Consider the following 72,089-nt stretch of genomic DNA (forward strand, 5'->3'; position numbering starts at 1 on the left):
CTCGTCGGAGAAACAGCAGCTGGAGGAAAATACGCATGTTCCTCTTCTTCTAGCTCCTTTCCTTTCCGATGCTCGGTAGTTGATATTGCCGGATTATGAGCTGTTGGCAGAGTGACTCCAGTGTTGGCTTGAAGTTGTTGTTACAAGGCTTTCTGTACATGAGAGTTGATGAGAGAATCCAAATCCTCACGACTGATAGTAAGTAGGTTTGATTTTCCGACCTCTTCCATCATGTAGTCTCAGATTCAGGTGAAGTTCCCACAGACGGCGCCAAATTTGATCCTGTCTGAGAAGCTGGACAAGACGGAGATCCGGAAGAAAGAAACTCACCGTACTGATGAAGAATAATGTCGTGCCAATGGAGAATAACGTCTGCAAAATATCGATCCGAGAAATCTAAAGCAGATCGGGGAAGAATAAAGTCACCGGAGATTTTCCTCGTATGAAGACCCGATGACGAAGAAGAACGCCTACTCTGAAGAGAAAAAACTCCGATCCGAAGCTTCCAAGACTTCATGTGCACAAGAGACCAACCAACACTATCGTCAGTGACCTAAGACCGAGGTGGGAATCCCTGGCTAGGCCCTCCGACGCTCAAGTCAGTGATCTCTCTCGGTGTGGAAGAAGGAGGAAGAAGATGAAGAACAGTAGCTGGAAAAATTAGGGTTCTCAATGTGCGCAATAATGTGAACTTATGAACTTACCTTGCCAATGAAGAGGATTCCCCTTTTTATACTACTTCATATAACCTCCGTAGTCATGAAGTGGACCCCGGTTTGTTAGAGTTTGTTATGAGATGACGTCAACTATGTACTTGTGGTGAATCACTTTTAAGAAATCTTTTTTGTACCCCAGATGTACCTTCTTTGTCGTTTAGCACCTGCAAAATAATATAAAAGCACATTTCCCGCCAGAAAATATATATTTTCTGTCATATAGTTACATATTATAGATATCTCCATTAATCATCATTTCACTCCTTCTGTTGTAATTAATTCCATCTACCAATATTCCTTATATCTATCAAAGTCAATATATTCTATCAAGTGTCTTTCCCAGTCACGGGTCAATCGACTGGTCTCGGCTTTCCTTCCGAGAGGTATATTTCGGTCGATATAGACTTATCTCTTATGTACCGGCCGATATTTGCCTACCTAGCTCAAAGTCTTTCTCCTGGGAAGTATGTTTCGATCGATGTAAATCTAACCCCGATTGGAAGTATGTCTCGGCCGATATTAGCCTAACTCCATCTGGGCGGTATGTCCCGGCCGATATTAACCTAGCTTTGTCTAGGAGGTATGTCTCGGCCGATATTAGCCTAACTCCGCCTGGGCGATATGTCCCGGCCGATATTAACCTAGCTTTGTTTAGGAGGTATGTCTCGGCCGATATTAGCCTAACTCCGCCTAGGATGCATGTCCCGATCGATATTAACCTAGCTCTGTCTAGGAGGTATGTCTCGGCCGATATTAGCCTAACTCCGCCTGGGATGCATGTCCCGATCGATATTAGCCTACCTTCCCCTAGGAGATATGTCCCGGCCGATATTTGCCTATCTCAAAGTCTTTCTCTTAGGAAGTATGTTTCGATCGATGTAAATCTAACCCCGATTGGAAGTATGTTTCGGCTGATATTAGCCTAACTCCGTCTCTGGGAGGTGTGTCCCGGCCTAACTCCCCCTGGGAGGTGTATCTCGACCGATATTGGCCTATCTTCTTAGTTTCTTTACCCCTTTTCTTTCCTTATCAGGGACCTATGAAACTTTACCCATATCATTATGCAATAGCAATTTGCATTTTTTTTTTTTGTATAAAATTGTAACTTCAACTTAATAACAATGTAAAAATCATTAAGTTAAAAGACCAATGGCATTCAAAATTTTCTATTAGCTATGAAATTAAAGTAAAAAAATGAAAAATGACAATTTATTATGAAAAAAATAACATTTTGCAAGCATCATAGTTATTATTGAGAGAAATGTAACTGCATCATCTTTTGACCATAACCATGAGATCTGAAGAAAATAAATAAAGTAGCCTATTACACTATCTAAGAATCCATATGATGTAAAAAGGAACATCATTATATGCCTTCTTTTATTTTTTACATTTAGATATCATCAATTCTTAATTTCTTAATCTTAGTTAGTATCTCATGGTTACTTGCTTAACATAATTATAAATTTTTAACAGAGAAAAAAAAAATTCCACCAAAAAGGTGAAAAACAAATCGAAGCCTCTTCTCAGTCCTAAAGAAACCTTAAACTAACATTCAATTAGTCTAATAGTAAATAAAAAAACATAAATCGCAACAAATAAAATAGCAATCTATAACAACGAAATCAAAGTAGATTGCTAGTTTTAGTTCAGCAAAGCCAATTATAGCCTTAATCTAAATCTAAAACCAGAACCATAAAATCAAGAACACATATGAAATACAGTGAAATTAAAGCACAAGCACAATGAAATTAAAACTGAATCAACTGAACCGAATAAAACAAAAATTGAACAAATCAAAAAAATTTCAAACTACTGAATTTTCCTATAAAAATTAAATAAATCGAACCAATTAAATATTGATTAATTTAGTTTTCGACTGAATTAATCAAAAATTTAAAACTAAATTAATTAATTTAAATTTTATTTATTTAATTATATTTTTAAATAAAAAATAATCAAATTAATATCCTTATTCGATTTAATTGAATCATGAATTTTAAAATCAAAATTGAACTGAATTAACTGAACTAATTTTTTTTAAAAAAATTGAATTTGACTTGGTTAATTCAATTTTATTAAAAAAATTTCTTACCTCTAGTTTATACTACTTAATATAGTAAGAATATAATGGATTCGCATAAGAATACCATTTATTCTATTGTATATATACATCTCAAGCTTTTTATCAACCTCAATTTTTTAAAACATGCTGTATATAGTTTTAGATTATAAAATTTATATATTTGAGTATAAAACTTTTAAATTAAATTTTTATTTAAATTAATAAATAAATTTATTCATAAATAATCCATATTTGAGGAAATTGACCCAAAAACTAATTGGAATAAATACTCATACAATACCATCCATATGGCATTCATAAATAATCCATGAACTATTATTATAAACTTAAACAAACTAAATTATTACTTGTTGCAATAAGTACTACTCGAAAAGTTTGTCAGGAGAGTGGTGGCTGTTGCATCAAGTAATCAAAGGGTTTGTCAACAGAGTGGGTAGGAGAGTCATTAGATGGTTCGTTAGGAGAGAGTGGAGAGGAGAGGGACGTCAGAGTTATGAGAGTCCGACAAGTAATAAGAGGATTCGTTATGAGAATGCAAAGGAGAGTGCCGCCGACTACAATAAGTAATCGGATAATATAGGCACAGTGAAGATGCAACAATTTTTCAATCTCCCTTGGGATAAGTAACAATCGAGCGAGTTTAAAGGACGATCGATCTATTCACTAAATCAAGAATAATTTCAAATTTAGATTTTCAATTAATGTAGTAAAAAATTTATCCACAATTTAAAAAGATGTTTACTATTTAATTCAAATTAAAAATAAAACTAAATTAAATTTAGTTTTATTTGACTTCTTAATAGAACAGTTTAATTCAAACTAGATTTTTTTTCAATTTTATTGTTGAAAATAATATTTTGTTGATGGTAATCGGATTTATCTAAAAGAGTGTAGGAGATTTTCTGAAGTAATACAGTTGAATTTTCTTCTTAGAGGATTGATGAAGGACTGTTGGGCAATATCATAGAGAGTTTGTTGAGCATTAATTATTAGAAAGATTGTTGGGCAATATCATTTGAAGTTCGCCAAACATTATTAGGAAGGATTGTCGGATAATATTATTGGGAGTCCGCAATATTATGAAGAATTGTAGAGCAACTTTATAAGAGATGCACCAAGTAATAACTTGGCATTTGCATTTTATAGAGCAACTTCATAAGAGATGCGCCGATGAATAACTCTGTGTTTGTTTCATAGAGCAATTTTATAAGAGATGCACTAAATAATAACTTCGTGTTTCATAGAGCAATTTTATAAAAATGCGTGAGCAATAATTTTGTATTTTATAGAGCAATTTTACAAGAGATGTACCGAGCGATAACTCGGCGTTATCATAGTACATGGCAACTAGTGAATGATGGGCAGACATTGGTTATTAGAGATGGTTTCCTCAAAATCTCGTGGTGGTCATGAATTAGGTCTGTCATAACAAATCATCAGAAAATCTTCTTCTAACTTGTAGAGTAAACTTCTTCTTCTCTAAGTCTTTTATCTTCTTTTATGTTTTTTCTTCTTTTCCAATCGATCACTGACTTTAACGTCGGAAGGGTTGCGCTGGAAGAATCAGCTCGACTCTAACCCGTATTACCGTTTCAGATCCGATCATCCCCACGACAGAGGAAGACTCATGAAGAAAGAGGAACCCAAGTGGGTAGAAAAAAGAACCATCAAGAGCTATAAGCTAAATTTATAATGATCATTTAAAATAAAAATATAAATGTTATAATTAATGTTATATTTATTATATGAGTGTTATTTTTATAAAAACAAGTTATTTAAATTTTATATATATAATAATTAATTATTATATAAATGATAATTATATATATTATATAAATTATTAATTAATTAAATAAATTATTTATTAACTAATATACAATATAAAAATTAAAAAAAATTGAATTCCTATTTGTAATTTATTCAAAATCTTAAATTATTTTTTATAAATTAATAATAGATTAAAATTTTATAAATAATTTTAAATTTTAGTAAATAATTTTAATTTTTTAAAAAAAAATAATAATAATAATTTAAATGAAGCAAAAGATCATTTCACTTATCCGAACGCTTATCACCTTAAATTAATTTATTTTTTAAATTCATCTTAGATTTAAAATTATCGGATCCCTTATGTTTTTTTTTTTAATTAATATGACATTATCTGTTAGAGGCTGAGCATATTGTATTTTTTTTTTTTTTTGCTAATAAACAATCCTAAATATAGCACAATAAGCTAAATTCCAACTCATTTATTATTATTATTATTATTATTTATTTTAAGTGAACCGCTCTTACCGGCCTCCGAATTCGGATCGAGTACACAGCCAAAAACAAGGAACTTGATCCTGATGGTGCGGGAGACAGACATGAATCCTTTCTTTCTTTCTTCAGACCCATCGATTTAGAAAATAGAAATGGTTGGTTCGCTCTCTTTCCACCCTCTCTCTCCCAGGCATCACCCTCATTCTTAGCAGGTTCGCTGCAGCATTTTGATTCTGAGGCTCATATAGAAGCATCCTTTCTCTTCTTGCCAAGTGGTCGCTTTTCAGCATTGTAACCTGGATAAAGAAGGATCGACTGTTTAAATGAACCGACTCTAAGAAAAATCATATTCAAATTGAAGACGCAAGTCTAGAGTAGAAGCCACAATGATCAATACACGATGAATACCCATTGCCAATTATACAATGACAACATGGTGAACTATCATTAAATTGTGTCTGATCCTATCTAAAAATCATGAATATGACAAACTATCATTAAATTGTGTCTGATCCTATCTAAAAATCCTATCATTAAATTGTGTCTTGAGAAGTGTAAGGTCCTAATAACTTATCTTGAACTCTGACTCCGACTCTGCCCCATCTATTGTAAACCATGAACGATCTGCCATCATCAAATTCTGCAACAGTACCACATCAGTTTACTCATAAAAAACGATATTAAAGTCCCAAAACAATGTTGAAATATATAATATCGCGTTGAACACAGATAAATTTATTAAGGAATGCACTGAGAATATCAAACTTCAAAATTCAAATGCAGATCTAGTGCCTAATATGCCGAATGGATAATCTGAGAAACAGTGACGCAGACATGATTCAGTTTTGGGAATTACACTAAGCACAAGATTGTAATTAGGATCCGATGAAGATTGCCTACTGCTTAGAATGAGATAATCCATGGGAACAGTGTGGACTCTGACTTGTTTTTTGACCGGGCTTACTGTTATGCTCGCCTCCTCTCATGGATTCGCGCGGCTTTTGGGAACATGAATGCGCCGCCAAAATCTAGAGCGACGCCAAAAAGTCAAAATGCGAATGGCAGAATTTAACTGAATAGGAGGAAGACATACGTCAAGTAGAGAATTTGGTGTAAACGTCGTAAACATCTACAAATTAAAGTGTACAAGTGAACAACATCAACCAATCCAAGCAGCTCCAAACAAAAACTACTTCCTGCCCTAAAGCAGGCTATCGGTCCTCGCTGGCAATCGCCTAAAGAAGTTCAGAGGCGCCGACGGCAGCTTGTGCCTGAACCGCGGATGCCTCATGTAGTAGAATCCGCAGACGGCCGCTATAATCTGGAAAGGCGTCACATAGAGCACTATGGCCGCGCACAAGCAGAACACCAAGAACATGGCTGTGGCTCGCGGATCCCTCCACGTCAGCAGCAGAAGCAGCCTCTCTCCCTGCGTGGCTATGTCGCCGACCACCGTCTGTATCCTTCCGGCCACACTCCTTAGCCGGTCGTACCTCATCCTCACTATCTCTGGGCTCCGACTCGTCGGGTATGTGTCGAATTCCTCGTCCAGTTCGTCGGGGTGCACTGCCTCCACGTGCGAGATCTTCGTGTTCATGTGAGGCGGATAGCGCGGCCGGAACCGGTAGTTCCACACACCGATGAGAAACATGTAGAGGAAGACCGTCGGCAGGATCAGCTCAGGGAAGCAAACCAGCATTACGAACAAGATGTGGACCAAGATGGTGGTCACAGGGTTCTTCCACGCGCACACGTCGTTGAACCACTTCCAGACAGCGAACAGGCCGGAGAAGACCGCCATCAGCCTGAAGAAGTTGGCCTTGCTCCGGCGCATGCTCCACAGGTGGGAATGAGCGTCCGACATGTATTCCACCACTTCCCTCCGCAGCGGCGGCTCCATCCGACTCAGCCGGGCGGCCACGATCTGGACAGCTTGGTGCCGGAGCAGCTCCTGCTGGATTATGGGCAGCGGCAGCACGTAGTGCATCTTCGGCAACAGTGGCTTCGAGTAGATGTACATGGTGTTCAGCATCGACGTGACGGAGAAGCGGATCGCGAGGTGGATTTCTCCCATCTTCTTGACGCCGGAGTTGTGGAGGACGAGCAGGGGATAGGAGTTGGTGTAAATGCGCCCTGTTTGGAGAGTGGAGAGCCGGATTCTCACTTTCCCAATCTTCACGTCCTTGTTTCCGCCGTTGGAGCCGGAACCCTTCTCCACGAGCTGGCAGTTATCGAAGACGCCGATGGTAAGCACGGTGGCGTGGTCGTACACATCCCACGTGTATTGCTCGTTGAACCGCGGGTTCAACTCGTCGACGACGGTGCGCGTGCGCACCCATTTGTGGCCGTACTTGGCGACGCAGTAAGGGTCGCAGGTGCCCCGCGTCTCGCGGGTCTTCATCGGGTGAAGCTGGGAGGCATTGAGGATGCCGAGCTCGAGCAGGCCGATGGGGGGCTTCCACAGCTGCTTCGCGGTGGGGCGCAGGTCGCTGCTGTACTGCGTCGACTCGTCGAGAACGTGGTAGCCGCCGTCGAGGCAGATGCGGGCGTGGATCTTGCTGGAGAACTTGTCTTCCTTCAGCTGATCCAAATCCAGCGCCACGTGCTTCTTCAGGTTCCACCACCGCGTGTGGATGATCCGATTGTCAGCGCGCTTCTCGATGGTGGTCAGGGGGATATGCACGCGGCCAATCTCCTCATCCTTGTTGTGGGCGACGCGGTCCTCCACGGAGAGGACGAGGTCCTCCTCGAAGGGCTCGGCGGCCACGAACATGAACTCCTCGTTCCACAGAAAATTGGCGGTGCGGGACTGGATCGCCTTCGTGCGCAGCATCTGGTTGCCGAGGCGGACCTTGCAGAACACGTCGGGGACTCTGCTTTTGTCGAACGCGAACACATCGTGGGCTTCGATGATGTTGACTCGGACGTACCAGAGCCGCGGCGCGTGGTACACCTTGGCACGGGTGAAATTGCTTAGGGTGTGCGGGTCGACGGAGGGGATGGAGTCGGAGTGCGTGGCGTAGGCGAAGGACTCGTCGGCCTGCGTGCCGAGCCACACGGCGAGCATAAGCTCGCCCTTGTGCATCTTCTCCCCCTTCTTGCTCTCGAGGCGGTACCACTCGGGAGCGAGCGGGCTGTCGGGGGGCACGCGTGTGGGGATCTCGTGGAGGTCGAGGCGCACGATGCCGACGAAGTCGTCCTTCACGAGGTCCTTGTCTTTGAGTACCACCTCGACGACGGAGGCCTGCACCCGCTCCTTGGGGAAGGCGAACACCTGGTTCCACTCCGGGTTCTGGTTCTTCTCGAAGTGCCTGGTGGTGCCTTTGTAGTTGCCGAGACGCACCTCGACGTAGGGGTCGAGACTGCCGGTGATGTCCTTCGCCGGCAGGTCGCGGGCCTTCACCACTCGGACGAACAGGTACTCCATCTTCTCCACCAGATCGAACGCGCCGGCCTTTTCGCTGGGGATCATCCGACCGCCAACGATACGACCGCCGCCGAGATAAGGGCTGGTTTCCTTGAGTTGGAAATCCACCGGCTGCTGTGCCGACGACGACAACATCCTCATCACCCGCGGCGGCTCGGCCTTCATCTCACTGCCCACGTTCCTGGTTCAACGACATAAATTCGTCAGAGCTACCAATATTACACGCCGCTCAATATCCAATTGAAATCCGACGGACTGTGTTTGTACCTGACGGACTCCTCGACCACCGGGGCTCCAGCGGAGTAGAACTGCTGCTGCGGATCTCTGGGAAGATGTTGGAAAGTGCGGACAGGCACCGAGTCCGGCCGGGTATCCTGGAAAAAGTTCATGGTCGCCGCCGCCACCGCGGCCTCCGCTTGGCTACCGCCCGCCGGAATATTCAAGAACGGCTCAGCCGCCGGCTGCGGATTCGAAGCGCGAATCGAAGGGTCGTTGGTCAGGAACACCTTGAGGCCGAGCTCGCCCTTGACACGCGACCACAGAAGCCGCTTCTCCAAGGGGTAGAACAGTTCGACGGCGTCAGTGTAGGGGACGAAGGAGGTGCCGGCAATCCTGACCTTGCCGATGCAAGACTGGAATTTGGACCCGCGGTTGGCGTGGTAGACGAAGGCCTCGAGGTGGCGATCGGAGAGCGCGGAGGGGTCGGAGATGTTGAAGTAGAAGACCTCGTTCCACACGGGGTTCACGTCCTTCTCCTTGACGGTGGTGCGGAACTTTTGGTCGTCGAATTCGAGCTCCACGTAGGCGCTGACAGTACCCTGGTCGTCCTTGCCTACAAGGTCATGGGCGCCGATGACTTCGACGCCCAGCTTCAGATTGCCGCTCATCATGCTGCTTCCTTCCGCTCTGGTTGGTGGGGAGTGGGTGAGAATTCGATCCGCACCAAATGCTCACCTAATTGTCAATTATTGCTCAAGCGAGGGGGAGACAAACGAAGAATCCAATTCTGAAGAAGGATTGGAAAATCAGGAACGAACTCACATCACAAGTTCTTAGAACGCAAACAACCCTTAAAGTCAATTTCTAGTAAACCATCTTAGAAATCAGAGAACATTTAACTTTCAGTTGACTTCGAGCCCAAACTTGCAGTTTGTCGCTCGAATCTTACGAGCACAGGAATCGTCTACCCGCACAAATTGCTCAAGCAAACAGAGCCTAAATTAAATTACAGAAAATAACCGGAAAAGGACGAAACTTTTACCTCCAAACCCACAACTTCTGTTCTTGCTCTTCCTCGTCGATCTTTTTCAAACAGATATTTCTCTGAAGCAAGACTGCAAGAAGAAGGGAAACGTAAGAGGAGATGAAGGAGAGAGTGAGGAGGTGTGGATGAAGGCAAAAAATGAGTTTGTAGGATGAAGAAGAATCGAGGCCATCGTCGTCAACCATGACAAAGATATCGCTATCTCTCTTTCCTCCTTGCTTCCCATCTTTAATTTAATTTAATTTAATTGTTTTTTTTTTTGTGCAGAATAGTTGGTTGTATGCTTTGGTCAGCCTATGCGTCAGAAGAAACGACAGAGAACAAAAACATGTTTATTTGTTTGATCTTCGTGAAATTAGTGCTTAATTTAATGGCGTGGTGATTAAGTTTTCTTATCTATTTTTTTAATGGTAATTTCTTAATCGTCGGTATGAACCGGACCGGGGATATAATTGTGGTGGGGGCCTATACGTGTGATCATCTGAATGGTCTCTGCTGCTTTCGGTTATTCATATTTGCATAATTTATACTTATTTCTGTATTTCGGTTTTTTTCTAAATAAATTATTATTTTTATTAATTCAGTTAAATTTTAATTTTTAAATTTTCTATTAGGTTAAATCGAATAAATTAAAATATATGGCTGTTAACGTCGTTAAAGTTAATGTGGAAAATTTGGACTCATTGTGTTACACATGCACCGAGTGGTTATCAAGTTGAAGAGAAGGCGCATATTCTACTCCATTCGATTAGATGCTGTGGTCGCTCATTTGGTTCCCTTTAATTTCAATACCTGACAACTCCATGGGCCCCGTTCAGTGGCACGCCGTGTCAGATTGATTGGGTTTGATTCGACCGGTCCACGACCCATGAAAGTGAAGCTGTACCTAACGACCCTGAATTCGTGTAATGTTTGTTATTAATATTGTATTTTAGGTCATCTTCTTAATTGTTTGATGATTGATTTGCCGACAAAGTTTACTAGATAAAATTTTAAATACATTTTTTGACGGCGAAATACTAATAAATTAGGGCTTTAGTTTGGGTTCCATTTCTTTATATCTCAAATTATTCGGGATTAAAATTTGAAGATCCAAATAATCATTAATTAGCGACAAAAAATAAATAAATTTGAGTATTTCGATCGCATAAGCAACAGATATTTTATATCGTCGTTAATTAGTTTGGGTTCCAATTCTTATACCTCAAATTATGCGGCATCAAATTACAATTTTTTATAAAATCTAACTTTGAAGACTCTTTTGGCATTAGAGAAAATTTTCAAATAGTGAGGAATTTAATTTTCATCGTGAGATTTGCAATCAAAATAATCTTTTTAATTAATGACGGAAATTAAATTTGATTATTTTGATCTCTATTAGTGTACTTTGTATAAGATTTTTTTTATTAGTATTTTACACACATCTTATGATATTCTATAAGCATATTTTACCTGATTTCTTTTTTTTTTAAGAATTGTCATGCTATTTTTCTTCTTAAGAGACCTATTCTTATACTTTTTATTGATAGGACAAAGAATCAGAGTAAAAATAGAACGAAGACTTAAAGTAAATAATATACTCTGCTGTATCCCAAGATATGAGTGTATTCCTTGGGAGCAACTGTGGTGGTCTCAGAGTTCCACACCACTCGGCCATGTGCTTTCATACGACCATACATTGTTTTCCCTAGGAGAATTAAGAGTTTCCACTTGGCTCAGTCGTGTATTTCTATACGATCGTGCGACGTTTTCCATCGAGGACTCAGAGTTTCACACAACTTGGCTGTGTTTTTCACATGGCCCGATCGTGTATTTTCACACGATCATGCCTCACTTCTACTGAGAGCATAGAGAAAGAAACAACCTGACTGTGCGCTTTCACATGATCGTGATGCGTTGCCGTAGATTTTGATGACTCTGTATTTTTGGAAGCTCTTTCTAAATCTAAAGGCTAGTGACGCTTTAAAAGGACCTCCAAGACTCATGGATAACATTGGAAGTGGGGGTGGAGAATTTCCTGGTGACAACTACAAGGATCCTTAGGAGAGTCATTTCGAGGAGTAGGAGTTCTTATACATGTTGGGAGTTAGAGAAGTAGTCCGGAGACGTCCATCGCTTCATATAATAAACTTTTCTCTCTTTCTCTTTAATTTGAATTGTAAAAATTTGATCAATTCATACCTCCTTATTATAACTCCATATTCATGAAATAGTATTCTTGATTCTAGGATTACAGAGTAGCCCTCTGACATGTAGATGCTTATTTTTTATGGTTTGATATATTTATGTTTTTAAAATTATGTGATTTGATTGTTTATAGTTCAACTCTACTGTTCATGTTGGCGTTTATATGCACAAGAATATGTTTTCAAAAAACACACAGCAAAAGTATTATAATTTTCTAAATTATTACAACACGCATAATACATAATGACAAGATCACACATGCACAAGACATAACCGTAGATTAAAAATTTATTTATAAATTATACTTGTCAGATGATGTGTAAAGGAAACAATATCAACTAACAAACCTCACAAGATTTGTCTTTATTAGTATCCATGCTGAGTTTTCTTGTAGACGACCTCACAAAATCATAAATTTTGTCTCTGTTTTGATATTAGCCAAAGGAAGGAGACGATATGATCCAAGAGAGAACCCCACAGTTTGATTTGTGTCCGACGACTATTACAACCTGGCGGCATAAATTGGGACAGAAAATCAAGTCGTTGTCTGGTAGTTGGGGTGGGTTGTTCGGCGATAGGGAGGTCGGCAATAGGGATGCCGGAGGGAAGGGTGATACTGGGTGGCTTACAGCCAGTGGAAACAAGTTTGGTGATGGCTCCTTGCGATAGCACAAGAGGCGACAACCTCTTGTGTGGGTGACGACAACAAGAGAGAAGGAGAGGGAAAGGAAGAGAAATAAAACCTATAACAATTACTCTATTATCTCCCATGAAGAGGTATTTATACATCTTTATCCGGTTTTTGAAAAGTAAGTTCAAATCCAACCCACTAAGTCAACCCAATCCATTGGTAATAAGTTTGGTTAAAAACCAAATCAACTTGGTTTAAACCAAACCAATTTTAATTTATAATTAACTCATAATGGATCTAACTCGTCTACAAGAGGCGTGACCCATCATCGCTTTTGGCCTGATAAACATTTCCCATATTTTTCCTTTGTCTGGTCCTACTAGACTTAATCCCTTTCAGTCAGAGAGTCTAATTCTCAACTTGTTTTATATCTTTCAAATATACTCGTAATGTGTGTGACCCAATATGTTTCGGATTATGTTGATCATTCGTAATTAACCATTATAACGTGATCCGGCGGTAAGAACATGGGACCCCCGTTCTGTGGAGTCAACGCAACGTGGGAGTCAAAAGGGCAGATGGCCGGCCGGAGAGGGAGGGGTCGACCGGCCGGCCGGCCGGCCGTCCAGTGTCTAGTTGATTAAAGGCACCCTGGGGAAAGTCAGGGTTCCGGCGCTCAGTGGACAAAATCGCAGGGCCGAGCGGTGGTACGCTCGATCGAGGACACGAGGTAGCCTACTGCTAGCAGTACTCACATAGCACATGACTGAGAATTTCTTAAGTAAACCACCATAAATGTCCGGCCGGACGAAAGGAGAAGGTTGCCCAGTCGGACGAAAGGCGAAGGCTGCCCGGCCGGATGTTCGGCAGGGGGTAAGGGGAAAAGGACAAGGGACCTCTTTTTCTGACAGCAGGCATATTCTACGTTCAGGCCATACCCAAAATCCTGCAGCAGAAGGATCCGTTGTCCCATCAAAGACGTGCTCAGACTGTAGCAGTATGGTGTCAGGTAAGCTCCTTTGACAAGCCCACACTACGGTATGGGAAAGGACACGTGTGCACCTCGGTATGTGTGCACTCGCTTCTCCACAACCCTATATAAAGGCCCTCACCCTTCACCGGAGTTACGCATTCTACGAGCTTTGGAGCCACTGTTTTGTTGTCGAGCTTTACCTGACTTGAGCGTCGAAGGGTCGCCGTCGGGAACCCCTTCCCGGCTCGACTTCTGTGCAGGTTCACCGGAGGCCCGTGCGAACAGTCAGGAGATCTATGTCAGTCGTTGGAGAGCGCCACGTGCCCATTGTTCGTTGATTCAGCTTTCGGACAGGATCAATTTGGCGCCGTCTGTGGGAACGCTCCTGCATCCGATCGGAAGCAATGGACGAGGCTGGACGACCGCACACGGTGATGCTCTCCACGAAGGAGCTCGACGCTCTAATCAAGGCGAGAGCAGCTAAGCTCGTGCAGCAACAGAGAGAGAATCGCAAGTCGAGCGGCTGAAGCAACAAACAACGTCCGCACCAGGTGGCCGAGCGGAGGCAATGATCCCCAAGCGGACGCCTCCCCCCGAGGCAATGATCCAACCGACATTCAAGGGGGAGCACCGCCGAGCGGATGAAGATGGATTGGGACTTGGATCAACCATGAAGCGCAAATTATTTCCAGCCTTTTCGGGGCAGGGTGAAAGGTGCACCAATATAATGTGTGCTGTATATTTTCCGTTTGGCTGTATATTTGAAATGCAGGAAGCAAAATGTTAAACGCAATTGACATTATCTGCCGAGCGGCCTATCTCCATGATGTATAAGATCCGAGGCACCGACTCAATGTCGAAGACCCCGGGCCGATCGGCCGGGCGTAAAAATTATCCGAGCCAAGTCATTGAAGACGAAGACCCCTCGCCGCTCGGTCGGCCGTATGTCATCAGTGTTAAAATTAGCCGTAAAGGCCGTCGAGCTCCGACGTTAAAAATCGAGAGACGAGCCGCCGTCTATAAACCCTCCGAGCGGAAGGCCGTCGAGCTCCGACGTTAAAAATTGAGAGACGAGCCGGCGTCTATAAACCCTCCGAGCGGAAGGTCGTCGACCTCCGACGTTAAAAATCGAGTGACGAGCCGGCGTCTATAAACCCTCCGAGCGAAAGACCGTCGAGCTCCGACGTTAAAAATCGAGAGACGAGCCGGCGTCTATAAACCCTCCGAGCGGAAGGCCGTCGAGCTCCGGCGTTAAAAATCGAGAGACGAGCCGGCGTCTATAAACCCTCCGAGCGGAAGGTCGTCGAGCTCCGACGTTAAAAATCGAGAGACGAGCGCCTATAAACCCTCCGAAGGAAGGCCGCCGAGCTCCGGCGTTAAAATCCAGAGACGAGCCGGCGTCTATAAACCTCCGAGCGAAGGCCGCCGAGCTCCGACGTTAAAAATCGAGACGAGCCGACGCCTATAAACCCTCCGAGCGGAAACCGCCGAGCTCCGACGTTAAAAATCGAGAGACGAGCCGGCTATAAACCCTCCGAAGGAAGACCGCCGAGCTCCGACATTAAAATCGAAAGACGAGCGGCGTCTATAAACCCTCCGGAAGACCGCCGAGCTCGGACGTTAAAAATCGAGAGACGAGCCGCCTATAAACTGAAGCGGAAGACCGCCGAGCTCGACGTTAAAATCGAGAGACGAGCATAAACTCTCCGAGCGGAAGACCGCCGAGCTCCGACGTTAAAAATCGAGAGACGAGCCGGCGTCTATAAACCCTCCGAGCGGAAGACCGTCGAGCTCCGACGTTAAAAATCGAGAGACGAGCCGGCGTCTATAAACCCTCCGAGCGGAAGGCCGTCGAGCTCCGACGTTAAAAATCGAGAGACGAGCCGGCGTCTATAAACCCTCCGAGCGGAAGACCGTCGAGCTCCGACGTTAAAAATCGAGAGACGAGCCGGCGTCTATAAACCCTCCGAGCGGAAGGCCGTCGAGCTCCGACGAGCCGGCGTCTATAAACCCTCCGAGCGGAAGACCGTCGAGCTCCGATGTTAAAAATTGAGAGACGAGTCGGCGTCTATAAACCCTCCGAGCGGAAGACCGTCGAGCTCCGACGTTAAAAATCGAGAGACGAGCCGGCGTCTGTAAATCTTCCGAGCTGATGATGCCAACAAAAGAGGCTATAAATGTTCAAGAAACTCGCCGTCAATATCGTTTAAACATCTCTACGTTCCGCTCGGCTCAATACCCAAAGGTACTTCACCGACATCTAGCGAGCGATCTCTGCTATCAAAGCGGAATGTTACGTATTCGGAATATTACATATTTAGCCGAGCGGAAGGATCACGCCGAATACTTCGTAAAAATCCCTTTCAAATACTAGAAATGTGATAATAGGCGAGTGGACAACATACCCATTGGCTGGCAAAAGGACAAAGTAAAAGGAAGGAAGACATTGCATTAAAAATAAAATATTAGGCCCAGTGGCCTAAGTACAAAAAGGATCATTTTTTGGCTGAGCGACCTAGTTACATGTAGACTCCTACTCTAAATATTATAAAGCGTCGTGGGAATGTTGTTGAGAAGAGCCGCTTGATCTGCGGCCGGGATTACAGCGGACTCGGGAAGATGCCCCTTTGACTTCAGATACGTGGTGGTGGCGGTCATAGCCAGGTCGAAGGCCGTGTACATCCTCTCCCAGACTTTCTCCGAGAATTCGGGCGAGCGGATGTAGCTCTGTCTTAAGGCAGCAACCCGGCTCGGCTCGGCCTCTTGGTATTCTTTGAAAGCCACCTGAGAAGCGGTAAGAGCCTCCTTCAGATTTTGAAGCTCTTCCTTCTGCTTGTCCGCGTCAGCCGAGTGGCCCGCTTTCTCTCTATCGAGATGCTCCATCAGCTCCTTTACCCTCAGCTCCAGGCCCCGAGCCTCCACGTTCTTCTTCTCCAAGTCGGAGATGGTCGTGTTCTTTCGAGTGGTGGCCAGGGTAAATTTTTGGTCGAGCGACTTGACTTGCCGCTCGAACTCAGCCAGATGGTGAGCCTGGTCGGCTGTCTTCTTCTGTTCGACCGCCAGTAAATCCTGAGCTTTCTTAAGCTCCTTCTGCAGCTCGGAGTACGACGGGCCTTGAGAGCCGGACAGACCAACTGCCGCCTTTAGTTGTCTTAGTTCTTCATCCACCATCGCCAGGCGGTTGGAGACTGCTATCTCCTCCACCCATCTCTGATGCAAAAGAAAGGAGAAATGGTTAAGGGTCGATCGGAAAAAATGCATACAAAACTTCGAAAAAAACGAATTTACCCCCGTGGCCTCCTGCATGTGGCTATTGGCCAAATTGCGGAGAGGGATCATCGCGATGCGCGCCCGAGTGTCGGCCCACATCTCGGCTAGAGGCCCTTTTAAGGTAATGGTGTGCTCGGGCGCGGTGGGTCGGTCGGCCTCTGGTAGCAGCTCTTCAGTCGGGAGATGAAGAGTAACCCGTACGGTACGGCCACGACCGGGGGTCGTCCGACCGGCGGTCGGAAGGGGATCAGAAGCAATCGCAGAAAACTGAGAATGAATGGTTGAGCGCTGGACTGAATGACGAGCGAGCGGAAGGGTGCTGACCGGAGTAGCCTCAATTGGAGCTGCCGGCTCGTCCCATTCAGAAGGCGTCCGGTCGGACGAAATGGCTTCGACCTCTGGCGCCTTGCCCCGGGCGGTCTCAGTGACCCGCTCGGATGGTTGGACCGCAGAGGTAGCCGATCGCAGGGGAGTCTCCACTCGGCGTCTCTTTTGTAGAGGTTGATCCTCCTCCGGAGCGGAACCTTCCTCGGGGACAGTTGGTCCTCCGCTGGGGGTGACTCCGCTGACCACATTCTGTTGAGAAGCCTGAGCGGGCGACTCAACCTGAGTCCCGCTTTCTCCTTCATGGGATCCGACCGGCTGGATACCAAGCGCTTCCATTTCTTTGGCCGCCGCAGCTTCGCGTGCCGCCGCCTTTCTCTTCAAAACGCCGGCCATTACCGAGTCCATGACGATGTCCACTACAAAGGAAAGAAGAGAAATCAGTTAGCAATTAAAGCATATGCCCAAGTAAAATCCTTACCGAAGCTGCTCGGAAGAGGAGTCCGCATTGGACTCAGGCCGAAGATGTACATCACTCCTTCGTGAAGAAGCTTATTGATGTCAAGCCGCAGAATGGCTAGCATATTTGCAGCCTGGAGGTAATCCGGTCGGGTCTTGAATTTCTTCAGCTCGGGAGTGGGGGGTAGGTTGACCTGCCACTTGGTCGGGAAGTTGGCCTGATCGGGCATGCGAATGTAGAAGAAATGCTCCTTCCAATGTTTATTGGAAGAAGGTAGTTTATTGAAGAAGACTAGGCCGGGCCGAGCTTGGAACATGAAGGTGCCCGGCTCAGACTGCTTGGGGTAATAGAAATAATAAAAGGCCTCCGGTCGGAGGGGGATGTTGTGGATCTTGAACAAAACAACAACACCACAAAGCAGACGAAATGTGTTGGGTACTAGACTGCCGAGCAGCACACCGAAAAAATTACAAACATCTATAATGAAGGGATGTACAGGGAAACGCAGACCGGCAGTAAACTGGTCGCGGAAGACACAGAAAGCTCCGCGCGACGGCCTGTGCGGCCAAGCGGAGGGACCGGCTAAAAGAAGTTCAAAATCATCGGGGATTTCGAAATTATCGGTCAGAATATCAAAGTCACGCTGGTCGAATCGTGACTGCATGGTAGTGTACCATGGGCCGAAAGACTGGTCTTCGGGATGAGAAGAACTAGCCATGGTCCGAGCGGATGAAACCAAAAAAGATGACAGGGCAAAAACGAGAAGAAGGCACCGGAACAGTACCCCGGGAGCGAAAACTGGGGAGAGAAATGTAAAGAAAGCACCGGAAACAAGAAAGAAAGGAGGAGATCCTTACAAGAAAAAGGAGGATCGAAGGAAGAACACCGGGGATCGCCGGAAACAGGAGACACGATCGCCGGAGCTATAAAATGCGAGGGATAACCAGGAGTACGCGAAAGGAGAAGTGAGGCGACGGAGGAGAAAACGAAGGCTTTATAGGGTGAAGGCCGGACGACCTCCACCGTTGGATCCAGGTCACGGGAATCAAAGCGCGCATCGCGCTGTCCATTTCGAACCGCCTCGATCCCGTCAAAGCACCACGCTGCCGCCGCCGTACAATGACGACAGTGTGCCACGTGACATTCCGCCATTCGAAGCATTTAATCAGCGCGTGCTCAGCCTTAATGTCGCAGACTAACGTAGATTACGAGGAGGTTAAAGAGGTGTTGCTGTGGAATAACCTTAAGGCCATCCATGCGGTGGGCCGAGCAAAGGATAAGGGCACGAAGGTGCCGCCCGGCTAGACTCGCAGTCCAGTCAGTCGGACTAATTGCCTCCTTCGACTAGACTTGAAGGAGAGGCAAGTGATCGGGCGGTAAGAACATGGGACCCCCGTTCTGTGGGGTCAACGCCACGTGGGAGTCAAAATGGCAGATGGCCGGCCGGAGAGGAAGGGGTCGACCGGCCGGCCGGCCATCCGGTGTCTAGTTGATTAAAGGCACCCTGGCGAAAGTCAGGGTTCCGGCGCTCAGTGGACAAAATCGCAGGGCCGAGCGGTGGTACGCTCGGCCGAGGACATGAGGTAGCCTACTGCTAGCAGTACTCACATAGCACATGACTGAGAATTTCTTAAGTATACCACCATAAATGTCCGGCCGGATGAAAGGAGAAGGCTGCCCAGTCGGACGAAAGGCGAAGGCTGCCCGGCCGGATGTTCGGCAGGGGGTAAGGGGAAAAGGACAAGGGACCTCTTTTTCTGACAGCATGCATGTTCTACGTTCAGGCCATACCCAAAATCCTGCAGCAGAAGGATCCGTTGTCCCATCAAAGACGTGCTCAGACTGTAGTAGTATGGTGTCAGGTAAGCTCCTCTGACAAGCCCACACTACGGTATGGGAAAGGACACGTGTGCACCTCGGTATGTGTGCACTCGCTTCTTCACAGCCCTATATAAAGGCCCTCACCCTTCACCGGAGGTACGCATTCTACGAGCTTTGGAGGCACTGTTTTGTTGTCGAGCTTTACCTGACTTGAGCGTCGGAGGGTCGTCGCTGGGAACCGCTTCCCGGCTCGACTTCTGTGCAGGTTCACCGGAGGCCCGTGCGAGCAGTCAGGAGATCTACGTCAGCCGTTGGAGACCGCCACATGCCCAGTGTTCATTGATTCAGCTTTCGGACAGGATCATAACGAATAGATCATGAGTGACACACAGTAGTATATCATGACTCCCAATTAACTTCAAAATAAATTCTGAATCCTTCAATAACTACAATCATTACTGTATATGTTCTTTTTACGCATCTTATACCCACTTGGTTTAGGTTATGGTCAGTCCCTACTAAGCTGACTACGTCACACCTAGCCCAAGTAGTTGTTCCTTGTCCTATGGATTCTAGTTACTCAAAAACATATGTCCAAGAAGACAATCTTCTTGACATTTTTATTTTGACCAAAGACTTATAAGTAACAATCATGACAAGAGACCATAGGGTATACGTTTCCTTATAGGAGTAGTGAATTCTCTACGAGTTATTCAAACATCTTTGGCATATTAACTTATACTCAATCACTCTAGACTTACACCTCCTAAGAGATGTTTTGTTAAGATGTCAAAGCACAAACCTTAATGATCAAGATGACTTGAATACCTCAAGTCTAAGGAAATTTACACTTGAGTTGCAATAAAATCTTCATCAACATTTAAAGAACCAAATGAAGTCTTATAACAGGTTACATCCGATAAACTAGTTATCCATAACTAGTATCCACATGCTAACTCTCAACATCCCAATATTTTCAATTAACAAGGATCGATTGCTTGGATAATCAAGGAGTATAACATGTGTTAGTTTCACAGAATTGACAATGCCCACTCTCATTAATTCATCGACCAAAAAAGATTTCAATATGTACATAATTACACATGATGAGATATCCACTAATTATGATCCAATCACAATTTCTCTCGTTCTATGCATTATTAATTGAGTTTAAAATCATACCACAAACATATAGAATGCACATTCAAACAATGAATATTATTTATTAAATAAATAGTATAATCTTTAAGGAGATTACCTTTATGACACCTCATAAATATAACAATGCATATATGAACTCGACGTCAAAAGTGTGTTTTCATATCCCAAGGGGTGCAGGGAAGGACTGAAAGATGAATCCAATCCTCTAACCTATAGAATACTGAGACATGGGGAGTTGATCATGAAAGTAGGCAGGGTTACCACGAAGATACCCTAGGCTTTCAGCCTTTCACGGAGATTAATGGCTCTGTCTCAATTCAGCGTCATGAAGGGAAAGTAGCTCCAGAACCGTGGGGCATCGCAACAAGAGCCTCCACAAGAAAGCGGTTCTTCAACAATATCGTCTTGAAAGTAGACGTTGCGTTTGGATGGATACATCGGTGTAGTTTCAAAAAATCACGCCGGATAAATCTAGATTGTATACCTACACAAACAACTGATGAGAATTAGGAAACCAAATATAAGTTAGGGTGTCTCAGTCATTTCGGGAAATCAAATATAGGTTTTGGGAGGCTCCAAGCACCCAAGAGATTGTATATGGAGTTTCAAGGCAGAGTTTGAAAATCATCCCTTACTCAGTCATCTAGCTATCCTCTTGTGCTTTGAGTGCTCATTTGCTTTTGGTGCTGCGACTTACGCTTCATTTCATTTTGACAACACTTAGAATAATATTTTCGTTTGTTTTAATGTTACCTTAATTTTTTAATTGTGCTTCAATTTTTATTTTTTCTATAAAATTTCTTCACCTCGGAAAAATTAAAAATAAGAATTAATTTTTTAAACTACTGCATATTTATACTTTTGGTCTATATTTCTGGTTTGATTAATCAACTTGCATACTTAACTGATAAGTTTCATTATTATCTTTGTCTTAATTGATTAAATTGGTCTAAATTAATATCTACTTATTTTATTTTTAAAAAAAGTTTATTAACATTATTCACCCCTCTAGCGTAGATTTCGATTCTACAGTTCTTAGTGCTGACACTAACAATAACTACATAACATCCGCACTTGTTAGAGTCCAGTACATTGACACAAATCAGAGCACTACTGAAAGCATCTACTAAATCATGAGAACAAAATACAGGATAAGATAAATGATTTTAGTTGAAACAACATTAGATAGAACATTTGTTTTTAGCTGCAAGCCTGCATTGCTACTCCTCTAAGCTTGACACCACTCAAAACTGATGAATAACACAGAATTAAGCATGCTGAATTCAGTCACCGATGACAATGATAACAATATTACAAACCAAAAGATCCTTCTATCTAAAATACCTCAATGCACTAGCAAATGCAAGGGTTGTATTTTCACCTAAGCTCAATCTACAAGTGATGGATATAAATTGAAAATAAAAAGACCCATGAAAAAACTAAATGATCATTGTGAGTAAGCCACAGTCGACATAAGATTTTTTTTTAACTGGTGCTATTGTAACTATCTGAGACCATCATAGTGTGGGCTGTACTGGGCTATAGCCCAGCCCTGTTTCCCAGTATTTTTTTATATAAAGGTTTTAGTGTTTTTTGTTAAAGGTTTTAGTTTTAGGTTTAGGTTTTTTGCAACAAACATCTCCACGGCGACAGAGGCAAGTCGAGCGACGAGATCTCCACGGGCCACGGCTGACGAGTCTCGAATCTCAGCTACTTCTTCAGTTCTTCTCTCTATCTAGCCTCTTGAGATCGCCTCTCTTGCCGCGTCCGTCAACGCAAGCACGATCGAATTGCGCGGCCCTTACTGTTCGCGCGAGTCGGCGTGACCAACTCGTATGCCCCGCCCCCTGCGGCTAGCGGCTTGCTCCTACCCTGCCATCGTGCCGCGCAAAGCTTTGGTTGTGACTCCTACTGCGTGCGCCGCCATTAGAGGCTCCTGCTTTTCCACGATCATGACGCATCCACTGCCGTGGCCAAAGCATTGCAAGTCAGGTCTGAAAAATTACAGATAAACGAATATGTGAAACATTGAGTGGTTGTGGTTTATTTCATTGTTTGGTAATCTTAATCTATTAAACAATGATTGGTTTTTTCTTTCTTGTTTCTTTTTCATTTTTAGTCTTTTAGCAATATGTGAAACGGTGAGGGGTTTGTTTTGAAACAGTGAGGGGTTTGTTTTGAAATATTGAGATATGTGAAACAGTGAGATAGTGAGATATGTGAAACAATGAGTGATTTGTTTTACCAATAGGAGATATGCTGTCAATTTTTTTTAACTGTACTTGGTGGAGAACCATGAAATGGAAAAAGGAAGCTATATTGAAATTATTATTATGTCTTATTATTCATTTGAATTTTTGTTTCTTACCCTCATTTTTGTCTCTTGCATTCTAGGTTTAAAATTGTGAACGGTGTGATCTTAGTTGGGCATCGAGGCTTGCTTACGTTGGATTTTAATCTCAAAAAAGTAAGCTTTTTTTTTTTTTTGTAATTTTGTTATTTTCTAGTATGAGTTATGATCAATTATTATTTTAAAGTTGCTTTCTTTGTAAATTATGTTATTTTTTGAGTTCTGTAACTCTTAGGGTTTTATTTTTGAATAAGATCGTAATTTATATTTTATCTCAATATATTCTCATACAATTCATTATCCTTTTGAGCCATTGATTAATTATTACTTGTTTATTTATATGACTGTTATTTTATTACTTATTTAGGGATAACTATTTCAAAATGGAACATTAGTCTGCTGTAAAAAAAAGGAAAGATATCCTCTTTCTTTAAGAAGAGAAGATCATCAAATTAGTGAAAACACTTCAATTTCCACCGTCCCTACAATGCAACATTAATCTAGTAAAAGTCTTCCAATTCCTAGTGTCCAAATTCCTACTATTTTTTGTCCTAGTAACTACCATCAGTCATCTTTTACTTGTATTGAACGAGATCAAGGAAAAAGAAAACAGATATGTGAATATCATGTTAATGTACTAGATGAAATAAGACGTTCATATTTAAAGATGAGGCCTTATCAACCAAATATGTTAGAGTATTTAGCTACAAAATTTGGAAGTCAAAATCATCGATTTCATAAAAAATAGTTCTAGAAATTTCATTGGTTAAAGTATTCGCCTTCAACAAATAAGGCATATTGACTTTATTATTTTCTTTTTCTGAATGAAGTTAATTTGTCTAATATCTCGCCATGGGTCAAGGATTTGACAATTGGAAAAGGATAAATCAAGGGAAAACATGTGCATTTCTTGCCCATATTGGTTCTGCAGCCTCTTCGCCTTACACTATGTGCGAGAGAAGATTGAAAATTTGATAAAACCCTCACAACATATTGATAATGCGATGCATGTTCAATCTCAAGAGGAAAAGGAGAAAAATTGTTTGCGTTTGAGGACCTCAATTGTAACTGTTCACTGACCATTACTTCAAGGTTGTGCCTTTAGAGGTAACGATGAATCTCTATCTTCATCTAATCGAGGAAATTTTCTTGAATTGGTAAAAGTTTTTGCAAAAATGAGTACAAAAATTATTGAAGTTATATTTGAGAATGCTCTCAAAAATGCCTAATATATCGCTCCAGAAATTCAGAAAGAGATTTTATATATTATGATCAATAGAGTAAGAAAGATGGTTCATGAAGAAATTGGAGATAAATGCTTTTGTATTCTTATTGATGAAGCATGAGATATATCTAAATGGGAGCAAATGGCCATTATCTTGAGGTTTGCGAATAATCATGAGATTTTGATAGAAAGATTTTTTTACCATCAAAAGTGTTAGTGATACTACTTCATTGATTTTGAAAAAAGAGATATCAAATGTTCTTGTTCATTATGATCTTCAAGTTAAGAAAATTAGAGGCCAAGGATATGATGGTGCTAGCAATATGCGTGGTGCATGGAATGAACTTCAGGTATTATTTATCAAAATCGTACCTATGCATACTCTGTCCATTGTTTTGCCCATCGATTACAACTGACATTGGTTTATGCAATTAAGGATGCCAGTGTTATTTGGGAATCCTTTTCTCATTTGGATAATATTTCAATATTGTCACTTCTCCTACTAAGCGCATTGTTGAGTTACATGCTGCACAGAGAAATGAAATTGAGTATTGTTGGCAATTGGAGTGTGATTTTGGAAGTGGCCCAATCAGATTGGTAATTTGCAAAGAGTAGGAAATACTTGTTGGAGTTCTCACTATGACTTTGTAAAAAGTTTGATAGGAAAGTACGCTGCAACTTGTAAAGTTTTTGAAGTTCTTAGTGACTATTCACTATATGGAAGAGCTAAGGCTCAAGTTCGGGAGATTTATAGAAACATCGCAAGCTTTGAATTTGTGTTCATTTTACACTTAACACATCAAATTATGAGAACAACATATATTCTTTGTCAAATTCCTCTTCTACCAAAACTCTTTCAAAAATATATGGAACTGCCAAATCAGCGGTCCCCTTAGAGCCGGTCCTATGGATGTCGAGGGACGTAAATGCAGGTACATAGCTGAAAGCCAATGGTCGGGACGCTAACCCCAGGTAATGACACTCCGAAGATCGAACCTTGGACCTCTCAGCCACGAAACCATACGCCCCCAGTTGTGTTACGCCCTGGGGACAAACCAAAACTATCTTTCAAGAACTTAGAAAGTGTGGGTGGGAAGAATTTCTTTATGAAGTGAGTTTTTTGTTCGAGAAATGAAATTGATGTACCTGACCTTGATTGTCCATATAAGATTGGTCATTTCCGTCAGCAAACTACAGATGAGTATCATTACCATTTTGATGTATTTAATGCAGTAATAGATTTCATATTGATGGAGTTAAATACTTGGTTCAATGAGTCATCAGTGGAATTTCTTTCTCTTAGTACAGTTTTAGATCTTAAAAATTCATTTGACTTAATTAACATCGATGATATTTACAAGCTTGCAACGAAATTTTATCATGAAGATTTCACAAATCAAGATATCGTTGCTTTGGAGTATGAATTGGTATATTATAAATTTGATGTGACGAAGAATTTGAAGGTTTCTACACTTTTTTATTTGTGTCAGCAATTGACTGAGAGTGCGATCAAAAGTTTATGTTATGTTACTTAGATTGATTCATCTTGTTTTGATGTTACCTGTTTCTACCGCTATTATTGAGCGAACCTTTTTAGCAATGAAACATGTGAAGATGTCACTTCACAATAAAATGGGCGATGATTTTATATATATATATATCATAAGTTAAGCCCCTCCTAATTCTAATTTCTATATTCGTCCCTAGTAACTATCGTGTCGCGCTTGAGCTCTAACTGGTTGGACTTGACTTGGATGTGATTCGGACTGACTCGGGATGAGCTCGGCCATGAGTCGTCTGACTAGACCGAGCTTGACTATGAGTTAGCTAACTCAATCTGAGTGTGTTGACCAAGTCCTAGGCCTGACTGGAGTTGAACTCTAAAGAGCTAGTTCAACTGGACTTGAGTTCATCTTAAGTCGGACTAATCAGGATCTGCATTGACAGAGTCGGAGACAAGCCTACCACGTGGGCCCCCAATATCTCTGCCACATAAGCTTTGAAAATTCTAAACCACGTGAACCAAACCAAATCTAAATTATCTAATTTGGTTCGGCCTTAATTTATTTATAAAGCCAAATCAATTAATTTAGTTCAATTCTAACTTTTCCAATTTAATTTGAATTTGAATTCAATATATTATAAATAAAATTTAATCACATCATAATGTTTCTCCATCAACTTCCTATCAGCACTGTCCAACCCTGACCAGTTCAACCGAATTATTGCAAGAACCTTAATCATAATTTTTTAGTAGGAGATACGATTTTAAATACATTTCTTATTAGCAGCTAGTATGTCTTTTGCAGTAAGTCAACTTATACAAAAACTTAAATATCATAGACAGTCTTAATAACCTTGTAATCTATTAAAGGATCTCAAGGACAACATCGTCTTCATCAGAAATATAGGCATCTAAATATTAATAAATGCTAATTTTTTTATTATACTGATTTCTCTATGTCTACCATTGATTGAAGTCTAAATGCTAGTTTGGAAATGCATTAAATGAAATGCTGTACTACAGTCCACGCTGAAATAAAATATAGGGCAATGGGAGCAATGACAAACAATTTATGAGATGGATCAGGTATTGCTAGTAATCAACCAATAAATATTCATTATGACAATCAGATGACTTTTCAGATTGCCAATGATCCTGTGCTTCATGAACACGTTGAACAAATTGAGCTTGACTGTCATTTTGTCTAAGATGTCCTTACATATAAGAAGATTATCACACCATATGCTTTTACTAGAGAGAAATATTTTAATCATGTGTTTTGCTGATTGATTTATGTGTATACATAACAAGTTACATAATACACACACTTAAGTTTGAGCAGAAGTGTTAGATTAAGGAGCTTACAAACGCATAACCTAGTCTAATGCCTTAATTCAGGATAAAATTAGTTATCCCATAATTTAGCTGTATTTATCCCAACTATAAAGTTAGTTCTACAAATACATGAATTGTAACCTTGTTTCTTTACCACAATAATTTAGTATCTGAAGTAGTCGTGGGATGTTTGCAACTTTGATAGTCCCATCAGCAGCACACCTTGAAGGGTTTCTGTTTCTGAAATGAGTCTCCAACTTGCTGATTTCACTGTTTTCCCTCTTCAATCTAACAAATTGTGGTCCAACAACTATCAACAGATTTAACGTTAAAGCTTGATAGACCTTCTTAGCGATCAAGTTTCATTCTTCCAACTGATGAGCAGTTTAGTCATAGAATAATATTTATTATAGCAAAGGACCCTTGATCTATCTGTATAATCCCTGTTATTGTTTCTTTCTTGAACATAACATTAAATGTAGCCAAATCCTTATGAAGGTACTAAAATGGAACCAACCTAATAGGAAGCAGGGGACAGTACCGATTCTTTTTTCTCGCCCAATGACTTTTTGATCAATATATAGTTTTGTTGAGGTGACATTGCTGAAGGCATTTTCTTCTTTTGTTCGGCAATAATTGATAGTTGTTACACTTTGAAAATTCTAGTTTGTAATGAAAGAGATGCGCACTTAAATTGAATAGTCTAGAACCATAATGACAGAAAACAAACATGACCTCTGATGAGCTCTTGACATATTGTGATGTTTATGCTCCTTCTGAGGAATTTGATTAGTCTCTCTTGGCTCTTGCTATAGAGAAAGGTAATCTTGGAAAAGAGGCTGAAAACCTACATTTTGTTAGATTTGTTGTGTTGTTTTCTTTTTAGTTAAACGATTTGCATTTTTTTTGTTCATTTTCACCCAACGTTTATGCTTGCATTGTCTTCCTGTGGATCCTCCTCGAAGCCCCCAAAGTTATATACTTATGTGCTTGTAGACAAGATATACTTAAATATTCTACTGATGTGTTACCGAGTATCTTAAGATTGTAGAGTATCTAGGAACAAGATTGATTAAAATTTCTAGGTCAAAAATGCACTTGTAGAACTGTTTAAGAAAAGTGTATACACAAAACTAACTCTTGAGGAATCCTGTTTCGTTCATCTGCCAATTACATAAATTTGATCGTTAGTCCCCATCATCCTTATAGTTTGCTGACCTAGTAAGAATTCTTATGAAATTTTTGTTTGAAGCCCCCCTTTAATCTCCCATACAACATTGTATTATTAATTATTTTGTTCACTCAAGAATTTGTTTGATAGCGAGAAATGATGACTTTCCAAGCATGAGTAGTCCCACACCAAGGTCCTGAAAATGACTATCTACAATCCATGTCTGTTTGCATTAGGAATCTGAATCATTGAAATTAATTTGCACATAGCATATATAAGGTTGACCTATCTCTAATCTTTCACCAAGGCTTTATATGTTGAAGATCAATACCAAACCGATAATGGATAAGAATAAAAACATATATGTTGAAGATCAATACCAAACCGTTAATGGATAAGAATAAAAACATATGGATAGAATTTAACATATAGAAATTCAAATGTATAGTTCGGAGTATTTCTCTTATTTAATAGATAGGACTTAACAGATAGAAATTAAAATATATGGTTGAGAGTATTTTTTTCATCCAATGGATAGGAATAAAAATTCTTTATGGATAGAATTTAGTTACTCCCTCTCTACATTCATGTTTCATCATCGAACGAAAAATAAAAGTGTAGAGTCTTCGTCAACCTTGGAGTAGGAAACCCAAAGAAAGAAAACAACCTTGGAGTAGGAAAACCATGCCCCTGATCTCTATCTCTTCGTGTGATTGTAAATTAATATGCGAGTTTATGGTTCACTTAGTCTGAGACAGTCAGACATGGAGCTGTGGCGACTGCGTTTGGGGTGCGTATTGCCAACATATTGTTTGTGTGATGCCAACATAAACAATATACTTTTGCAAGTGATGATCAACAAATCTTTGATGAAGTGTCTTCCCAAGTGAAAGTTAACACTGGAAAGAAACATCAACTTTCATATCAAAGAATCCAAGTTATCTTCAACGACCACTACACAACGTGCACTTTCATCAATTGGAGGAGCTCACTATATGGTGGTGTTTAATGAGTATACTTCATGAAAAGAGAATTAGAAACTTTAGACATGTTCAAAGGGTGAGGGGTTGCAGTGTCATTGTCACTGTTGTCATTTTTTTTTTTGTCAAGCTGATAAAATAAAGAAAGTTAACTCTACTCTTGGTTCCTTTTTTATCCTTGTTCTTTTTCCCTCTTCTTCCGCTTAAGTAAACACTAGTCCATCAAACAAATTCTTTAGATTATTACCACTTGGTCAATAATTGATGATGCTCCTCGATTCATTCATATTGCTTCCCCCCCCCCCCCCCAAATTAAGTTGACTAGGTGCATATTTTACTCAATGGGTCACATTAATAATTCACTTGTCCAGCTTTTTAAGCAAATGAGTAAACCCTCTTTCATTGTGTCAAATTTTACTGCAAAACTTGTTCTCGAATTAAGAAGTAGCTAGCTAATTGAGTAACTTCATTGTCCAAAGACTATATTATATAAGGAAATTCTCCTTGGTTGACTTGTTCTAATGTTAAAATATGCCTTTCACCTAGTTCTTAAAAATATAGATCATTTAAGAAATGCTCATTGGATTCTAAATATGGTTTATATATGGGAAACAGGATTTACGAGGAGCCAGTTCTTAAGATTTGGAAGTCAATCCCAAACTAAGTGACCTAAAAGTTTCATATCTAATTACTTAGTTAAAAATTCCTTGTTATTCCACCTAAAGAAGAAATATATACACTCACACCACTACAAGAATACCTTGAAATATCTATCGAATTAGTGATAGTGTATAAATTTTGTCGCTAAATACCAATAGAAAAATTGACTCGTGATCAAAAACTTAAAAATTTTATCCTCAAATTTAGCGTTGGAATTTATATTCCGTCACTAGATTAGTAATGAAATATTAATGCCGTCACTAAATTAAAGATGGAATATAAATTCCATCACTAAGTTGAAGACAGAATTAATATACCATAGAAAAACTAGACAATAGACATCGAAAAATTCATCGTTGTGGTAGAAAAATCGACTTAAAAATAACTAAATAGATGTTTAAATAGTCTTTAGAATCCTAACTCCAACTCTGAAAAAAAATTAAAATAGATTAAATTATATAAAAAAAAAGTAAAAATCTTTTGATGTTTTTTTGGATCTAAATATAGTGGTTACGATTTTATTTAATAATTAACGGTAGATCTTTGAAATTTGTTGATTTAATATATTATAAATCTCATTGTTCATCTTGAATTAAAGTTAGAGTCGCTTAAAGTTTCTATTTATCCTATACTGTTCCGATCTCACCGATTATGCTTTGATTACATTACAAAAATGACCCGGTACACAGAATCGATTTGTTGTTATGAAGTTCAAGATGGTATGTTTCGGATGGTACGATCCTACATTCAGGATAGAGATTTTACAAATATAGATCCAGCGAACACGGACTATGTATTATTAATTATAATGAAATATGTAATTATGCTTAACGACGGAGGCGTATTAATGAAAGATTTGAATGCAGCTAATAAAGTGATATGACTCATGCGTGATACCGTCCTCGAAAAGTGATACGACGCATTGCCATGTCTTTCAGTGCCTCAATCGTTTGTCCATTTCAATTTGCATTTTTTTCCTTGACGAAGCCAAATAGAGCATACCCAATGCAAACTTTTTAAAAGGTTTGTAAAATTAAAAAAATTTAACAAAAAGTTCTAATAAATAGGGAGATAAGTTTTGATTTTTTAAACCTGTTTTTTTCTCTGAGTTATTAATCATTGAAAAATTAATATTACATGTTTGATTTTTTAAATCATTAATTATTTTATTTAATAATTAAATTATATATTTTTCTTTTGAAAATAAATATATTTGATAAATTAAAAAATATAAATGATTATAATTAAATTAAAATTCATAAGTTAATTAAATATTAAATAAAAATTATAAATTAAATTAAATTAAAAATCATAAGTTAATTAATTTATTAATTAAAAATTACAAATAAATTAAATGAGAATTAAATAAAACATTAAGAAAAAATTATATAGAGATATTAAATGAAAAATAATAAATAAAGATGTATGATTTGTAATGTAGGATCCACAAAAAAATTGTATGAAAGTTTTTTGATTGTAAATATAATAGTAAATTTTTTTACTTTTGATGTTGCATTAATGTGGCATATTAAAAATTATAAAAGATGTTGTATTAATGTGGCATATTAAAAATTATAAAAAAACTTAAGGTGAAGTTTAACTATTGGAGAAGCCCTTATTCTTCTGTAAAGTCACAGCCATTAAGACAACCGGACAATCTCGCTTCTGCGGGTCATGCTGCTGTCCGTGATCGATCTGTAGCATGTGACTCGCAGAAAAGATTTCGTATTCATTCGCTATCCTGTAGGCGCAATAATGTCGCTCGATAATGTCACTTTGTTCATAATTATTTATTTATTATGAGTGAGCGTGTTTTCTGCTTCCCGTCTTCCTTAGAAATAACCATCGTCGACCATTTCCTTCTGCCAAAGTCCACCCTTCTTCTCAACATGCTGCATACGTATCTTCTGTTGCATTCTGGTTCGTTTCATTCGAATCCTTTTAATTCTTTAACATGCCATATACGTAATCTTCTGATGATTCTTATTGAAAATGGCTACTTCAAGTTCAAGTTTTGGAATCTGTTTGATCCTGTTAGGTTTAGTTTCTCTTGCTCTGGAGGACCCTGTTGTTAGAATTGTATTTGATGTTGTGGGACTTGTATTAGATTCAAAGTTGTTGGATGACACAGTTGGTTAGTGTGACAGATTTTCTACGAAGTATTTCTCAAACATTAAGGGATTCAATTAATGGGGGACAACCATCGAATACCTCCTGCACAATTACAGGTCGCGTGTTAGCTGACTCGATTAATAATTATTTACATTTGTACTTTTATTTTGCGGACACCTAATTTTTTTTTTTTTTGTATAGGAGTTAATGGAGGAGGAATTTCTTGAATTTTTCAATGGTGCTACCAAGTAAGTTTGTTTTTTTTCATATTAATTTAATAAATTTATATTTGATAAGGTCAGTAATTGTTATAATTATTTGGGTATTAAGTTTTTTAAATGTTTCTTTTGTGATTGTTATTAAATATTCGTATTATAGACATCATGGAAATAATGTTATCTAATATTTGAATTATGAATTATTCTTTTGGTGTTTAAATATTTGATGTGTTTTTTTTTTTTCCTTTTATATTGTAGGACGGAACTGAAGAAAATAAAGGTATATTTAAAATTTTAAATTTTTTTTATCATTTTAAAGTCGAATAATTTATTAAAATTTTAATTTATTGGGTAGGCCATCGGAAAAAATGCAACGTACATTCTGGAGCTTCGGGAAGACACGCCAAACCCTTTTCAAACCGTAAGTTTCATGAAATAATTGTGTTAATTAAAATAATTTTTTTTATCTTATTTGTAAAAAGAGATATGAGGATAAAGATAATGATAGAATTTATTCTTTTTAGTTTGTTAGTCTTTGATTGTTATAAAATATATATTATCAATTATACTTTTTATTTCGTAATATTAAAAAAATGCGTTACACTTTTCAGATGAATGACGTCAAAGAATTGGGTTTCTCTACACAACAGGTAAATTTTATTTATTATTTTATATAAAAGTGATAGATTTGAAAATAAAATTATGGATTTATTATTTTTTATAGATCATGAATATTAGTTGTTTTTTATGATTATTATCTGTGAGTAATTGTAATTATTCTTAAATGAGTTTATGATCTTGAAATTGTCTTATGTTTTATTTTTGATTCAGATGAATTCGATGATGACTCAAATTCTCCGTTTCCGTAATTTCTGGTGTGTTTTTTTTTTCTCTTCCTGACTTTTGTAATATAATTTGTGTGATAATCTTCGGTATTTTCCGTAAATTATTTTTTTATAAAAATTAATCACTATCCTTGTTGCAGGGATTTTTAGTGTTGAAGTGGCTGCTATCTCCTCAAAATCTCTGATCAAACCATGGATGGAAATGATAGCGATGATTTACATTATAAATAAGTTAGGATATAATGTTTGTAATAGATTCTGGTTTAAATCAATTGCTTCTAGCAGGGAACAGTTGAAGCCATCTACGGAGTAGCCTCTAGGTGCCTTTCCTTATCAGCCGGATCCTTAACTAGCGATCGAGATGAGGAAGAACCCGATTCCCCCCGGTTCTCCTGCTCCAACTTTTGGATCCACCTCTCGTACAGTTCAGGTTGAATAGCACTTGCGCTCTTCTTTTTGCTTGGCATACTTCTGAAATAGAAGGATAATTTTTTTACTCTTTATCAAAATTTAACTGTACTCAATCCTATAAATTTATCATATGACAACTACCTGCCTATGCCATGGGGTAGCTCAATTCCTTTTGTAACTCAGATCAAATGCGTATTGCCGGTCCATCTCAAATTAATAGAGAAGAGGTAAATTAAGATGATTAAAAGGGTAAGTAGATGAAAGGATGAGTTATACAATATATAGAGATTTAAACCATGCTAATCCTAAAGTTTGACTCCTCAATTCAAATGACAAACCTTTATTCACTCACCATCTATTATTTATGTAACTCACCCCTATCCAACAGAGTTGGAGATGCAACGAAGAAGCTCCCTCCCGATTCATAGAGCTGCTTCTTTATTTTTTTATTCTTTTTTAAAATAATAATTATTATTATTAAAAAAATTTATGTGTTTTTTATTTATATATTTTTGTAAATTATTAATATTATTTAATATTAGTAAATTGTGAATTTTAATTTTATAAAAATTTAATTATATATAATGTAAAATATAAAAAAAATAAAAATATATATAATTAAAAAGTATAGAGCAAAGAAGTTTGTAAGATTTTTTTTTTAGGTAATTGAAAGATATGTAAGATTTTTTAATTGTACCTGTGGGGTGAATGTTAGACCATCTCCAATTTATAACACTATATTTGGTGTAGGTTTGATATTAAAATGGTGCAATTTTAATATCAAATATTATTTGAACTCCAATCCATCCACATCATACATATCACACCAAAAAAGAATATTATGTTTTTCTTAGTAATATCTTTATATGATAATTATTATATTTAAAATTAATACTTCATTAATATTTTATAGGTTAATTTTTTTAAAATTCAATATCCAACTAATATATATATATATATATATATATATATATATAATGTTATTTTTAATTTTATTACATAATTATTCAGGCATAAATATATTTTAAAAATATTATAAAATCACACACAATTAGGATAAAATATTTTATTATTTTTTATTTAAAACAAACAATGATACTTAGAGGGTGTTTGGCTGAGCTTATAAGCTCTCTAAAAGAGTTTATAAGCTGTTTTGGAGCTTATAAACTGTTTTTTAAAAAGTATGGAAGACCCTACTTTTTTAAAAAAATCTTATTTTAATAATTTTTTTTTTCTAAAATATCCTTATATAATTTTATAAATCCTCATCTTATCCTCCATAACTTTTTATAAACCTAATATCTTTTTATCTCTGCCGACTTCTCTTCCAGCGCTGTGTCATCTTCTCCGCAAACGCCTCTTTCCAATTTTCTCTCCCCTGGTACAAAAATTCGCTCAAAATCCTCTATTAATAAAAAAGCCCAAAACCCTCTATTAATAGTATTATATCCTTTTGGTAATTATATTAATAAAAAGATCTTATAATACCAAACACATCAATATCTTTAAGTTGATTGTAATAAGTTTACCCAAACACTTTAACAACTTATTTTTAAAATAAGACCTAACAACTTATAAGCTGTACGAGCTTATAAGCTGTTTTTAATAAGTTTAACCAAACACCCTCTTAATTGAAAATATAATATTACAAGACTTTAACTTTTAAAATTATTATATTGTTACCATAAATACTTAATTGAAAATATAATATTATATTATTCCCATAATGCTCAATTAATGCTACTTCTAATAAACGACCTCCTGGGGTGAAAAATTTTTAAAAAAATGATTTATAAATTACAAAGGTAATTAATATTAATGTTCAACTTGTTGAGGCAATGAATGTAAGTATTGTTGCTAGTACAAAAATGACAGATACTATGATTTAAACGGAAGAAACTAAAATTTTGTTCAATGATTTGAACTCGATCTCTAACCCGATGATGTGTGAATATATCCGCAATGAGCAAATTAGAATTATGCAAAAGATAATGCAAGTACAAGGATCTCAATCAGTTGCACATCAAGAATAAGGATTTCAAACATCTCTAATATAGGGAGAAAGATCACAACTCAATTAATATCAAGGTGAAGATTGAGAATTTTAGAACCTATGAATATTTTCAAGCAATGTCATAATTATTTTAGCGGAATGAGGATTGATCTTTCTGAATATTAGTATTATAATATTATTAAAGTAATTTTAAGTTTATGTGTGCTTTATTAGTATTATTTTTACCATGTACTTGTTTGTTAAGTTTAGTTATTTATGTTTTAAGCTTTTATTAGTAATATTTTAATTTAGTGTCGTTATTATTTTTATTTTGTATGTGAGTGTAATGGATAATGTATTTTACATTTATGCATAAATTTTTTTAAAAAATATTTTATTGTATTATTTTTATGAAATTAGTGACATGATTTATAAATGTAATTATTAATGGATAATGTATTTTACATTTATGCATAATTTTTTAAAAAAATATTTTATTGTATTATTTTTTATGAAATTAGTGACATAATTTATAAATGTAATTATAATTAAAATATCTTAAATAAATTTAAAATAATAATTTTAATAAATTAAATATTTACAAATATACATAATAAAATTTAAACATGATATTAAATATATTTAATTTAAATTTATAATAAATAATAATTATATTTAAATATACTATAAGTAAAGATAAAGAAAATAATAATTATAAATTAATTACATTTGATTTTATTAATTATATAATAAAAAAATAAAAATAAAAATTCTCTCACACCAAATATGCTGATGTGCATTACAATGAAGTGTTGCAGTATTCATCACACTATATTTGATATATAGATTGGAATATTTTGGTACTAATTTGACATCAAATTTGATGTTTTGATATGAATCGGGGATGGTCTAATAAACGAAATAATTTAAATCTGGTTTTGACCCCAAATTCCACCTCCCACCTATCTAAAGGCTTCTCTTTCGTCGATCGCTCCGGCGCCGCCCGATCCACCGTCGGCACCAACCTCTCTCTCGTCGCCTCCCTCTCTCCGTCCCCTGCCGCAAAAACAGCGAAGGAGAAGGTGGCGAGCGGCTCTGGAAACCCTAATGGTGGATAGCGTTTAGAACAGCCTTCGCCTCTTTATGCACAGCAATGCCATCTTCCTCTGCAAACGCCTCTGCGCCGAGTTCCCTACCCAGGTTCGATTTGGACTTTCCCATTTGTGCTTATATTGTGACTGGATTTCTAGCTACTGGTCGATCGTCTCTGAGAGACGTTTCTTAAATTCATTCTTTCCTCGGAAGTTTATTAGCTCATGTCAGGGCTTGCTGTTAATTTTCTAGGTCAACTACTAGTGAGCGCCCTGCCCGCTGCGACCTTCTTCCTCTCTCCTCCATGAACGACTTCGGCAGCAGCCACGGTGGCCGGCGCGCGCCGTCTGATAAGGAAGACGCGCTGTCGGATAAGGAAGACTACCTCAGCGGTCTGATAAGGAAGACTACGCTAAATCGCACGGCGTCCAACACGTGACTATCCTACACTTCTACATACTGGCATTCCAGCGTTTGCCCATCCTGGACACTTTGCTCCATTGCCCATCACTCGTGTCGCTGAACCTGGAATCGGTGGGCTATAAGGAATACGAATACACATTAACCCTCAATTCCATCGCCCTCAACAACCTCAAGACTCTTTCCCTCAAGCTTGGCGGAGCTTCAATTCACAACGAGAGTTTGAAGAAGCTGATCTCAGGCTGCCCAATTATGGAAGAATTAAAACTAAATGCAGAATATCCTCGGCACGAAGTCATTCACATAGAAGCCCCAAATCTTCTCCGATTGACTCTCAATCCTGCTCCAAGAAAGCTTCAAATCCTTTGTCAGAAACTCAAGTATCTAAAGCTAAAGCCTGATCTCAAATTGATGCACTTGCACGTCGAAGCCCCCTCCTTGATCTTTGTTCGATTATACAGAATTTGGAGCTTGGAAGAATTTGCTCGGACTCTATTCAATGTGACTGCGGTAACTATAGTTGTGTCAGATACATGTCTTTCAGGCTTGCTTCCTAAATTCCTGGTATGTTTTTGGCTTTCTCCTGGTTGTTTTAGAACAAAGGCAGATGTTACTGATCATTTTTGTTTCAGAAACAATATGAGGCTGTTGTAGAAGGGTTTCCCATCTTTCACAAACTGCACAAGTTGGAGATCAAGATGTTTTTCGCAGAAAAGTGCAGCTTGAACATCGTATTTGGTCTTCTTCGATGCACGCCGAATCTGCATTCGCTTGTTTTAACTGAGTACAAAAAGGTTTGAGCTTGGGATACTGATTTTGATGCATTAATGGCGATGCTTTCTTTGGCTCGACTGATCTGATCTCTTTGTGCCATTTCTCAATTTCAGCAAGCGGGTGGTGGGGATTTCGACGAGTGGGAGAGTTCATCAAGGATTAATGAGCCCTTGGAGCTTCTGGAAAGGGTTTCAGTAAATATCAAGAGTGAAAGAATTCGGTCGGCATTTTTGAAGACCTTATCACAGAGAGTTCTAGTGTGGGATCGAGTAGTAGTAACCTACTAAATTTTGATATGTTAATACTGATTTTGATAACTTTGTTATCTTAGTAGGTGAATGATCACAACTTTAGTAACTCTGTAACTATTCTCTTTTTGGAGCACTCCATTGTAGTCAAAGACATTCTAATGCTAGCGGCATAGTATAATGACTAAGGAGGTTACCTTGACTTACATATCTTGCATTTTCAAATATAATGTCTAATGCATGTTGTTGTATTGATTTTTTTTTATAAGGTAGCTTATACCTTTTAAATTGCCAATGTTATAGGACACTTTTACTCCATGGGACATTAGGATATTTGGATGCATTCGTTTGGTCAAATGTTTTGCTTTAGAGTATAAATTTTTTTTAGGTGTCATTTGTTGCATAGCAAATGTTTTTCAAAAAATTCTCTTGCAAAGAAGTGTTAAATTTCCCAAACTTGTTTGGTAGCTTTGATTCTCTTATGAAAAGTGACCTTCCTGTTGTGTACCAATCAGTTTCTGGAAGATTAACCACTCAATCTTTGCTTTTTATTGGTAATTGTGTTCATTTGAAGGCAAGTCAAATTATTTATCAATGATTTAGGTTGCTAGGATTATTGAGTTATTAATATTATTTGATTATTTATCCCCCTTTAATTTGTGAAATGCATTTCATCATTGCTCCTAACTAGTCCTCCTCAAGCAATCTTGTCTAGCGCTTTTCACTTCTTTCATGTTAGTTTTTCCCTCAGTTTTCCAAATGTGCTTTGTATGCATTACTTTATCTTGCTTGTTGCTTTGTGTCCTTTTTCAGAATTGTTGTATTGGCAGAACATTGATTTATAATGCTTCTCGCTTTCTTTTCAGATTCTAAATCATGATATTTCTCATGTTATTGCTTCCAACCATGTGGTTTTACACTACACAATTGAATTTATTCTCTTTATCTTTGCTTGTTCATTGTTTTATTTTGCTAAGTTTTTCTCAAATTTTCTTTATTTGATGCTTTGCTTACTTTGTTGAAACAAAATTATCTGGCTTTAACCTTTTGTTCGTTACTATGTGTTGCCGTTGCCCTTCACGATGGCAACTCTCAACCTCCTTTTGCTTTTTTGTGCTTCCAAGATTAGGACTTACAACGTCTTGCAAATCCAGTTTTGTCGTTCCCATTGTTCTACATCCAACACCCTACAACAGTAGATTAACACTACTTCAGTTTCAATGACATCTTTGCCCAATTAGTTGCTACAATAGGGATGGATTTCTTGCTGTCAAAACTTAAACGTTACAAATAGGTGGGATTTTGTTCATGTTAATTCCCAATTATATGCTTATAGTTCAATCAATTAAACATTTCTTGTTTCCCATTTTTATCTAAATAATCCACCTTCACAGCTAATTCAGCACACAGGATCAATTTTTCTTCCCAATTACATAATATAAATGAAACTCATTTGATGCCAGAGGAAATAATAAATCTCTCATAAACTGCCCTTCTACTATGTCTCTGTTTCAATTCAAGCTTTTTGTTCTTGCAAATTTTATATTTTATACATAATTTGTTGTTTTCTTTGATGACCTGATGTGTTGCCAGGAAACTTTTGTTCAGGGCATTGGGACAGCAAAAGGATTTTTTATTTTTACTGTCAGTTGGGTACCAGTTAATTTGATTTATGTTTAATGCCATCCTATTTCAGATTTATTTTGATCATATTCATGTATTATCCTTACCATTTAAACATATGTCAGTTCCAATTTCTTACCTGCAGATACTTTTCTCTTTGGGAAAAAAATATATACAACGCCAACTTTTTCATGTTCTGACTTCTACACCATCATGCTTAACTAGTTACTGCTCTAATTACATAGCATGAGACAAACCAAGATTCTCAGCTAATACTTCTTTGTCACCATTCCTCGTTGGGATATGTTGTGTCCAAAATTTCATTAGCTGGGAAACAAATACTTCATGCTACAACTTCATCCTGCTTAGGTAGCATGAAATTTCATTCATCTGAGGGAGATGTATGCTAAGAGTCTTTCCTTCTTTAGTAACAATATGCTTCCCAACCTCTCCTCAGTGCTAACACAGTTGCCTTCATATCTTCATTAATTCGAAGATGTGTCATGAGCTTGTTTTTCTTGTCAACGACCAGATGCTGTTCAAACATGATAGGCACAATATTTTGGTCATCTATGAATGCAAAATAAGATCAGTATGATATTGGAAAATAACAAGTGTCAAGCAATCCATGTAATATGTTTTTATCCATTTGATTTACTTTCTGAGATATGCAATATGACATTGTCTTGATTGTTGAGAATTGTTTCGGATATATGAAGCGCCATATATACATCTGCTTTATCATTTTCATCCAAGGAAAGGATTTCTCTGATTGTAGGGTTAACATTCTGTAGCAGGAACATGCTGGAGTAACATACAGTTTTATATATAGCTCCTTACCTCAATCAATGGAATGGGGAGATTTTTTTTCATTACTATGTTTCTTTAGAGATTTTATAAACTTAGAAGCCAAAATATTGCTCCTCCTCAGTGGGCAATGAGAACAAACTACTCTGCGTCAAAGATGGATACAAGGAAATGCTTTATAAAGAATGCACTTCTTTATTGATTTCTTCTTGTAGGAACCACATACCTCTAGGCATTTTAAACATGTGCAAGGAGATACAGGGACATCTTCCAAAAGTTTTAGGGATAGACATAGTGGAGATGGCTCTCTGGGCAAGCAGTTCATTAACTACTTGGTAGGCTTAAACCACACAGCTCTTCCTTTTCCAACCATCTTTCATCAAGCATGATAGCGCAAGAACTGCAGTTCAATACACAAAAGGTTGCAACAAACATTCTGCTTATTTTATTCAGTGAACATGATTAGTGATCACAGTGTTTGGATATAGCCATTGGATGTTCTATACTGTACATTGTCTACTGTATATGTATTCCATAACCAAACAAAATTGAAAAATAAGTTGTATATTTGGTTACAGGAAAATAATACTGCAGTAAGTAGTCAAGAGATTACTCATGGCGGGCAAGATGCATCTGGCTTGATTCAAGGTCATTCACAAGTTATTGTTGAAAGAGATCTTGTTTCACAAGCTGAAGAAGAGGACACAAAGCCTCTCCTTGGCATGCATGATACTTGATTATGTTTGAATTATCATGTAAAAATCATGCCTAGCATGCCAGGTTTGCATTTTTCACATTTCTGTGATGCTTTTTGTTGCTCAGTTAAACAGAGCATTGAATTACACTGATGAGTTTTATTTTTCTTTTCAAATTAGCTTTTAGGTGTTTGCTTTCTAATATATAATTCTGTACCTCATTTATTTTTTGATAATTTTTTATTTGCATTATGTGTCTATTGTTCCCTCTAATATTCATACACACGCCATGATTTCTGATGCAGGTGTGTTATGGGAATTGGTGAAGCTGAAGCATTTTCAGGAAGGTTAAAGAGGGAACTTCTGGCTTTAGAAGCAGCAAATTATCATGCAGTTGAATGCGAATTCATAATAGATTGCTAGTCTTCATATTCTGTAATTCAATTTTATAGGTTATTAGCAGCTATAAAGTGGGCGAAGGAAATACAAATTCTTTGTTGCAAAATTTGATTCTTTTTTAGGTTATTAGCAGCTTCTTCGATAGTATTGATCTTGAATGAGTTTTGGTCCCTTGCCCTTTAGTTTCTGGACATGTTGATGCAACAAAGAATTATAATATTGTTCGAGAAATTATTTGCACGGTGATTGTCTTGTTGGACTTAGTGAAATTATTTGCACACCTTAGCTTCAAAATTCTATTGCTCGATCATTCTAGGTGAACTTTCTAGGGATCGAGATATTTATTCATGCACATTAATCTTGACATCAGTTTTTTCTTAACAGTGAACAAAGGTTTAGGTCCGGGGGATTTTGATGAAAGTTTTCGTATAGGAATTTTATTAGTATTTTTCACTCATCTTGTGATACTCTAGGAGCATATATTGCATTTTAGTGTTGTTTAGCTATTTTTCTTATTTGGAGATATACTCTTGTGCTTTTCATTGATATGATGAAGAACCGGAGCTAAAATAGAGTTAAAGAGCCTTGGAACAAAGATATCAAGAAAGGAATAAGCTCTGGTCATGTCCCAAGACACGGGTATATTTCTCAGGACAAAGAGGAGCAAAAACGGAGCACCTACGGAGGTCCCAGAACATCACACGCCCGACCGTATGTTTTTAACATGGTTGTGCACTGTTTCCCTCGGAGATCCTAGAATTTCACATGGCTTGGCCATGTGTTTTTCACATGATCGTGTGTCATTTCTTACCAAGATCTCAAAAGTTCACACGACCCGATTATGTGCTGAACCCAGCTAGTATCAGAAATTCACATGGCCCAATCATGTGTTTTTCACACGATCGTGGCGCCCTACCATAGATTTTGCTAGTTCGATATTTTTGGAAGTTCCTTCCAAATATAAAGGATAGAGAATCTTTAAAAGGGCCCCAACTAGTTACCAACTAGGTCTTCACTGCCTAGTTCCCAACTAGGTTTTTCCTGTCCAATCTCACTCAGATACCACTTGTAGGATCGTAGAAATCATGTCATTTTAAAAACTCTTTCTTTTTCAGCTTTTAAAATTGAGTGCATAGCAGAATAAACTAAGTATAAAAGAGAAAAATAGAGCACGATTGATTTTTTACTTGGTTTGGAGCTTTCGGTGACTCGTACTCCAAGATCTAGGCCCTTTGGATCTATCAATAGGTAATCCACTAACAAATTGTAAAATCAGATACAAAGTACGAGGAAAATGTAATACCTTACACTTTCTTTTTGCAAGTATGTAAAGTAAGCACAATAAAAAGTAGTTACCAACATGAAGATGTCGAAATGGATGTGCTTGTGTGTTGGTGTCGATTTGCCGACAGTGGTTGGACATGGTTGAGTAGTACTAAAGCAGTATCACGAAGATGGAGCAGCTAGACAGTCAAGAATAAGTATTTAAAAGTTGTCTTTTGAAAGCTGTTGGTGCCTCTAATGCCTCAGGGCACCTCCAATAGTGCTTTATCTAATCCAAAGATTGTGGTCTTTATCCGCACGAGGGTGCCTCTATCAACTCTGAGGAGCCTCCAATGCGCTCCGAGGCGCATCCAATGCGCTCGGAGGTGCCTCCCCGCAACGTAACTCTATCATCAAATTTTCTCTGTGCAAGTGCACCTCTATTCATCTCCGAGGTGCCTCCCTAACTCCGTGCATGATTTTTTGCACTTAACTCCGGTAATTATATGTTAGTCTAATAACACAAATAACCTGCAAAATAGAGTTAGCACAATAAGATAAAATTATTAATTAGATCTTGTTTTACTAAGACCAAGATCTAGCCTTGGTCTCAACTTAGACTTTTAAAATGGATCTAAGTTGGACAAACATCTACGGTCTCACTGGGACTCATCCTCACTGAATCTCTCTTCTCTAGTGCTTACTATTGTAGACTTACTCAACTCTTGACCTCTAATGCTTACCTTACTTACTATTGTAAACTTACTCAACTCTTGACCCACCAGGTCTTCATGCCAAATGCTCCATCTGGACTTCATTTAGTTGTTAGGTCTGGTGAATCCAGCTAGATTTTTTGCCAGATATCATCCTATCTAATCTTCCTGTGCCAGTTATTAAGTCCTCTAGACTTAACTGGATTTCAGCCTGGTGTCAGGTCCCATCAAGTCTTTTGATCATGCAAACTTGGTAAACAGGTTAAAAAAACACAAATAGCTTTAAACTATTTGTTATTCATCAAAATCTGAGTTTGACTTATTGGTGCTAATTGCACCAATATTCTTGGCTACCGAAATTGGAGTGGTTCCTTCCCTCCATGGCGCTAATATAATTTTTTTCCCCTAACCTGAAGGGTATATGTATTCTTCCACCCACATGCATCTATAGCCACCATATCACACCAAGCACTAGCAAAATATTTGCCAATTGAAAAAGACACAAGGCATCATCGATCTATAGTTATTTCACGGTCTTTATTCATCCAAGATAACTTGTATGGTTTAGGATAACAGTCCATTTTTAGCTATAATTTTTGAACGACATCAGCGGAGATTACATTCTCACAACTGCCGTCGATGATTATTTTACAGACTTTATTGGCGATGGTACGAGTAGTATGAAAAATACTGATTCTCAATTAATTTTCCTTCAAATCACACTTAGGAGTCAGCAGACTCTTACAAGCAACCAATATCTCTTGGCCATCACCATAAATCACCTCATCAGACGCATTAGATTATGGGTTGCCAATTGCTTCAGTCTCTTTTTCCATGTCTTCCTCGATCAACAGATTTTTGCTTTTCTAATAAGCAGGAGCAGATTTTCTGCATCGGTTAGCCATATGTCCCTATTCGCAACAACGATGACATGTGATAGGAGCATTAGGATTAACCTGTGAAGGTTACTGTGGTATAGAGTGTGAGTCTTGAGGATGAAATGATCGATTGTTTTGGTTGCCCTTCATCACTGAGTTCTGGTTCTATTATTTTTCAACAACTAGTGCGCGCTGGTAGATTTCAGACACTGTCAAAAATGAATGAAAGCTGAGTGCATTTTATAGGGGCTGACACAATCCCCCTAAGTATCGTGCGATCCTTTGCTCCTCTGTCTCAGATAGGTCATTTCAAGCGATCAGTTGGTGGAACTCTTCCATATAATCGTCGACCAATCTTGCGCCCTATCGCAATGAGTGCAGCCACAAAAACATAATTTGGATGTAGCCACAAGGTAGAAAGTGACCCTTCAACTTCTTCATCTTCTCCCAATCATTTATTTTGAACTTGCCCTGTCTGTCCATGAACGCCGCATCTATTTCCACCATGCTTATACTCGCCCCTTGAGTCTGATGACAATCAGCTTCACCTTCATCCAATTTGGAACCTACTTATATTCAAAGATTCATTCCATTTCATTAGGTCCTGGGTCGAAACTTGATGGCGTGGCTGGTATAGTCACCCGTGACTTATCTCTTCCGTGTTGGCTTAGGGACGGATTAGTGGAGACTATGGAGGGTGAGAGAATCACCTTTTTTGCCACATCAAATACATCCAATTCAATTTGACAATGTGTATATATATACAAACACGTTGTCACACATTAATATTTTTGCCCCCGAGACAAGGTGTCATGATGAGGCCATCCAATAATAGACTAGGCATCTAGAGTTCGAAACTCAGCTACGACGTATTATAGAGAATTTTCTCCCTAATGGGTAGTGTACTCGAGAACGTTGACTGTCAGGATAGACTTCCATGTGCATTTTTTGATTTACTCAGATGGTCCGTAAAAAACTTCTATAGAATCAGACCGACCAGTTTAAAATTAATCGTCGGATACATGGTGTCAACATACGCTATCAACTTTGGAATGCCAGACAATTATTTTAAGAAAATAAATAATAATAATAATTGATAGACCTCTTATTCTATTATTCTATAGTTAATTTGTTTTAGTAATAATTGATAGACCTATCAGACAAGTTTAAACCTTTCATTTCTAGTCCACAAATGTAATCAACATTTTATCAATCATATTGCAATGCATTTGGTTAAATAACAGAAAATTCATTTTTTTTGCGCGGTGAGCGTATTACTTTTATAAAAACAAGTCTTCTTGGGATGGGAGCTTCATTCTAAGATATTTTTCCATTTCTTTTCTCATGTCATTGTTTTTATTTTAGTGGGTTAGGCAATTAAATTTGAACTGCACGTACGTATGTTCTTCTCTTCTATATGCTCACCTACTGTCGTGTTTGTTTTCATCTGGTGATATCAGAGGTAGTGGCTTCGGTTTACACAAGATAGTAGATGCGTTGACTACTTCAAGAGATAGATGGTAGCCTCCATTGTCTGCCTTTTCAAGTTGATCCTACTAAAAAATATTAATCACGAGTAAAAATGACGCTCTTGCATACTGTATCAAAATTAAAATGCTGATCATCCCCAGCACACAGTTTGTGATTATGTCATGATATAAGATCTCTCAAATAGGCCTACCATTTAGTAATAATAACAAATTGGTTGTGTTTGATCATAGAAAATTAAGGACAATTTATAAGTTTTTTTGTTGTAGGAATACTAAAACAACACTAAATTGAAACAATAAACTATCCAATATTGTACCTTCACTAATCAATTGTTCTTTTATATGCTATGCATTGACATAGATATAGCCGATGGAATAAGACTTTATTGTTGTTATTGTATTGACACAAATATGACTCCATATACAATTAACAGACGCACATTAATTGTAAACATTATTCTGATCTTATGAATCAAAATTTCATTAATTATATTGTAGCAGCAACCTCTTAATCTTAAGAACATTGGTGCAGGATTACAACACAGAAATGATTTGAATATGGAATATAATGCCAGCATTTAACAAGGCTAATGTCTTTATATAGCTATTGCTACTCAAACTCTGGAATATAATTCTGCTACCAGTGAAAATGTATGAAAAGCTTCAACAATTTATCATATACATGATGCAGCTGGGTACTATATATAATCTTCAACCGCCTCTACAATCAAGTAGACAGTACTCCAAGTAGAAACCTACAAGGTTATGATATATAACATGCTTTTGGCTAACTTGGTACGTTTCTGATGCAGCTTGCAATAGTCAAGTAGATGAAGAAACCTGAAATATAGTAGTATATATAAAGATTGTTTCAGAGCGAAAACCAATTACGAGTGATCATAGTTTTAATTAATGCAATAATTAATGAAGAAGAGATATCCGACCAAGAAGTAGCTTTCACCCATTTTCAAGCTCTGCATTAGGAATCCATACTCATTGAGTGGAACAACTTCTCCAGAGGAATGGACAAGCATCGCATTATAACCAAACATTGATCTCATGTCGAACGTCCCCCTTGGCACCTCCGAGAGGATTCCATTGATGAAGACTGTGATTGTTCCTACAGCAATTGGTGGAGTTAATTGATAGCATTCGTACTAATACACTGGAAGAAAAGTTGCATGAAATATTAGTCCTGCCAACACATACTCAATACTTGAGATTGAAGTGGAGTCGTTCACTTTTGACATATCTAACTCATGTTTGAGTAATTAATTATAAAATTAAAGGTAGAATGAATTAAAGCATTGGAGCTAGCTGTAGAAAATCTTGCACCCAATATTAGCTTGAATTTAATATCAAATCTAATGAATAAACAGGGGGAAATGGAAGCATATGTTATATTACATCAAAAGAGAGAATCTAGCAAGCAAATCGACTAAATTCTTCACATAAAACATGCTCTGTTCAATGACTGACCGGAAGGTTGATGTTGCAACTGGGGTGCCGCGCCAGAAGAGCGCTCAAAGGGATTCATATCCTGAGTTCTTCTCTGAGAGAATCCCATGTGGCTAGAGATCGATAAAAGATCACCTCCCGACGATGACGATGAAGAAGAAGAAGAAGAAGGTGCATAAGGAAAGAAGCCCACAGAAGAGGAAGCGAAAGTATCATTCACAGCCGTGGCAGTCGAGGCCGAGAAGGAGGAGGAGGAGATTACATGCTGATCCTGTGAAGTTGCAACTGCGGCCGCGAGGCCAGCCTGCAGCTGCCGCTGTCGGCGGCGTGACCGCGACCGGCGGTTCTGGAACCAGTAGAAGACGTTAGCGTCGCCCACCGCGCCAAACTTCTCCAGGAGGCTGCGGATCCTCGCCGTCTCCTCCTTGGGCGGGTTGACCATGCCGCTGTTGAAGATGGACTCAAGAATCAGTATCTGCTCCGGCTTTGGCGTCCACCGGGAGCGGACGGCCGGCTCGAGGACCACTTGCTCCTCCTTCTTGTCATTTGGGGGTTGGTCTCCCATGATTGCCTATCAATTAGAGGAAAGATATCCTTGAATCAAACAACATGGGGATAAATAAGGCAGTATAAATATGAAAAAATAAAAATAAAAAACTTATATATCCCCTGCTCCTTGTGGGGCAATATATATAATGACTGAAGTAAATGCAGGTGATGTTTGATATCTGAGATGAATGAATTAGCATGCAATAACAAAAATTAAGGAGATGAAATGGGGGAAGAAGCATCCAAGTCGATGGTCAAGAAAAGAACGACACAGCTAGCTATATAATAGGATATTAGGGCTGACGTACAAGTCGGGGGACATGAAAAGAAAAGAAAAGAGAGGAAAGGAAGGTAAAATACAAAGCATGAACACATGGAGCTGGGGGGAGAGGGTTGGCGGCCAGTTCTCCTCACACTCACATGCATGCATGCACAAGCCGACGTCGCGGAGAGGGTTGGTGATTAATCCTCTCCCTTCTTTCAATTTTTTTGATTTTGATCCCATTTTAGATACAATCATATTAAAATGGGTAATTAGGAAAATATAGGTTAAGCCTTAATTGCTTTGTTCGATGGTTGCCACTTGCCAGAGTGAGAAGAGATGGGTACAAGGTTGTGATTAATTGATGGTAACGTTGTTGCTAATAATTACGATCGGTTGGTGTGCTTTCAAGAGCATTGAACCTTTCCAATTTAGAATTAAATCCAAAGGCCCAATCTCTTGAATTATTCTGAGCTAAGTCCGAACTGAGTCCAATTATACTGAATCACTATAATCTAGGATTAATTATTCTGCGTTGATCAGTCTGAGTTGAGTCATTTCAAGCTGAGTCAGAGATGAGTCATTTTAAGCTCTCTTGTCCAAGCTCCTAAGTTCTCAAACGTACTCTTGACAATTGTCCATGTGGTCTTTCTCAAATGTGACCCCTCCGACTTGATCATGGTCGGTAGCTAGATCAATATATATAGTTCTCAGGCCATAGTAAGTTATAATTGTGCATGATCTCTTACAGTTATAGGTCTTACTTAGATATGACATCCCGCCTAACTACCACATCATCCCAAATCATACTTGGATATGGCCCCTTGCACTTTTAAAGAGACTTTACTAGACAACCAATATAAAAAGTCTAGGCATATTCTCAGCAAGCATTATAAAACTGGATTCCAGAACCAATTAGAGTTTAGCAGGTGCAAGAAGACAAATTACTGGTGATGGTGATGGTGATGGTAATTGATATCTTGAACAGTTGAACCTCTCCCCGTAAAATCCAATGTACTACTGCATCATGAATGGAGGCAGTGGAATCTGCCTAACCCTTGATTTAGCCCTTAACAAACGCAATTTATGTCTACCTCCTATGCTATCTATCATATAATCAAACCACATTCGCAATCATATATGACCTCTGATAGATAATTTGCATATATCGAATATTTGTTCCTGCAGGTCGATCAAAAAGTCAGGCTTGTGGCTTTGTCCATTTCCTCCTGTTCGTTTCTATCATTCCACCAGCTGATTATTGCCTGTCTGCATGCCTCGATGTGCCATAAGTATAATATCTGTCACGTGTAATTTCACTTTTAATCCGTGTTACGTTCTAAACTGAACTCTCACGGCCCTGGCTTGTTGCCTAGTGCTGAAAAGATAGGAGTTGGTGGGTGCACTGAATTTAAAAGAAAGAAAAAACTTACATTTTCAAAAACATGCAGATGATAGGAATCTGAGTTAGATGAAAATCGGATGAGCTGTTGTTGGAGGATGACTGAGACATTATTCTTATATCCACCTCTAAGAATGGACCCTCATGTGGTGTTGACGGACGACGATAACTGAGCTGGCGGTACTTGAGCTTTGCGCACACTCAAACAAGCACACGGAACGTTAGAGACCAGAAATCAGGAAAAAAAGTCTTCGGAAGAGGCTCTTTGACGCTCAAGTCAGGTACTTTTTCCTCAGAAGAACAGTGTACGAAAGAGAAAGAAAAATAGAAGGCAAGTGCAAATGTGCGAGAGAGCATACCTGCGCAAGGGAGAGGACCTCTCTTTTTATATAACAGTGCGTACCTTTTGGAGCCTGACTGATGTTAGAGAATGTCGGGTGTCAGGATTTGTCGAGTGATGGAGGACACATGACATCCTCTTGTAGACTGAAGAAAGGTTCCATTTGCAGATGACCGCAGACCGTTGGGATATTCCTTGACATTTCGCAGTTATTCTCTGACAGACAGTTACAATTCCTTGACTTTGTTGTCGTGTAGCACCTTCTGTACTGACCTTCTGACCCGACCGGGCATGAATAGGGAAGCTCAGGCCGATATGTCGGGTATAACACCTGCCCCAAATCTTGAGGGGCCAAGAGCTGTGGTAAGATCGTCCAAGAGTCGACTGGAAGTTGACTGACCGAGATTTAGCTCACTGAGAGAACTAGGTTTGGATGTAACCGAGCGGAGAACCTGACCAATCAAATCCAAGTCAGATAGTACCCCGACCCCCCAATGTCTTAGACTAGGGTGTCTCAGATCTAGAGTCCTGGTTTGTGAGAACTCGACCGAGAACCATGTCGCGGAAGTCGTCACACAGTTCAACTTCTTCTTTCCCTAACTGTTGACTGTTATGCCCCCTTGACTTCTGACTGCCACGTTTCCTTGATTTCTGATTGTTACGTCCCTTTGACTTCTGACTGTCACGCCCCATTGACTTTTGACTGTCACGTCCCCTTAACTTTTGATTATCATGTCTCCTTAACTTCTAACTGTCATGTCTCCTAACTTTTAATTATCATGATTTTATCGGATCTCATTATTATATACCGTGTATATATATATATATATATATATATATATATATACCGTGTATATATATATATAAATTTGTTATCCTGCGCGACGCCACAGTGCGCGATTGTGCGCGCCGCGCAGGATAACAATTGTTTTTATTTTTATTTTTATTTTTTTTTAATTTATGAATTAAAAAAATAATTGAAAAAAATATAAAATAAAATATTTTTTTAAGAGTTTATTTTTAGGGTTCAGGCTTTGGTTGTAGTATTAAAGTTATTTTTTTTTTAGATTTTACCTCTGGGGTTTAGGCTTCCCAATTAGGTTATCGTGTTTAGTTTTAAAAAAAAAATTAAAATAAAATTAATTTAAGCATTTATTGAGTATTGTAATATGTTAAGGGGATATATTAAGGTATTAAAAATTTATATAAGGAAATGTTTAATTTTTTAATTGATTTTTTAAATTTAAAATATTAAAAAAAATAAAAAATAAAAAAAAACTGATCACAGACTGATCAGGACATATCCTGATCGGTCTGGGAAATACGTCGTGCACAATCACACATCTTAAGTCCCGCAGAATATCATTTATATATATATATATATATATATATATATATATATATATATATATATACCGTGCGTGTGATCGTGCTCGCTCGGTCACCTGTTCTGAAAATCCAATTGCGTCTTTTTAGAAAATGGCAAAAAAAACAGTAAATGCAATAGAGTAAAATGCCGACTTTATGATCAGAAAGTAATATTCCTTGCCACTTTTCTCATTGTCGGGTTGTGTGCGCTTACGTGACATGATCATAATTGTACGGCTTTTGGTTGGCTGTCGGATGGGGTTACTCCACTAATTCTTCTGCTAGCTGAAATCATAAAGTAACTTGTTTAGCTTTAAAGCTTTCGACTGCAATCTGATCATCCTAATTAACACTAACAACACACTGCTCTTTGGAGAGTGAGAGTGCAAAAATATCACTAATCACTGTGCTCTTTTGTTTTTGTTTTTCTTTCTGTTCACAATATTATCAACGTAGATAAGTTAAAGATAGGAATGGAATTAGCTAGGGAGCATCGATTTTTTTTTAAATATATATGTATAAAAACATTAGGAAGACAACCATGTTCTAGAAAAGGCAGCTTGGTCGATGTGTATGAACAAGTGTCCTGTCGATCACATATATAGATTAATGTATACAATGCAAAAATACATGCATATCTTTGTGCTGCCTGCTGCTGCTGCAGCAGCAGGATCTCAAGGTCTCTTTGTCATGCCGCTATTTCTATAGCCCTCTTTTCACAAACAGATACAGCTAATGAACAATTGTAGCAATTGATTAATTAAAATATCATCTAATTAACGATAAATCCTTACATCTATTTAGGTAAAAATATTTGATGCCATGAATTCATGCTAAATAAATATTCATGTACCCTTCTTAACCTATTTATATTATCTTTTAATGTTGTCATATAGTATCATTAAGTAATTTTAACTAAAAGTAGCTGGCACTTCTAAAGACCTAAGATTTGTGTCACATCTATTTATATATTTTCTTTAAAAAAATTTAAATCCTATATAATCATCAAAAGCTTTTGATTAGAAGTGCGTTTAAATTAGTAGTAAAATAAAATCACATCAATTAACTTTGAAGGTAAAGGATTAATGAAGTAAATTGGCAAAAGATATATTTTAGAAAATAAGTGTGTATTTTGGTAAATTTCAAAATATCATAACATTATTCATTTTGAATTATAAAGATTGTATTAAAATATTTACAATCATGTATTTAATAGTATTGGAACAAAACAAGCTGAGAGAGTCTCTCCTTATGCATTTATTCATATTTTCAATGTATATGAATCAATATAAATCAATCAACATAATTTGAAACTCTCAATGTAGGATTAAGGTCTCATTCACAATTAAACTTTTATCCTCTTCCACCTCTTCTGCATTAATTGACACCTATTCAACAAATAGCGGTTTCTTTTCCATGTTCAACAGAACGCAAAAAACAGAGGCATGATTTCTCACTGATGTGGGGCATGAAATTCAAAGCAGTCTAAATGTGGAATGCAACTGGTTCCATGCACACCGACGACCAAGGCCTGCTTATTCGTCTCAATCAAGCCACTGCTTTGGATCTTGTACCCATTTTTCTCCACCAAGAACATGCAAGCAGGCACTCCCTCCAAAACAGCTGGTGTCCAAGGGCAAGGATGAACGCATTTGCCTAGCTGCCTTGAACAGCGAGAACTCCAATTCCTCAATTTGACTGATAAGACTCCGCCAGTCATGGAAGGTTGGAGCAACGCAACAGAACATAGCAGCACTGCTGCACTGCACCGCCCTTGCTATAGGCTTCGAATGCATATGCGTCCGCCCAACATTATAAACTGCCGATCCCTACAAAATTGAAGTGACAAATTGCATATAGTTTAAGCTTCAAGCCATGGACGTCACGTCCATTGTCTCCCCACTCGAACGCTTGATGTAACCGGATCCCATGGCCTGCGTGTAAGTGCAAGAAACATTAATTCAACATGTTTCACTCTTACAATTTTTAAATGTATGATTGTTTATGCATGACTCTAGTGGGGTGGGTGTGTCTATGTGAATATTACGAGCCTAGAAGTGTGTGGTAGCATAACATGTAATGTTGAGCGAGCACCCACCTTCTTTGTCGTTTAATAATAATATATAAAATTTTAATACGCTACACATCTAACTGTGCATATATATGCATTTTATGTTGATGGTTGATGTGGCGGAATCTTACAACCTCCATGTGTCTAATGTGATCAAAGTTAAGATGGGTCAAATGTGATCCAAAGAGACCAGACCTGACTCAAATGAGACTTGAGTTTGATCGAATCCACTCAATACATTCAGCCTCAAAAGTCATATTGATCTATCAGTCAAAGTTAAGGTGAGTCAAATGTGATCCAAAGGGACCAGACCTGACCCAAATGAGACTTGGGTTTGATCGAATCCACTCAATACATTCAGCCTCAAAAGTCGCATTGATATATTAGTCAAAATCAAGGTGGGTCGAATGTGATCCAAAGGGACCAGACCTGACCCAAATGAGACTTGGGTTTGATCGAATCCACTCCATACATTCATCCTAAAGATTCGAGTTTGATCAAGGACAAGTCAACATTTCTGCCTCAGACCTTGGCATCATTCATGTCTTGGTCTTAAATTTCGACATCCTCCCTGCATCAGTCTCATATCCTGACACCCTCCATGCTTTAGTCTTAGTCACTGACATCACCCCTATCCCCGCCTCAATCACTGATATCAGCCATGTCTCACTCTCAGATCTTGACATCATCCATCCCTTAGTCTCAGTCGTCGATATCATCCATGTTTAAGTCTCAGACACCCACACCATCCGTCCCTTGGCTTTAAGCATCAATGTCACTTGTGCCTTTGCCTCAAATCCCGACATCATCCATCTCTCGGATTTAGTGTCGACATCCCGACCCCCGCATCTCAGCCTTACTCAGTGACATCCTCCACGTCTCAGTATTAGACGATCCTGGCATCGCACCTGGTTCGGCCACAGTCACCGACATCCCTCATGTTTATGTCTCAATCATTGACATCCTCCATACCTCAATATCATATCCCAATATCGTACTTGGCTCAGTCTCAGTCGCTAACATTATCCGAGCTATGACCTCAGCCACCAACACCATCCCGAACTCGGCCTCAAACGCCAACACCATCCCGAACTTGGTCTCAACCACCGACTTTGTCCAGGACTCGCCCTCATAGCCTGGCATCCTCCTTGTCTCAACCTTAGTCGTCAATTTTTTCTATCCTCAAGGTCACTCAACATCGATCTCATTTCATCATCCTCGAATCAGGTTGATCCCGTCCGGAATTTGAGTCGGACGGACCCTCGGGCGAGGTGGGCGGAATGTTGACCGACTCGCGACGTCCCAGAGGGGGGTGTGCTGAGATGACTTCTGTGTTGACCAAGTCTTCATAAATCCTCTGGTCAATGCTACCTGCAGCTAGTGATCGGGTTGACCCGGCTCTCGGTACCCCGATGCTCGAGGCAGATCCAACGAATATATAAGTACCAGACTAAGCCATAAAATAATGAAATGCAGAGAGAATATGAACAGAAAACGTACCCTGGCCCAGGGGGCGCCCTCGGATGGGACGCGGTTGGAGTTGTCGTGACCCGAAAAAACAGATGACTCTGATCAGGCTAAAGAGATGGATCTGACGACGAGAAGCCGAACGCGGCACGGAACCGGAAGACGAGCTGCAGGTCGAGATAAAACACTGGCTCACAAGTTGGGACACGAAATCAACACGTAGGCCGGGAAACTAGATTGGCACGCAGACCGGGATATAACATCAGCACACAGACAAGAATACAACATAAGCACACGAGTCGAAATATAACAACTGCACGAAAGACGAAATACGACGATGACTCAAAGGCCCGATCAGTGCCGAAAGCGCACAGCGGCGTGGATCGGATACCGGGTCTACATCAAAATTGTACGGCGGTGCGGATCGGAGCATGACAACAGTTGTGCTGTCAGCGAAGCCATGGATCAGGCGACGGCTGCTGTTGGTGTGCAATGGGAAATGGAGGAGGGCGGCGAACCGAGCCAACTGTGGTGCTCGGAGCTGGTGGTTGCCATGTGAAGGTGAGGGAGAGGACAGTGGCTGCTGGCATCAACAGTGCTCACGATGGCGTTGGCGCGGAGAAAGGGAGGAGGACAGTGAAGATGGGGGAGGGAGGCGGCAGCCACCTTCCCCGGGCTGCAGCGTGGTCGCCGGCGGCAAGAGCCTCTGACGGGGCGGCGTCGAACGGGGTGGCAAAGGGTGCCTCTCGCGCTGTGGCGGCAGTGGAGAAGAGACGCGGTAAGCCCCTCTGTGTTCCTCTTTGGCTGCCGGAGGAAGGAGGAAAGGGGATAGGGCTTGAAGGCTGTTCTGGCGAGAGGAGGAGAAGGAGAGGAGCTATGATCGGAGGCGACGAGGCTGGTCCGATGATGGCAGCGGTGAGAATCGTGAGGAGGAAGGAGCTTTCCTGGTGGCGGCGACGCCAATCCCCGAAGAAGACCCCTCTGAGCTCGAGATGTAGTTTGGTCGTAGAAGAAAGAAGGAGAGAAGAGAAGGGTTGGCGGCCGGCGTCGGCATCGTCTCCGGCGAGAAGCATGAGAGGGGAGAAGACTCTCCCTGGCGGCGGCATCCTCACCACGAACCGAGGCCCCCTCCTGCATGCTACAGTATTCCCCCTTAAAGCCCTAACTCACCAAAAGACCAAAATGTCCTCCCATCTCTACTTAATTACACCTCTGCCCTATATCCATATCACAAGCCTCCCCCTCAAGTCTAGTCGAAGGAGGCGCAAGTCCGACTGACTAGACTCAAGACCCTAATAATCCCCCTGATCCGTAAATTACAACGCCGTATCGTTTTGCCTAGCAGGAGACTCAAGACCCTAATAATCCCCCTGATCCGTAGATTGCCATAAGTATCTTGATGTTTAACTTTTTAATTTTTTTTTCACTATTTTTTTTTGTTTCATGAAACTATGTCTAACAATGTATTATATCTTTTCAGGAACGTTGATATCTATACAATACCATCATCATATATCCAAACTAGCATTCAGGTATGTAAAATAATTTCATAATATTAAATTTAATATGTTACTCATAATTTTGTATTAGTTTGTTTTATGTTTTATGAATAATCTATCGTATTAAATTTTTTTCAAGATCGATTACTACTCGCTAGCTTAGGATTGAATTTTCTTTGCTACAAGGTGTTGTATTATATTGTGTTTTTAAATTTCAGATGTTGTAGTACTATACAATCAGGTTTTTATGGTTAGAGATGTTTGAATATCTATCTTTGTTTTTTGATTGGATATTTAGTTTTAGTTTTGTGCTTAGATTATTGTTATTGGAGATGTTGTAGTAATGTACTTGTGTATTGTGCTTGGATTGGATATTTGGTTCGATATTTACATTCATATATTATTTTGTATTGTCATTGTCTAATTGTGTATGTATTATGTTATTTGAAAATCATCGTATGTGATGGTTTAGATTGATATGAAATGTAAACAAGGATGATTGCAGAAGCAAAATGTTGCAGTTGGAATTTTCAGGTATTAGAGACGGAATATTAAAATTCCGCTGAAATTGTTTGAAATGTCGATACTTTGTGACGAATTATTAAAATTCGGTCTCTAATTAGAGACGGAACTTTAATGTTCCGTCTCTAATTAGAGACGAAAATTTAATGTTCCGTTTCTAATTAGAGAAGGAATTTTAATGTTCCGTCTCGAATTATGGACACAATTTTAATCTACTTAGAGACGGGATTCTATAATTAGCGACTGATGATTAAATTTTCGTCGATAAAATTTTAGAGACGGAATATATATATTCCGTCTCTAAAATTAGAGACGGAATATATATTCCGTCTCTAAATAGCGATGGAATATTAAATTCCGTCTCTAGATACCGTCAACGACAAAACTCATGTCGACGTAATGATTCCGTCGCTAATCAGTCGCTAATCTAATTTAGCGACGGAATAGAGACGGAATATTCCATCTCTAATGCTGCATTTTGTCGTAGTGATAGCCGCTTATAACATCCAAGTTTCAACATGCATGGGTTAGTGGTCTCTTCTGTAGAACACAATTGCGCACGAACAATCACTGCTTCTACAATTGCGCATTGGTTCAAGATTATCTCTATTGAAAACATTTACAAACAATTCATAACCACTTTTAAAGGTATGCATCTGGAACGGCTAGATGGTTTAAACCACTTATTAATTTTACCACTTCGGTTGCCCTTAGCACTACCAGAATTTGTAACAGTTGAAAACCAGTTCAACAGATCTAGCATCGATTGATAATTAAATGATTGATGAACATTGCTAAAGGACTTTAAAACTGCTTCTAAAACTTTTTTTCTTGTTTAGTGGATTAGTTGTGCATCTGATTGATTTGGACAAAAGCTAAATGGTGAACTATGAGACAATTCTCTCTCGCTTTTGTTTTTTGCTGCCAAAAACAAATGGAACTCTTTGCCTACTTCTTTAATCCCTGATCGTTTACACATCTTTTCTAAAAAGACAACGCAGCCAGAAGATTTCGTCGTAGTAAGTTGCTCATCCATCTTGATAATTATCTTTCATTTTTCAAGCAAACCTTAGTATTAGACATCAAAGTTGTCATAATTAAAATACTGACACAGTCACTGAGTGAACTGAATGGAAACGCAGTGAGATTTCTTCCGGTTGGTTTTCTGAATTTCAAAAAAAAAAAAAGATCATGACAATATGTGAAAATTATATAAAGATAATTGTTATGAAATTGTGATATTTTACAACGACAAATATGTACAAAGAAATATGCATCATCAATCATCGATATATGTGACGAATTGTGCAACGATGGGCCTGTTTGCGCAGCACGACCCATGCCATTTAGGCTGTGGCCGGGTTGTCTGACCCATTTTTAACACCTAGAATATTTAACATGTGAAGATTAGGACGGTAAACAAGTTGAGTCGAGTCGAGTTTTGAGGTGTTCAAGTTTGTTTGATAAGATAATCGAGCGGAGTCGAGCCGAACTTAAAATGAACCAAGCTTTTGAAATGAGTGTTCAAGCTTGACTTGGTTTATTTTTTATGAGCTTGAGCTTGTTTGAAGCTTGTCTTGAGTTTGGTTCGTTTAGATGTTATCAAACTCTCAATTCAATCTTGACTTGAGCTTGGTTCGAGCTTGGCTTGAGCTTGAGCTTGGTTTGAGTTTGGTTTGTTTAGATAGTATCAAACTCTCAATTCAAGCTTGTTTGATCGTTTGAAACTTTTAATTGTTTGATTGATTATTAAGATTGATAATTTAAATTTATTTATTTATTTATTTTATTATTTATTTAGTATATTGAAAAGAGTTTTATTACTAAATATGGTTCGTGAATATTGTTCATGGATGTTGTTCACGAATATTAACGAGCTGAACACATGCGTTCAAGCTTGTTTGTTTAGCTTAACGATCTGTTCAAGCTTGTTTGTTTAATTAATATTATGTATATTGAACGAACATAAACAAGTTCTTATCAAGTCGAATACCAAGCTTGTTCAGTAACACTTGATTCATTTACAACCCTAGTGAAAATTATAGGTTGGGGCAAAAAGCTCAGTATCATAAATTAAATGAGAAGATAAATACATTTTATTCCTCAGAATTCTAATAATTATGAGATAAAGCGTTGCCATTTATCCATATGTCTATGTAAGGCCATACAGTAATCCCGAATGTCTTACACTATTAGTCCAATAACTATATGTAAATAGATAAATTAGAAAACTGAGTAGATCATTATATATGGGGTGTTAACCAAATAAAAGTCATATGTATTTTTGAATTTTTGTTTTCTTTTCGAAAAAAACACTTTCTATGTTTTCACATAAATAAGCTTTTAGAGGCATCAAATTTTGCAACAAGTACCTAATGATATCATAGTTAGGGGTATAAATGAATCAAGTCGCTCGTGAGTTATTCGAAACTCAGATTTGATAAAAACTCATTTGATCTCGTTTAATAAGGCTCGTTAAGATAAATAAATCAAACTCAAGCTTCACAATACTCGGCTCATTAGCTTATGAACACATTCGTTAAACTCATGAATCAACTTTTAAATAAAAAATAATTTTAATATTGAATTTATAAATTTTACACTTTACTTATGAAAAATATAGACAAATGTATTAAATTTATTTATTAGAATAAAATTATAAATTTTAATAAAAATATTATAATTTTCTCTAAATATATAATTTAATTTTTAATGAATATTTAAATTTATAATTTTTATTAAACTCGTTTAGGCTCGATAAAAGCTCGTGAGCCATGAATATATTCGATAAATAAAGCTCGAGCTCGGCTCGATTATAAACGAATCAAACTCAAATATTCAAGAGTTCGACTCGACTCGACTCGATTAAACCACTAATCATAATTAATTTATGTATCAATTTTTAAGTATGACCACAAAATATTCTCAAAGAAAATCATTCTAATAGGTAATCATAGATAATGAGCATCTGATGATCATCAGAAGTGTTGAATCAAAATGAGTAGTTCATAGAAAATTTTGACATGGCATGGGGCTTCTTGCAACAAGACAAGCTATACTAGTTAACTAACAAACAGGAATCCATCGGCCGGTAGACGTCGACTTCGACTTCGACTAATTCCTACGGTCGAAGCTCTTAATTAGGCTCATCCAGACAAGACTAATTAACAAAATCATTTTTTATTAATAAAAATAATAATTTCCACTTTGTATCTTTCAGTAAAAAATTTAAAATGACCCCATTATTTATTCTTTTATTACCTAATTAACAAGGCCACTTTAATCCTGAAAAAAATTAAACTGCAACTGAAAATTACAAGCTAATATTAATTGGTTCCGGGAGGAAGCAAGTGCTGAGGAGGAGAAGTGTCGATAAATGTGATAAATAAATATAATGAAAATGGTCAAAGTAATTTAGTATTTTGGATTGAACTCCCACTTGAATTGTAAACACTTCACCATATTATCTAAAAACATCAATATCATTAGAGTAATGTTTGTTAGTTGAAATTTGCATCGTAATTAGATAGCGGATTCACAAAGAAAGAATTAATTAAGCACCTTGTCAATCCAATTCCTTAGGATTCTCTCGAGTGAAGAGTTGAAAGATTAAGTTTTATTGCAGGAAGTTGATGGCACAATTGATTGATGTTCGAGTTAGGGTTTACTAAGACGGCGGGGAAGGAGGAAGGATGCGAACTGAGGAGAGATTGAGGAGGTGGGCATACAAAGCAAACCAAGGAAGGTAAGGGTCTAAGAGGTTGGGAGGGAAGCACTCAGAGGTTCAGCATCAGAGGATAGCGACTAAGAGTTAATTAATCATAAAGAAGGATAATAGTGATGGACAATCTTATTATTGGAAATTTTTTAAAAAATTACTAAATTTGAAATTATATAATCAGTCTTATCAGTTGAGAGGCCCAAACGGATGACCTCAAGCTGTCAGTGGGGCTGATTCGGCCGAGCTTTCATTGGTCTAAGTAGAGTGGGAAGCGGAGTATCGAGTCCATCGGGATGCCTCCCGACTGTTGATTAACGACTTGTTCGAGTTGCTAAGTACCAAGCCGCCTGACTACAAGTGCTACCGACTTGAGATGAGTTCTCCCGAATGGATTCCGAGGGCAAGTAGAATGCTTCCGAGTGGACGTCGAGTGGAAATCGAGTCGGGACACAAGTCGCCTGAATCGCCAAGTTAGGAAATGAAAGTGTCGAGTGAAGAAAGGTTCCCAATTGCTCAAAAACTAGGACATTGAGGTCTGCGTCCAACGTAGATCCCATAAAACATATTCACCTCACCTCTAGTTGTGCTTTGAGGTTACATGGATCGTCTGTTTCCTAAGATACAACAGTCAACCATGATCTCCACCTAGCACTGATGATCATAACGAACTGAGAAGTACACGAATGTTATCATAGGTATTCTGCTAAGCAAAAGATGCATGACAGAGAAGATGAGAGTGAGGAAGAACGAAGGTGGAAGAATTTTTCTATTGCTTGTTTCTCTCCTTTTTGCTATGCTTAGGGACTCCTCCTTATAAAGGAGCTCAAACTTTGGCTGTAGTAATTGGTTGAATAAAAGTCATTCAATGTCTTTACTCTCCAACCTTGAAACGTCGGTTATTTCATGATTATGGATTATATTAATCTCCATTAATTCATCTTTTATACATTGAGCGACAACAAAAGCAAGTGACAAAATACTGATTGTTTCACTTAGGTAAATTGTGCCCTGATTAGTTTGGCATTCGACTCACTCAGGTCGTACTCATACACGAGTTAACTTGATTTAGTGCAATCCAAGCCCTGGATTTGTACCCCCCTGCGCACCTATGCGTGAGAGAGAGCATCTTCTCATATATTTGTTCATATCATATATGCATGTACAACAATATAAACCAACAACTTTACCTTACAACTTCTAATGTGGAAATAAGTTCTCATACACAATAAAGTTCCCACCATCCACCTCTTTGTTTCCATTCATATTTTCAACAATTCTCCACATGAATGGAAAAATGTATGTGATAACATTCAATAGTTGAATCTAGTATATGACATGTAGGTTTTATCCTTTTAACTTTCCTTTGTAAAGATATGTTTACTTACTGGCTGACAATAGATACGATGTCCTTGAACTGTTCTACCGTCGATATAAGTATTAACATATCTCACCTAGGACTCTCCCTGATACAACTCAATTCTCTTGAGTGTGTTCGTTCTTGGCTATAAACACACCTAGTTCAACAAGAAATTATAAGAACTATGTCTCTGATTCTCTTCAAAGTGGACTCATTTCTTTCTCATATAAATGATCTTTTAAGAGGATTCTATATTACTCTACTAGATCATTAAAATTGTGTGTTTAACCTCCATTCTTCACTAATCTATTGGGTTGTTCCCCCACAGTAAGCAACTTTGTCGGTGTAGTTACGTTGTCCCTTTGAACCTAGTTCTTGGAATCTTCAGTTTGCATAAGTTGGGTTTCCTTTGCACTAACATTTCTTATCAACATCAAGGATATCTCTTGCGATGAGCTTGCAACTAACTCTTGATTTAACCTTTTGATTTGCAGATCTGTTAGGTTATCCTTTGACTTCATATAGTCAACAATGATAACTCCTATAGAGAGTAATTGTCCTACAAACTTATATTCCATCGTGTATCTAGTTATTAAGGTTTTCTTAGAAGACTTCCATGAAATGGCTACACTTCCTAAAGTGAATACATATCCACTTGTAAACTTAGAGTCTTTTAAGTCAGATTTCCAACTCATATCACTGTATCCTTCAAATACAGCATAATATCTCGTATAGTACAATCTATATTCATGAGCATATCTCAAGTACCTTAATACTATTGTTATCCCTTTTGAGTGCCTAACACCAGAATTACTTATGTATTACTCAATTTATTTACTACGTAGGCTAACTCTGATCGTATACAACTCATCAGGTACATTAGATTTCCAATCACTTGAGAGTATTTTATTTGAGAATTACTTTCTCCTTGATTTTTTGATAGATGTTGACTCGTATCTATCGGAATCTTTACTAACACAGAATCACCCTTAATGAATTTATCAAGAACATGGTCCACGTAATGAGATTGACTAAGAACAAGTTATTCTACTGTTCTACGAATTTTTATTTCTAGAATCACATCAGTTAGATCCATGTCTTTCATGATAAATCTTAAGTTCAACATGTCTTTAGTGAATTTGATTATCTTATCATTATTATCAATGATAAGTATATCATCTACATATGGCACAAGATGACATTCTATAAAATACCAAATATATATATAGATGAAATCGATTAGAAATTTGAACTAAATGAATTTATTTAGGACAATATTAACATAAAAATGGATAATTGATCAGGAAATATGTTTATGTGAATTTATAAGATTTTCTTTAAAAAATCAGGAATTAATGAGTAATTTTAGATTTTATAGAAATAAATGAGTAAGATAAAAAACCTGTTTTAAATACCTATTTAAGTTATAAGTTGTTTGGAAACATAAACCTAAGTTAAGTTATCAAAACCTAAGTTTTAATTTTTGTTTCCGCCACCCGTAGCCTTTATCCTCTCTCCACACGCGTGACAGTGCCTCTGCGGCCACGTGCTCAACCGTTGGCGCGCCACCTCCACTTACATCTCCAACCGAGCTCTGGCAACTCCGTTGTAGCTTCCCCACCCCTCTGCGTCTCTTCGCTGCATGTTTTCCCGCACGATTTGACATGGTGCAACCGCTCATGAACAGCCAACACTACATCCGTCCCCTTGCTCGACGCTTCTGCAACTCCACGCCCAACCACTTGGTCGTGCTTATGTGTGTGACACATGATTGCCTGTGATAGCCATTTCATTACCTCTTGCCTTCTTGTTCCATGATGTCTTCCTGGAGGCTAGTCGCCTTCCCAACGGCTCGTCGCCATTGTTGTGTGTCCCTCCATCAATCGTGAGTAGCCGTGGCACTATCGTGATCTATTTCTCCTGCCGACCTCATTCCCTGTACTGCAGTTATCACGGCTTGGTAGGAACCATTGTTGTGCCGACGCCGTTTTGTCATTGGTGAAGAAGAAGGAAATTGAGGTAATAAGATCAATTTGAGGTTTAATTAATCATTATTGATAAATTGATTAATTATTAATCAAAAGTATTACATGATTAATCAAGGTTATCAGTTTGATAATTAGTTAAGTTAGTTTAAATGGTTGATTTAGTAATTAATGGAGCAATAGTAATTAATTGATTAATCCTGTCATCACGGCTTGGTACGCCTTTACATCCATCTAATGCATTTCCATATTTCCATCTAATGTTGATCCGGCGGTAAGACCAGGGGACCCCCGTCCCGGGGAGTCAACGCCACGCGGAAGTCAACGGGCCAGGTGGCCGATCGGCGAAGGATGGACCGACCGGACGCCTTAGAAAAGGTTGGATCGATATGCCGACCGGAGAGTGGTGGGCCGACCGTCTAGCCAACCGACCGGGGTCCAACTGATGGCAAAAAGCGCCCCGGCGGGAGTCGGGGTTTAATTCCGACGCTCATTGGACAGGCTCGTAGGGCCGAGCGGATGGCACGCTCGGCCGAAGACGTAAGGTAGCATACTGCTAACAGTCTCCACAGAGCACATTACCGAGAATCTCCCAAGTAGACCACTATATATGACCGGCCGGACGTAAGGCGAGTGCTGGCCGGCCAGACGCCCGGCAGGGAGTAAGGAGAAAAGGACAAGGGACATCTTCTGACAGCGGGCATGCTCTATGACCAGGCCATACTCCAAATCTTGCGACAAGGGGTTCCGCTGTCCCATCAAAGACATGCTTGGACTGTGGCAGTATGGTGTCAGGCAAGCCTTCTGACAAGCCCTTACTGAGGTATGGGCTGGGGGCACGTACTCGCCTCGGTATGTGTGCATGAGCTCCTTCCCAGCTCTATATAAGGAGCCTCGCACTTCACCGGAGGTACGCTATCTCAGATATTTGACGCCACTTTCTTGTCCACTCACCTGACTTGAGCGTCGGAGAGTCGTCGCCGGGAACCCCTTCCCGGCCCGACTTCTGTGCAGGTTCACCGGAGGTCCGTGCGGACAGTCAGAAGATCTACGTCAGCCATTTGGAGAGCGCCACGTGCCCAGCGTCCGCTGATTCAGCTTTCAGACAGGATTAAATGTATTTCCATATTCCATAGAGTGGCGATAGCTAACAATACTCTAACGGAAGTTATTTTTTATACTGGAAAATATGTTTCAAAGTAATCAATGTCTTCTCATTATCGGTATCTAGCCTTATACTTATCAATTGTGTGATCTAATTTTACTTTTTTTTTGAAGATCCACTTGTAACCTAATGGTTTACTTCCCTGAGAAAGATTCATAAGTTTTGAAGTGTAATTTTACAATATAGAATCTATTTTAGATACTGATCCTGTCCGAACGCCGAATCGATGGACGCTGGGCACGTGGTGCTCTTCGAACTGGTGACGTGGATCCCTGTTCGACTGTGTGGATCTCCAGGAAACCTGCAAAGAAGTCGGGCCGGGAGGGGATTCCCGACGACGACCCTCCGACGCTTAAGTTAGGCAAGAGGAAAATGCAGAGGTGGCTTCGAATATGAGAGAATGCGTACCTCCGGCGAAGTCTAAGGGCTCTTATATACAGCTATGGGGAGGCTCAGGCACACCTAACGAGGCGTATACGTGTCCTTTGCCCATACCTTAGCATGAACTTACTAGAGGAGCATGCCTAACACTATACTGCTACAGTCCGAGAACCTTTCTGATGGGACCGCAGAACGTTCTGTCGTAAGATTTTGCGTATGACTTGATCGTTGAACATGCCTGTTGTCAGAAGATGTTTCCCAATGTCCCCTTGCCCTTGTCCTCTTTTACCCGCGCCGAGCGCCCACCCGCTCGGCAGGCACATTATCGGTCCGACCGGGAGGCCTTCCCGGTCGCGTGCTTGACTCGGCTGAGACTGTTCACAGCATTGCTGTTTTATGCCTTGACCAAGCGAGTAGCCCGCTCGGCTGTCACCATGAGCGTCAGAGACCCGACTCCCCGTCGGGTTGTCTTTGATTCTGTTATGACCCGTTCGGCCGGTTGACCCGACCCTTATCCGATCGGCCGAACCTCATACTGCCATTGACTTTTGACCTCTACGTGTCATTGACTCCGCTCAAAGGGGGTCCCCCGTCCTTACTGCCGGATCAGATACAATTGTCTCTTTCCAATAAGATCCATCAGAAAAGATTACTGCTTCTAAGTAATTTTGGGGCTCATTTTTCAATATGAAAGTGATAAAATCTGTTTCGTAAGTTTTTTCCATCTGAACTCTTTTACTTCGTTTGAGCCCAATTTTAACTGGTTTATCATCATCTTCTTCTTCTGATGTTTCATATGCATATTTTGAAGAACTAGTTTTCTCTCGGGTTTTATATGGAAACACATGCTCGAAGAACAAGGCATTTCTTAATTTTATTATCGAGTTTCTATATATATGGGCAGTATTTATGACTCATATATAATAAACTAATACACATGACTATTATGTGCATATCAAATAAATATGTAATCAATAATTTTTTATCTTATCTTAATCCTTTTTTAATCAGACACTAAAATTTTGGTAAGACACCATCACATTCGTAATATTTATAGGACAGTTGTCTTCAATTTATAACTCATAAGGGATCTTATCTATTTTTTTGGGGACACCTTATTTAAAAAGTAATTAGCAATTAACACAGCTTCTCCCCTCCCCCACATGAACGGTTAACCACAATCTCTACTAGGTACTAGTGGTCGCGGTAAACTGAAAGGTACTTGAATGCTATCATAGGTATTCTGCTAAGCAAAAGATGCACAACCTTATCTCTCTTTTTCACTTTGCTCATGGCCTTCTCCTTATAAAGGAGCTTAACTTTAGCTGTAGTAAATGACCGAATAAAAGTCATTCAATATTTTTACTCGTTAGCCTTGAAATGTTCCACTTGGATAAATTATATTTTGACCGATTCGACATTTGACGGACATAGATTGTGTTCACATATAAATCAACTTAGTTGAAATAAACCTACCAAGTTACTATGGTGTTTGTTTCAAAATTGGAAAAAAAAAAACTAGAGGTACTAACTTTGACTTTTCTGTGAATGTTCATGCATCAAACAAGTTATTTCATCTTAAGCAATCAATGATTGATCATGGAAGATGTCCGCTTTGACATATCTAACAACTTGTTTAATTTAAAGGGCTAGTGCACTAACAATTGTCACTTAATATTAGGTTGAACATGTCAAACTAAATCTTACTAATCACACAAGTAGTATAAATTTGTTTAATTGGTGGTTGAAAAGTCAAGTCATGATAGCAAGTATATTACTTGAATATCAACTCGGAAGGGAAAAAAATACTTTTATATTGTTGAAAGTTAAATTGACCATCTTAAAACTTGTTTAAAAATCAATTACTCATTTAGACAAATTATCCATATGGTTTATTTTAGAAAAGACCCCTAACACTATAAGGTTATAGGGATCATTGAAGAAAAAACTTAGAAATTCACAATAAAATTTAGACCCGATCGAGTATTTGTCACATGACTAAGCAATTAATAAGCACTTCATGAAGAAGTGTATTCATGTATTAACATACAATAAAATGCCTCAATTGAAATCATTAAAAACCTTCAAAAATAAGTTAAAAGATTGATTCCCTATATAGCATTTCATCTCTTTAAAAATAGTAATGAACAGTGACACTAATTTTTAAGGAATTTGTCAAAGCTAATAGAAGTATAATTTGTCAATGAACTTGTCTTAAAAAAATACAAAGAGAAAGAGACTCAATTTGTACAATAGCTGAAAATTAAACAAGTGGGGATGAATAATGTCGCACTGATGCAAGAAATACATAACTTGCTTGAAATTGAAGCTATGAGCTAAATTAAAAATATTCCAAAGGGGAATACATACATGCGTCACATATCACGCTTTGTTGTTATTTTTTAATGATTTAAAATTATATTATTTAGAAAATATTAATTTAGTACGGCTATGCAAAGAAAAGGGTTTTTTTTTTATAAAAGGAGAGGTTGTTTTCATTTTTTTAAGAAAATAAAATGCTTTGAATGTTTCATTTACTTCCAAGTTCGAACCACCAATATATTTCACTACACGAAAAATGATTTCATTGGTGAAATTGATGGACAACTAGTTTTTCACTAAATATGAGATATTGATGGACAAATATATACTTGATACTGTTTAAAAATATGAAGAAGATTAGTTGGGGATGTAGTTTCTTAGTTGATTGTGTAAAAATTTTGTTCCATTTTATAATACAGAAAATGTCAATGTCAGATCAAGGAAGGGGTCTTCGGCATTAGCCCTCCGATGTTCAAGTCAATTACCGAAATAGTAAAAAATAAAGCAGTGTAACAACAGTAAAAGCACAAGTGTGAATAGTAAATAGCGCATACCTCCACCGGTGTATGGACATTCTCTTTATATAGTGCCCCAGCGGGCTACGTGCACGCTCCTCAAGGTACGTGCACGCTTCCCCAACCATTCTATAAAAGGACATGTCAAAAAAGTATTTCTGACATATACCTTAACAAGGTATGTAAATCCCTGATGAAATAGTAGAAGTTTCGGTCGTACGATCTGTCTGTTGATCATGCCCTGTTGTCAACAACATTACCTCTCAAAGGGATATTAAGAGATACAAGAATGGTCCCACTATTTGAATGAGCAGGCTGTCGCTCGGCCGGGACTCCTCCGCTTGGTCGACCTCTGTTGCTTTTCCCTCAGTGATTTAATTCAGTAGATTGTTACCGCCTGACCAGACAAGTGCTCAAGTCACCTTAACGTTCCTACTATCCGTAAAGAGCATATGATATTTTTGCTATAATGCACTTGGCCGAACGGACGTTCTGCTCAGACAAGCCACCTGGCAGATCGGACACTTCAGGCCTGATCGACGATTGGAGTCAATTTTCGCTCGGCCAACTTTGGTGGGATCATTGACCGTCGTTGACCTTGTTGACTACTTGAACTTTGACTTCCACGTCGACTGCTGTCTCTGTATTTGATCCGCTTGGTGGCCTCCTTTATCGCCGCATCTAGGGGTGTAATCAAGTTGAGCCAAGCCGACCTCTTGAATATTTGAGTTTGAGTCGTTTATAATTGAGCCGAGCTCGAGCTTTATTTAACAAATATATAATATATTCATGGTTCACGAGCTTATTTGAGCTTTTATCGAACCTAAATGAGCTTAATAAATATAAATTATAAATTTAAATATTCATTAAAAATTAAATTATATATTTAGAGAAAATTATAATATATTTATTAAATTTTATAATTTTATTTAATAAATAAATTTAGTATATTTATCTTATATTTTTAATAATTAGAGTGTAAAATTTATAAATTTAATATCAAAACTATTATTTTTTATTTAAAAATTTGAGCTTTTTAACGAACATATTCACGAGCTAACGAGCTGAATATTGTGAAGCTTGAATTTGATTTATTTATTTACGATTCTCATTAAAAGAGCTCAAACAAACTTTTATCGAATCAAATTCGAATAATTCATGAGCAACTTTATTCATTTACATCCCTAGCCACATCAATACTTTTCTCCATCAATGATGTCGTCCTTCACGAAATATGATTCGTCCGTGATTTGCTTCCAATCGTTGATGATATTGTCAAGTAATACTTTTGACAATTTATTTGCTACATAATTAGAAATATTAATAATTTTCTCCTATATTTATAGTCCAGAAATTGATTTGGCCAAACTCGACTTCAATGCAGTGCAGGACATGCACAAGAAAGAACTCAGAGATCTCTCAATGATTGAAGGATCAGATATTCATACATTATCCATTATCCTATTACTATCTACAATAGATTTATCAGTTTGACTAAACTTGAATAGATTCGAACTTGAGTTTCGATATTTAAAAAATATCTGAAAGAGCTCAAGTAGGTCAACGTTAACCGGATACTTGACTATATATGAGAGGAAAGTCAAATAGGTTATAAAGGATCGGATACTTTACTAACAAAGTCCTAACTCGAGAGTTAGGCAATAGTAAAGTCTTAACTCGGAGGTTAGGCAAGGCAATGTCCTAACTCGAGGATTAGGCAAGCGTAAAGTCCAAACTCAGAGGTTAGGCAAGGCAAAGTCCTAACTTGAGGGTTAAGCAAGGGAAAGTCCAAGTGAATCAAAGAGAAGTTCTAACTGCAATTAGGCAAAGAAAAGTCTAAATGAGTCAAGAAAGACCGCACGTTAGTAAGAGGAAAGTACTAACTGCGGTTAGACAAGAGGAAAATCCAAGTGGAACAAGGAGAGAAAGTTTAAGTAGGTCAAAAGGTTTACCGGACACTTGGTGAAAAAGTCCCAACATGTCACGATTGATCATAGGTTGGGCAAGGGAACTCTAGACTTGGGTTAAGCAAGTTAGGCTTGAGTAATCGATTGATAATCGATTGGGCCAAAGTCAATCGATCAGGTGATCGATTGAGAGTCTTTCTTCATGAGACAGAAAGGTTTTGGATTGATTGAGCAATCGATCAAGGGCTACGCCAATCAATCAGGTGATCGATTGGGAACTTTTCTTCTCGAAACAGTGGGTGGGTTAATCAATTAAATAATCGATTGGGAGCACGCTTGATCGATCAGCTGATCGATTAAGAGGAGTTTGTCGTGAATAGGGGTGAACATTCGGTTAATTCGGTTAATTTGATATTAATTTTATATAAATTTTTTGTATTGTTATTTTAAATAAATTTAGTTAATTCGGTGTTAACTGAAATAATTAATTCAGTTAATTTATGGACCGAATTAACCGAATGTTCACCCCTAGTTATGAAGCATAATAGCTTCCTTGCAAGAGTGTTGAATTGATTGGGAGTTTGCTTAATCAATCGGGAGAAGCTCGCAATCGAACAGTGGGCTTCTGAATTGATTGGATGATCGATTAAGAAAAGAAGAAAAGAGTTGTTGCGAGATTTGGATGGCTAGAATTACTCGGATATGATATGGCAATCGATTAGGGGTAAGGTCAATCAATTATGAGCCCTAATCTGTGTAATATAAAGGTTTTCATGAAGATTCAAATGCAATCTCTTCTTCTACACTCTTCATTATCAGTTCTTGAAGCTTTTTAGAGACAAGTATTACTGTATTTTCCAAGTATCAAGAGGCAATCCACAACAATAAGAGATCAAGAGCAAAGGTCATTCATTAATGTTGTATTTATTTCCTTATTCTTGTTACATTTCCTGTTGTATTTCTTGTATTTATTTGTACAAGATTTCTCCGCCTCCTTAAAGGAGGTTTTCATAGTATACTGTGAGTGAAGAGAGTGGAGCCTTAAATTAGTCACCTCAAGGAGATGAATATCAAATAAAATCAAGGTTATCAGCATTACTTCGAATTTTCCATTGCAACAAATCCACAAGACAAAATGATTGGAGCTAATTAACCCCCCCCCCCCTCCTCTAGCTCCTAAAGTATCCCGACAGTCATCCTTATCTACCACCCATTTAGAAAAAGAAAACCTCCATTCTCTCTAGGGAAGGTGATGAGAATAAGAATGTTGGCTAGGATCTCCTACGAAGTTCACTCCCGGAGCTAGAGAGCAGCGACAAGAAGAAGATGACCTCTACACTGGGGAGAGATCTCTCCCTCCCCCTAGTATGGCGATAGCAAAGGACATAATCGATGGGAGCACAAATTCATCGAAAAACTTCATTGTCAGCGACAGTAATTGTGAGAAGAATCTGTGGGAGCACAGGTTCATCAGGAAACTTCAAGGAACAACCTTCAAAAGTTGGGTTACTTCGGATTGCGCAAGGCTTTCAACCCAACCGGGTAATCACTATGGAGCTTGATCATTGTTTGGCAATGGGAGGAGGAAAGGAGGAGAGGGTGACACTCCTAGAGCGGGAATAAATGCAGGGAACAGTAGTTCTCTTCAAAGAGGGTTGACAAAGAGAAGTCGTTTCTTTCATGTGGCACTGGAGGAAGCATAGGGTTTGTACCGACGATTGGCGATGGCTAGAATTTGTTGTCCAAATCACAAATTGTGTCTCTCTAGCCAGGACCACTGGCTGCCCCAAGGGTGTGACCAGAGACAGGAAGATATGAGCGGCGATTTGAGGTGATGTGGTGCTCAATCATTGGCAGGGAGAGGGCAAGTTTTATCAGATAGTGCAATAGGTTTTCAGAGCTGTCCGATGACCAACAGAGCCTTGGATTTCCCTGCCCTCAAAAAAAATTGGTGGGAGAGAGAGAGCAAATTAAGCATCACATGGAGGGTTGTGAAGTATGGATATGGGG

The 72,089-nt window shown here is 38.6% G+C and overlaps 4 protein-coding genes across 8 annotated transcripts; 2 read left to right on the forward strand and 2 right to left on the reverse strand.

Annotated features, from left to right (window-relative positions):
• Positions 1-6,163: 6,163 nt before the first annotated feature.
• Positions 6,164-9,983, reverse strand: LOC122036638 (FT-interacting protein 3-like). 2 transcript variants are annotated; one of them, XM_042596022.1, is made up of 3 exons: positions 9,753-9,983; positions 8,759-9,445; positions 6,164-8,672 (listed from the first exon to the last, which is right to left on the reverse strand). In XM_042596022.1, the coding sequence occupies exons 2-3, from the start codon at positions 9,379-9,381 to the stop codon at positions 6,266-6,268; spliced, it is 3,030 nt and encodes a 1,009-aa protein (XP_042451956.1). In that variant the 5' UTR covers positions 9,382-9,445; positions 9,753-9,983; the 3' UTR covers positions 6,164-6,265. The 2 variants fall into 2 exon arrangements, with proteins under 2 accessions (XP_042451956.1, XP_042451955.1); XM_042596021.1 differs by having other exon boundaries at positions 8,759-9,497.
• Positions 9,984-22,186: 12,203 nt separating this feature from the next.
• On the forward strand, positions 22,187-33,571 carry LOC122036609 (kinesin-like protein KIN-10C). Of its 2 annotated transcripts, XM_042595991.1 has the most exons (9): positions 22,187-22,574; positions 22,977-23,049; positions 31,955-32,035; positions 32,121-32,167; positions 32,396-32,417; positions 32,493-32,558; positions 32,749-32,787; positions 32,969-33,012; positions 33,123-33,571. In XM_042595991.1, exons 3-9 carry the CDS (start codon positions 31,997-31,999, stop codon positions 33,130-33,132), a joined length of 267 nt encoding a protein of 88 aa, XP_042451925.1. In that variant the 5' UTR covers positions 22,187-22,574; positions 22,977-23,049; positions 31,955-31,996; the 3' UTR covers positions 33,133-33,571. The 2 variants fall into 2 exon arrangements, 1 of the variants encoding a protein (XP_042451925.1); XR_006127410.1 differs by having other exon boundaries at positions 31,947-32,167.
• On the forward strand, positions 33,274-40,772 carry LOC122036607. Of its 3 annotated transcripts, none has more exons than XM_042595988.1 (5): positions 33,274-33,412; positions 36,359-36,586; positions 36,731-37,462; positions 37,531-37,692; positions 37,786-38,126. In XM_042595988.1, exons 3-5 carry the CDS (start codon positions 37,151-37,153, stop codon positions 37,957-37,959), a joined length of 648 nt encoding a protein of 215 aa, XP_042451922.1. In that variant the 5' UTR covers positions 33,274-33,412; positions 36,359-36,586; positions 36,731-37,150; the 3' UTR covers positions 37,960-38,126. The 3 variants fall into 3 exon arrangements, with proteins under 3 accessions (XP_042451922.1, XP_042451924.1, XP_042451923.1); XM_042595990.1 differs by lacking the exon at positions 33,274-33,412 and having other exon boundaries at positions 36,166-36,586; positions 36,731-37,278; positions 37,360-37,462; XM_042595989.1 differs by lacking the exon at positions 33,274-33,412 and having other exon boundaries at positions 36,172-36,586; positions 37,786-40,772.
• Positions 40,773-46,253: 5,481 nt separating this feature from the next.
• On the reverse strand, positions 46,254-48,058 carry LOC122036616 (WUSCHEL-related homeobox 11-like). The gene is made up of 3 exons (XM_042596000.1): positions 47,268-48,058; positions 46,733-46,908; positions 46,254-46,628 (listed from the first exon to the last, which is right to left on the reverse strand). The coding sequence occupies exons 1-3, from the start codon at positions 47,809-47,811 to the stop codon at positions 46,611-46,613; spliced, it is 738 nt and encodes a 245-aa protein (XP_042451934.1). The 5' UTR covers positions 47,812-48,058; the 3' UTR covers positions 46,254-46,610.
• Between the last annotated feature and the right edge of the window lie 24,031 nt (positions 48,059-72,089).

Source organism: Zingiber officinale, unplaced genomic scaffold (assembly GCF_018446385.1).
Source record: "Zingiber officinale cultivar Zhangliang unplaced genomic scaffold, Zo_v1.1 ctg182, whole genome shotgun sequence".
Taxonomy (NCBI): domain Eukaryota; kingdom Viridiplantae; phylum Streptophyta; class Magnoliopsida; order Zingiberales; family Zingiberaceae; genus Zingiber; species Zingiber officinale.

Coding starts and splice junctions, on each gene's coding strand:
- LOC122036609 (XM_042595991.1), top strand. CDS start 31,997: ATGGGGGACAACCATCGAATACCTCCTGCACAATTACAG. Junction 32,168..32,395: donor TTTTTCAATGGTGCTACCAA/GTAAGTTTGTTT, acceptor TTTATATTGTAG/GACGGAACTGAAGAAAATAA. Junction 32,418..32,492: donor CGGAACTGAAGAAAATAAAG/GTATATTTAAAA, acceptor TTTATTGGGTAG/GCCATCGGAAAAAATGCAAC.
- LOC122036607 (XM_042595988.1), top strand. CDS start 37,151: ATGGAAGAATTAAAACTAAATGCAGAATATCCTCGGCACGAAGTCATT. Junction 37,463..37,530: donor GCTTGCTTCCTAAATTCCTG/GTATGTTTTTGG, acceptor TTTTTGTTTCAG/AAACAATATGAGGCTGTTGT. Junction 37,693..37,785: donor TTTTAACTGAGTACAAAAAG/GTTTGAGCTTGG, acceptor TCTCAATTTCAG/CAAGCGGGTGGTGGGGATTT.
- LOC122036638 (XM_042596022.1), bottom strand. CDS start 9,381: ATGATGAGCGGCAATCTGAAGCTGGGCGTCGAAGTCATCGGCGCCCAT. Junction 8,673..8,758: donor GTGGTCGAGGAGTCCGTCAG/GTACAAACACAG, acceptor TCGTTGAACCAG/GAACGTGGGCAGTGAGATGA.
- LOC122036616 (XM_042596000.1), bottom strand. CDS start 47,811: ATGGGAGACCAACCCCCAAATGACAAGAAGGAGGAGCAAGTGGTCCTC. Junction 46,909..47,267: donor GTTGCAACATCAACCTTCCG/GTCAGTCATTGA, acceptor CAATTGCTGTAG/GAACAATCACAGTCTTCATC.